The sequence below is a fragment of the Anas acuta genome, chromosome 27 (assembly GCF_963932015.1).
Source record: "Anas acuta chromosome 27, bAnaAcu1.1, whole genome shotgun sequence".
Lineage (NCBI taxonomy): Eukaryota > Metazoa > Chordata > Aves > Anseriformes > Anatidae > Anas > Anas acuta.
The window spans coordinates 3,900,290-3,972,378 of NC_089005.1; the positions used below are offsets into that span (position 1 = coordinate 3,900,290).

The window sequence follows — 72,089 nt, forward strand, 5'->3', positions numbered from 1 at the left end:
TGAACTGAAGTCCCAGAAGGTGCTTGTCGAGGAGAAAAATAATTGTTAGCCAGAGCTGATTAAATAGCAATATTTTCCCACAGCCTGAAATGATGGCTAAGAAATCATCCAGGAGATGTTAGCCTCAGTATTCTTAACTTGTCATGAACGGTTAATTTGCTCAGAAATACATTCTAAAGCCGGTGATGCCACATCTCCCCCCCAGCCATACTAATTGTTTATTAGCATACAAAAGAACCAATGACCTTTCAAATGGCATGCTTATTGTCCCTGGTAGGCAGAAGAAATGAGCCTTGGCACAGCGAACGTTGCTTGGTTCCTTTTCATTTTTAGGAAAGTAACCTTTTAGGCAATGAACTCTTCATCAATAGTATTTCACATCCTGTATTTAATAATCAGGGAAGGGAACACAACTGTGTTATTTTGCTGTTTTATCTCAGATTCAAACTTTAACAAAAAGAAATGAGGTTATTTTTAAGTGTTACTTAATAGTTGTATAGGTGGAAGTATTTGGGGGATTTAAAAGCACACTACAAAGTTTTGAAGTGTTCCATATCAAGCACTAGACCTACACATCTACGTGTAAGCTTTTGAAAGGTGCTCAGAACTCAGGCAATTTTTTCACGGTATTACATTACTCCTCCACTCAGCATTGTATCTGATTGAGGAGCCCGAGTCTCATCTTCAAAAGCCATTTAAAAGCCTAGGACACTCAGCTCCATTGCGTTTCACCAAGGATTAGATTCGTAAATCACAAAACCACAGAACAGCCATGGTTTGAAAGTGACCTCTGGAAGTTGTCCAGTCCAAATCCCTGCACAAGACAGAATGAGCTACAGCAGGCTGCTTATGGCCATGTCCAGTTTTAAATGTCTCCAGGGATGTAGACCCCACAGCCCATCTAGGAAACCTCCAGTATTTGGTGACTTTCACAATAAAAAAGCTTTTTCTCATGTTTAAACAGAATTTCCAGTATTTCAATTTGTGTCCAGTGGCTCTTATCCTGTGACTGGCTACCACTCAGAAGAGTCTGGCTCCATTATTTTTACTCTCTCATCAGGCAACATGCTGATAAAATTCCCCCGAGCTTTCTCTTCTTGAGGCTAAACAGTCCCAGCTGCTTTCAGAGAGCTAGCGCCAGTCACTTCCCAAAGCAGGAGACATCAAAGTCCAAAAACAGATTTTTGAAGGAAGTTTACTTGCCCATGGGCATCGTACATCACAAGAACAGAGAAACCCACTGAGAAATTGGTTCCATCCAGACTATCTTAGGAATGCTGTGAAGTTCAGAGTACGTGCACCATATTACTTATTAAGCTGGGCACAACACTGCACGAACGGTGCTGTTCTGCCTGGAGATCTGAGTTGGCATTACTCACCCACGCTTGTGCTCCTTGAAGACTTGCCAACCTGGCTTAGCAAGAGCTCAAGAGTCTGTCCTGTGTTCCCCTGCATCATGCGTGTTTGTGGAAATTAGCAGAGGCACATACCTATATATTTGGGTGCACTAATGAAGGACAAACCTCATTTTTCTAGGATGGACTAACGTCACACAGAATTTAACAGAACTTTTAAACCTGAGCCTCTTTGCTCAGGTTCAAACCTAAGCCCCTTTATCAGTCTTGCTGTGGGTTCATTACCATTCTGGGGAAAGAGGTATTAGCAAATCAGCAAAGCAGTTATCAGCAGGTGTAACCTCCCCAGCCCTGTAAATGAACATTAATGCAATGATCTGAAATATCTAGCACGCATGGGACCACGGAACATGAAAATGGAAGTATGGCGATTCTTTCGTATACATGGCACTGAATCTACAAGAACCAGCTTGTAAGACCAAAATGGTCCGAAAGACATTAGGGGTCCTAGATGAGATGTTTTGTATCCTAAAGAAATAAATACTTGGGCTCCAATCTGCATGGTTGCCTTATCAAGCGTATCTGGAAAGCTGTCTGAAAGGACAGACCTCTGAAAGACCTTGAATCTGCTCCTCTGGCCATAAGCATGACAGGACACCACACAGAATGGTTCACACATCTTTTAGCTAAGTGGACATAATGAAAATGGTGATGTGAGTTTATCACGTTTATTTTATAAGAAGTGTATATTGAGGCTTGGTTAAAGGTATCCACAAGAGAAACAGTTTCCAAGACCTAGTAGAGACCAGGCAATCTGTTGGATGTCTTAGTCCATTACATTGCTGAGCCGATTCATGATAATGTTATTTAGCGTAGGTTTCCATTTGGACAAAGAGTAAAGAGCTTGATCTATAACATTTGTAATTGAATTAGCAACCTCTTTGTTTCCCTATTCTCTTTATGACCAGGGCATGTCTGCGTTTTGTGTGCATTCTGAGTTACAGGAGTCAAGCCACTTGTGGGGAAAAGTGCTACATAAAGCCCTTTTGGAAGTGGATTTTTATTTCATTCAACTCTTTTTCTTCCTGAAGAAGTGATTTTATTTATTTTTTTTGCCATTCATTGCTTTTATCCAGCAGCCTCTACTTAAATCCGCTCTGCTTCACCTAGATCCAGCTGGATTCCATAGATCTATTTGTATGGCTGATACAGTTTGACCCTCATATGCCTGAAGCTAGGGCTTCAGGATTCATTTGCTTTCTATTGCGTTATTTTTCTGGACAGAATAGTAATGGTAGGTTAGGAAAGAAGAGAATAATTTAACGAGGGATTTAAACACCTGCTTAATTACATCTCTGCTGAGGGCAGCACTGATTCAAGTGCTTAATTGGGTGTTGTTATTTGAAAATACGGAAGAACTGCATGAAAAGAGCTTTGTAAAAGTACCTGATCGTACAGTAACATTCACCATTTATTACAATGCTCACCATAAAAAGCAGGCCTACATTTTGAATCTGTCTAGTGGATTCTCATGCTAAGCTAAGATGGAAGAGAACAGATGTTCCTTACACAGGAGCAAGATATTTCTGCTTTTGACCACAGAGATATTTGTCTAGAGTTACCTTATGATTTTCAAATACAGTTTGAGCAATAAGAAAACTGAAACCTCTTGAAGGTCCAGTAAAAATGCAGACCATCTGTATAAATATCCACATGCCCCTCTATCAGGATCAACACCGGCTATGCCAGGGAGCAATGCAATTACTGTCACCTTCCAAACCAGGGAACCGGGCCCCAGAGTTAGCAGAGCTTGAGGACAAGGAACAGAATACAAACATTCCCATGCCTAAACCAATAAGCCCAAAGTAGTCAAGTATAGTATGCTGACTCTGAAAGCAACGAGTTGTCTCTTCATCAGTTGTTCTCTACTCTTTGACCTCCATATACACTATCCATCCAATCCCTCTGGCCTCCTAAGCATCAATGTCACTTTTGTAACAGAGATGTATATTCCTAAATTAGTAAGTACTTGAGAAAGATTTCCCCGTGCCCCAGCTAAGTTTTAATCAGTGAAACCTTGGTAAGTCTTCCATTTCCACTAATTCTGCAGGACAGAGTTTTAGACAAAATTCTTTGTCTTACATTTTAAATCTGAGATGCTGAAACTGAAGATGTATAAACACACCAGCATATGGTTTTCTGGAAACAAACAATTCTAAAAAAAACAAATGGATATTGCTTACATGGATACATTACTTGTACTGGTGTGGGTGTAATAAAGTGAAGTAGCAGCTTGTCTAAAAGGTTTAAAGGCTAATAAGAGTGAGATGTCGCCGATGCTGGATAGGGTGAACAATAAAAACTTGTCAGTGACTTTACCTTCCTGAGCATAAAATGGAATTCACTAAAACGTTTGGAGTTTGTTCCCTTGTGAACGTCTTCATTGGATGGGGCTCTGGATCGTATTAGCTTGAGCCCTCAATTTAGGGCATACTTTCCCCACTCCTTTGAGGTGTAAGTCCTTAGGGCTCCTGCCAAAACGTATTGCTGGGAGGCATCTGTGAGAAACTGAGCCAACATACACACACTACAGCTGGGAGAGCAACTGTACAGCCAATTCCTTCAGGGCCCAATTATTTGCCACAAAATGGAAGGGCTGGGATACATTTCTGACTTTAGACACTTCCTAGCCCACTTTATTTTTTCTACTGCACTTCAAACAGTAAGAAATGAAGAAAAAACTGTTTGGCAATAATGCAGTGGAAGCTCCTTTGCTGAGTTTGAGGCTATTAGTATTCAAATATAAAACACTGGATATTCATGTAATCATCCTGATTATCCTGAATGACACTACTAAAAGCTAATTTATATTGTCCAAAATCATTTAAAATAATGTCTTTCAAAACCACAAATATATTTTTTACATGAGTAATTATTTGAGTACCTGAAATTAGGATTGCTGCCAGAAGGTGATTTAAAAGGAGTCTCATTTTAAGGGGCAGAGGGGACTGACTTCAGAACTGTTTCAAATACCAAAAACGGCTGGATTTGATCTTTAGAAATGCTAACTCATGCTTCAAGAACCAGCTTTTCTTTTTAACTCCCCAGCTGGAAACTTAATGAATACGTATGAAACACATCTTACAAATCTGGAGAAAATAAACCCGTATATTAAGCATTTTGGGAAGAGCAGTTGTTGTAGTTTGTTTGTATGATGGCTAATAACTGAAGCGAATTCCAACATTTGTGCTAGCATGTGTCCAATTTGCTTACTGCCTTATAAAAAAATAAAAAAAAATCCAGAAAGGACAGACTGGCATGACCTCAAAGGAAAAAGAACCAATTTGCATACTGTGACAGAATATCAAAATATAGAGAATCTTATTCTAATCTAGCAACTCATACGGCAGAAGAAAAGAAAACTAACCATTGCTGTGGTTGAAGTAAGGTACATTTGGAAAAAAAAACTTCCTTGAATCACAAACATTATAAGAAAAGGAAAAAATAGCTGATATGTTAGATGGGTAATGTGATAAAAAGACTGTGCAAACTCAGTACAAAACTGAGGAGTCTTTTCACTGCTTCTTCTGAAGTGTAACCGTGGGCATAAGGAAATGGGTGAAAATTGGTGAGATAATGGGAAGCGCAGAAAGCTGCTCAGAAGACAAACAGGGGAGCTCAGACAGGGAGGAGTGCGATGGGAGATGGTTCTCTCGTGGCTCAAATAGGGGGGCAGGGCTGTGTTGTGCCTGCAGCAAGACTGTGATTCTTGATACTTTACTTACCCTGTCCATCCTGTTCCTACACCCCTCTGCAGACGAGACATTTGACTTGGTACACTCTGGTCTCTTCTGTGCTGCATTCTTTACATTTTGACTAAAATAGATATAAATGAATTAAATGAACATCACAAAACCAAGCAAAAATTGACACAGCTATCTTTAATAAGAGGTGCCACATATTTGCAATTTAATCAATAGGCATATGTTTGACTAAATTAAAATTCAAAGACATGCATGCCAAAGTCAACCAAGGACCAAAGGTATCTGTAATAAGAGTTAAAATTATCAGAATTAATCAGCATTGATTTTTAGTTTCCTAAAGTTTGTTATTTGGGGGTATTTAAAGGGCAGAAATAATAGAACCAGTTTGTAACAGAACAGCTGGGGGAAAAGGAAAATTCTCTAGTGTCATTCTTACCAGAGGGAAAAAAAAAAAAAAAAGAAAGGAAATATCCAAGATCATAAGATTTAATGTTATCAGTGGGAATTCATAACCAGTAAAAACAAGAATCCAACCAAGAAACAGGACTGCTTGCTACCAAACATTAATTTAGCTAAGAAAGGAATAAATAACATGAAAACAAGAATCATACATACTGCGTACGTAAAGATGAAATCAATTCAGGCTGTGGAAATAAAATGCTCTATCATGGGTTACCTATCTATGCTGGATTTCAGGAGAAGGTTGGAAATCACATCAAACTAAGAAATCTGTGCTGCTTGCCAGCAGTGTCTTCTGTGGCCAGCTGGCCTCTACCAAAATTACAGGTTTAATAGCTCGCCACACCACTTCAGCGGCTTTATTTCCAGTCAGCTTGTGGTGAAAGACATCAGCAGAGGGCTTGCCCTGGCTCATTAAATAAACAACTAAACATGTCAACAAGCAAATTATATGACGATGGAAAGCACATTAAGGATTTACATTTTCTGCTGTTAAGTCCTAATCCTAGGAGCCACACAGAAGAGCTGGGATGGGTGTGGAGTTGTAGGATGTTTTACCCCAGCTTCCAGCCTCTGGGACAGCCTGAGCGATGGTTAGGAAAGAAGAGAGGAGCCACATTCTGCCTGCTTCAGAAGGAAGCTTCGTCTGTCGTCCAGATGAGCAGGAGAAAGCCTTGGGCAATGCCACCAGCACAGGGACAAGCGCCGCCATTTGGCGGTCACTGCGGAATGGCGGCGGGCAGGGGGAGGGCTTCCTGCATCGAGGCCACTCGAGGGAGCCAGCAGGCCTCTACAGCCCCCTCGAAGGCGGCCGACGAGGCTTGGGGGGAGCCAGGAGCGCCTCCCTCTGTCCTACAAAGGCAGCTCTGGGTGTGTGGGAGCGACCAGGAGCAGGCTCTGTGATATTTGTGTTGTGGGAAGGGTTTGCTGCTGGAGAAACGGTGCCCACCCGCCGAGCAAAAATCCAGGCTAGGGGGGTGCAACCTCCCCAGGCAGGTGCCTCCCAGAACGACAAAGATCTTCTTGTCCAACACCCCTGCTGAGCAAGATCACCTAGAGCACATTGTGCAGGATGGTTTTCAGTATCTGTATCGTGGGTGTAAGTATGTTCAAAGAGGTGGCTCAGCTGTGAGAGGAGCTCACCAGGCAGAACTCAGGTTCAGGAACCTGAGCAGGAGATTCACAAATGGTGTTAAATCCTGACACAGTCAGAGCAGCAGCCCTGTCCACTTGAAGATAATAATATTTTAAAAATCTTCCCATATATACAAAAACAGTGCTTTTTCAGTTGCTTATGCCACGTTGCAGCATCTTCCTCTCCTTCACAAGAATTAGTGGTACGTCAACCAGAGGAGAAAGATTAGACATCAAGGCATAGTTTTTTATTATTATTATTATTTGTTTGTTTTGGTTTTGCTCTGTCAGGTTATAATAAATTCATTAAGCATATTCAGCACAGAATTATGGCCAGGACACACACACACAGATGGAGCTTAATAATATATGCACAGGTGAACGTACTCAGTGATTTTGCATGATCACATTGGAAAACCATATAAAATTGTGTCAATGAGATAATCAGCTCTTTAAAAGAAAATGAGCAACGTTCGTAACTATATTCGGAGTCAATATATGCAATGTTGGGAAGAAAAGAGGCATGAAGGTTAAAAACAATTTTTCATCCATTATTAGATTTTCAGTTATCACTTCAGATGCATACATGTTATCTTAATTAAACAGTACAATTCAGGGTCAGCCCCTGCAAAACTCCAGGCATGCTAAACTAAAAATGATTTACATTTAGGGTAGTAAAAGTTGCCAAGATGAAAGAATAAAATAGTTCTCGAATGAAGTTTCTGGATTCCTATCTGTATGTATAAACCTAGTGAACAGGTCTCTGAGAAATTCAGTACATTCCCTCCTTCCCTGTTCCTTTTTTCTTTCCCACCCATACAAATCCAATGTCAGAACATTCTGATGTTCACATCCAGTTTGAAATTTTAACTTGTTCCAGCAACAAATGAGGTTTTCACCTGAATTTTCAAGCATTTTCTGAAAACTCTCCATTATGACAAATAGTAATTGCAGTCATACTGACTGCTCTTTGTTATAGGAACTACAAATTCTAGCAGCAAACCCTGCTCAAAAACCTTGCATAAAGCATTAATACTCTTTTCTTACTAGCCCAACTCTTTGTTCCATAATACAAGATAATGTACGTTCCTTACCATACTTTTTATGAAGAAAATTTCCCTACGGCTTCCTCATTTCTTTTTCCATGTAACAGATTTTTGTTATGATCTACTGAGGTGTTATGGCAGCTTTTCAGCTTGTAATTTATACACTAAAATTTATCTCGTGTCATTGCATTTTGATGATAGAAGGAGAGGAGGACAAAGAAAAATATGATCATGCAAGTACCAAGCAGCTGTTTTGTACCAGTGTGATACCCACTCATGTGAAAAGGGCAGCGTGGATTTCACTCTCACATATGGTGGGGCTCTTACACTCCTGTGCAATGAAAGATGCTCATGGATGCTGAAACACCATTGTTTAGTACCTGGACTGCAGGACACAGATCAGGGACTCTAAATTCTGCTGTTTCTGATAATCTGAAAGGCTCTGGCTGAACCATCCAGTCTCTGTGCCTGCACTTCTCCTGTTACTGTTTTTGTCCAGTTTGCCTGTTGACAATCCTGTAGAAGGAACACCCCCCAAAAAATGTGTATACCATGTAACAGTGGTGAAAACATCGCAGCAGGAGTAAGTCTGTCTTGGGGTACATGGGCTAAGGTCACAGTAAGAATGGTGTCTAATTAGCCACAGCCTATCTGTGTCCCTGAAAATACCCTAAAAGTCACGCATTATCTTGTATCCTGTCTAAATATGGCCTGTAGATGATGGGAAAAAAAAAAAAAAAAAAAAAAAAAAGCCTCAACTGAGAAAAGCAAGTTAATGCTGCAGGTGACTTTTGGCTAAAACGCTGCGGTTATGAGGACATGGGAGACAGTTTAATTTACAATGGAAATGACTGAAGAGAATATCAGCAGATTCATCTGTCACATCTATCAGAACACCAGCTGTATGCATTGCCCAAGGCTATGATGGCATTACTGGTTTGATTTGTTGTTGTTGATTGCTAGCTTCACGTTAATTCATTCTACTGTACTAGAATGTTTCAGGGGCTCATCTGTTATTATTAATATTAATAATCCAAAGCACTTTCATCCAAAGAACTCAAGGCACTTTACAAACATTAATTAAGCTTCACAACACCCCCAGGGGTAAGTAAACTTTTGAGATCTCTTGAAAAGGTCAGAGAGGGCTTGGTTTAAAGCAGCAGCCTTGGTTAAATTCAATGGACTAAGTAACAGGAGACGTGAGTTCAAGTGCCACTTTTATCACAGATATTCTCCTCGGAGAAGCAACTCCGTATCTCTGTGCCTCAGTCTTCCGACTGAAAAGGGTGGATTAAGGGAAAGCTTTAGCTTACAGAACCTGTTGGGAGGACAAGCTGACAAATTATTAGGAGAAGCCGCAGATACTAAAAACACTAGGCTCGCAAGCGGAAAGATTGATAGGTGTCTTCAAAGTGATATCTGGTGCTTCTCTTTTAAACCAAGGGCTTGAAGTGCTCCATAAATTCCATAGGAGCCTACAGTACCCTCAGGTACGAAAGAATAGGATCCAAAGGCCAGGAAAATGGAAGCCTTTAAAACCTCGAGCAAGGATTGTTGCTGAGATGCTCCCAGCATGACTGCGGCTTCCTTCCCTGGGGAATGGCCATTTGGTGGCCAAGCCCTGCCCAGACACCTGGCTCCTAGCAGAAGAGTAGATGAAAACAAAGCCTTCAGAGCAAGAGAAAAACAAAACAAAACGACTGTGAGACCCTCACTGCTCCAACAGAGATTCTCAGAGAGATCACCGCGATGGACTCAACCAGAAGAAATGCTACCAGCTATGCTACATCACCAAATGGACAGACTCTCCCCCTCTTTAAAATCCGTGACACTATGCCAAATGAGAAAGTCCTTATCTCTTCCAGAACTAAAATACAAAGCCCATCTTTTCCACTTGCTCTGTGAGCAATAATTCTCCTAAATGCAACTGCCTTCTCTTCATTTAGCTTTGCCTTCTTGGATTTCTTTTTATCGCTTGTCTAAAGCAAACAACCTGTCCATTCTCATCATCAGTATTTCAGGGAAAGAGATTTTACTTTTGATGGGAAGAGCTCAGATCCTAGGGCGATGGGCAGTGAGATAAAAACTGAGGTAAGTGCATGCTAAGTGCCACAGAACCCATTAGGGGAGGAAACACTGAATGACTACAAATAACTTTTTAGTATTTCCTTATTCCAGGAAAAATCTCTGATGTCTAGAATGTGAGAGATCACATGGGCCAGATAATTAAAAGAGAGATCTGGGAAAGTTACAGCAGCAGAATGTACATTTCTGAAACCAACATTACACCCTCAACCCCACCTCCAAAAACAAACAAATACCTACAACTAAATGAAACTATTTTCCAGGGATCCAACAGGAAACCCTGCCTTGTGAAACATGGCTTCACTGACTTCAGTGAAATTCCTATTTATTTGAGAATCCTCTTTCTGCCCCACTGTCATTTTTTAGAATTCATAGGAATGTTTTCTGCAGAGCACAAAGGCTGGGCACTTGCTGCTCTACTGGTAGGGACTCTCAAAGAATTTTATGAGCTTGCAAAATATTTTTCCTAACATTCAAGAAGAAAAAAATATATATAACACTCATATGAAGAACATAACCCCACTTACTATTCTTACAGAGATGAGTCAACCAGGCTGTACAGTTCCTGAACCTAGAGCGTTGTGTCAGTGCCCAAGATGGTAAGCTAATGCTTCTCGTATTGTCACAATTATGTTGTTGCAATTTATTAGTCTTTTGAAAATAACGTTTCTTTAAATATATTGCAAAATTGGTCCCGCAGAAGTGGTTAGTTGCTCTTGAGATAGTGACCTGTTTTATGTTTTTAACCCCAGTACTTATCTTTTATACGAGCACAGCAACACTCCAGCCATTCATTATAAAAATTAAAAAGCAAACCAAAACATGCCACAGAATTAACATGCAAGCTCTCCGCCACGGTGTGAGACTCTTCTTGGAAGCTCTGTGGCAGCAGAATGCTCGCTGAAACCAGTAGCAGCCCCATAAATCAAAGGCTCTTACAGGATCAAACCTTGATAGTACAATTCAAGGAGACTATTTCAACTGATTTCAAATGGGAGACCAGGGTTCAGGCCTTAAACAACTAATTAGCAGGGAGACAGGTAGACACTGCAAAGACAAAAGCGTCACAGTAGAAGTGCACAGATTAGCCAACTGCTTAATAACTGTAATTACCTTCTTCCCAAGAGTTTCTTTTTATTTTCACTGCACAACTCCCCTGCCCCTAGATCCAAGATAAACTTCAAGATAATGAAGACGTCCCCCAAAAAACACTCCCCACACTTAATACTTCCATTCAGATGGCAACCTTTGGGTCTTTTTTCCACCCAAAATACTAAATGATTTATTAAGGCAATAGCTGATGCTCTCTAGTGCCATTGGTGCCATTGTTCTGAGATTTTTTCAATGTTATGTCAATTAAAACAAACCAAAAAAAAAAAATCACCTTCCAAAACAGTCAGGCTCTGAGACAGCAATTTACAGAACAATGCAATACTTCATGAGGTGCATAAATAAAATCCTCTACAAAGACTAAATGTCCCCACGTTCCTATAACCTATTAATAACATCAGTTAAACAGACCCAGCCAATCATTAGCTACAGACCTGTGCAGAACACAACCTGGTGATTCCTTCTCACTAAGCAAAATGCTTTGTCAGCTCTGTGAAATCCGAGGCAAGAAACATCTGCAGATCGCATTAGGATTCCTCCTCCCTGGGCTCGTGGACCACTGGTTGTGTTCTCAGCTCTGGGCCTAGATTTGTGCGCTGCTGCTTGTCACTTCTGTGGTAAGGGGACAACAAGGAAAGCAAGCTGTTCTTATACTTTGAAGAATGCTGTGTAGCAAGAGGCTCCAAAAGGGATAAAGGCTTTCTGAATATACATGACCTACACTCTGATCCATGTGCAATAGGTTCTCTCTTAGTTTTAGTTAGTTTTAAGCATGGAAATGAAAGAAATCCAAGCATTTTTTTTATTATTATTACTTTTTTTTTTTGCTTCCCCCCCAAATGATTATTTGTTATGTGTCAGAATGATGTCCTTCCATCCTTCCTCCCACTCACTGGGAGCTCAGAGTGAATTGTCGCTGCCAACTAGTGACAAAGATTAATACTACACGGGGAAGTATTCTGACAGATTTTGTCAGTTCCTTGTGAGCAAGATGAAGGGATGAAAGCCCAGCCAACAGAAATACAAAACGTAATGAAATCTAGCTAGATTGCAACTATTCTACGGATAATTGAAAATTATTACACAGCCTTCAATTTCTCAAGGTAAAACCAATCTGAGATTAACATAAAGAAAAAAAAATAGCATTTAGCAAACGTTTGGGATGGGAGATACAAGGTTATACTGTTACCAGAGGGAGCAACCTTTGCCATGACCACTGCCTAATTTGCCAGGACTCATCCATAACACAGGGTGCCGCCCCTGGGTGGGGACTGATGAGAAAACATCTTTGATAGACCTGACTTCTTAATTGTGTATCCACCAACAAAACTTACTCCTAACTAACTCAGAGCCAGACGGCTACAAAGTGGATGGGTGCCCAGTCTCTACATACTTGGAAATGTAGCAACCTGGAAGCAATTGTCAAAAACATCCAAGAGGTTTAGGAACAGGATGAGGATGTGATCTGGCAAACAAGAAAAAATAAAAATAAAAAAAAAAAAAAAACTGGGTGAAAACGACAGGTTCACTGAGTCCCTAACCATTCCCGTAGCACAGGCTCAATTTTGAAGAGCTAAAAATGTTTTGAGCTCACCCCGCTAGTTGTTCTTCCCTCCCCTTTTAGCTCAGCTGTCCATTTTTCTAGTTGTTACGCTTGGAGGAGTGAGATAGGGCAGGGTTCTCATCAGTGTTTCTAGGACTGATGTGTGTATTTCTCACTATAAAAGACAGTCTGGGAAATGAAGAAAAAATTTAAGTCATTTTCCTAACCTTGTGGCTCCCAGAAGGCACGAATAAAAGTCCATATTTTTTTGTCATCAAGATGATAGCAGCAATCTTCGCACCTGTATGAGTCCACAAACATTTACCTGGCAGAATCCCTATAACTCACAATAAAAAGATAAGCCCAGAGCAAATTCCATTTTGGTGGTAGTGTTTCTGTTCTGAGCTATTTCTGAGAGAACATGAATGGGTGTTGACTATTTAAACCCTTCTCATTAAGTGGCAAATTCTGACCCTTTGTTGTGTTCCTCTTCGAAACAGTGGCAGAGGGGTAAGTACACCATGGTTATAGGAGCTTTCCTTAGCTGACATCTCTGATGGCTAAATTTCTTCTCCCAGGATACAAGATGAACTTTGGGTCTTCAGCAAGAACATACAAGTTTGAGATAATGGAACAGGTCTTTTAGGTGGCCATTCATGCTGTTGTGCTACAAGTCAAGCAAACATTTAACCTTAGTGTTGCACAAACATCATTATTTGACAGCTCAGGATGCTACACCTCTGCCATCCACTTCCAATGCATTTCCAGGCAAGACACATCATTACTTTGTGCCTCAGTTTTACATCTCTGCAAAGTAGGAAAGTACACAATTTTCCCTAAGTGGCTTGCCGAAAACAAAGCCCATAAGGAGGCATCATTTCCAGTGCCTAAAGGGTGAAGGACTCTTTATCAGAGTGGGTAGTGATAGGACAAAGGGAAATGGCTTTAAACTAAAAGAGGGTATATTTATATTAGAAATAACATATAATATTGTAATTTCTTTATATAAGAAATTAGAACATATCTATGATTCTATTATCATTTACTGTCAGTGATGTAGTCTAGATAGCCCCGCGAAAAACAGCTGCTTAAAATCTTTGCTTTTCTCTTCTCACCTAAAGTGTATTGCATGGACAGGATACATCAGCTTAATATATTTCAAGGATGCACAACCTGTGTATTTTAATTGTATTTCTCATCTATTCTGCATCCTGCCTCATCACTGTGAAAGGACAGCTCATTTTAAAAACCCTAATAAAAAGCTCTTTTCATTGCACAGAGATGTTTAGCAAACATATATAACAGTGAAACCCATGACAGACAGAGATCTTAATAAAGAGTTAATGGTGAAACAAAGCAAAAAGCATCAACCCAGCCTAAGACCTAAATATAAATGACAGAAACTATTGCCTCGTATGTCTAAAGCTGCTTTTGGTATATCTACATCTTGTAAAGCAATGTAATTCCATTTTCATTTCCATTTACTTCTCTCAATAGCTTTCCTATTTACCCCCTCCGAGCTCTGCATTATTTACTGATTGCAGAAAATACTGGTTGTTCCATTATTCCTTGCTCATGACTAAGAAGTAAAAAGTTTCTTAAGAAAGTGGGAAAGAAACAGAGGGAAAAAAAAATAAAAACAAACACAAACAAGCTCTAAGAGCTGACTGCCTGGATAAATTGTTTATTTTGAAAAGCCATTAATAGCCTGTAGATGGTGCCTATCTGCTGTATCAAAAGGTATTTCTATAAACACATAATGTTTAACTTTGGAGGAAGAATTTTTTGGGACAAGCAGTAACAAGACAGATGAGATAAAGTGAGCTGGGATGTAATGCTCCTCCTCTCTGTGTTTATTAAAGAATGGACAAGATACCCTTGGCAATCAACATACCAGTAACAAGCAATTTTCAAGAGCTCTTAAAATATGAAACTTGCAGCACACCAAGTTTTGAGACACCTGCATAATCAATAAACCATTTGGCACATTTCAGAAGGGACAGCTGATCCTCTGGGTACAGAAAGGAGCAATTAGAAACCAAAGGTCACCTCCCACCTCTGCTGTCTCTATGTCTCACCTTGCTACCCGTGCAAAACGAGGAGGGCCATTTCAAGATTTTCCTTTCTTTTCACATCCTTTCACTTTTTTGCAAGGAGAATTCGGAGAATGGGAACAATCTGAGGATAACTGATTTATGCAAAGACCCTCGCAGAGCCTGTGGCAGAAGGGACCTGTCTGCAGCACTGCCCCATTTCAACCTTCTCCCTTTCTCTGCACCATACACAAAGTTCTTCCATCACAATTAGGAGAGCCGAGGAGGAATTTCACATATCTAAATGAGGAAATTCAAGCAAAATCTTCCTTTTGTGTATGTGGAGCTACTCAGCTATTTGACAATCTTAGAACACCCTATTTTAGGGGATTTACCATCATAACATCCACAGCAACAATAACCTTTTGGAACTACGCAGTGTTACCATACTTTAAGAAGTAATATAACTTACAAAGAAAAAGCTGCTGCAATTGCAAATATAATAAATAGCTAAAGAAGCATTACCTGTAGCACTGTGTTTTATAGGAAGCATAATCATTAATCAGAACTTGTCAATACAGTACAAGATAATCACTTTTTAAAAGCCATCTCCACTCTTGTCCTCCTTCAGTTTCTCATCCGAGGAACTTTCAAATGCACTTAGGGTTGCCTGTGCTTCAGTCACAAGGCTCTTGATCCCCTTATAAACACAGAATGAGAATTTTACAAGCCAAAAGACAAAAAAGCCTTAAAGGCATTCTTATGGGACCTAAAAACCTAACTGCTTCCACAGAGGCTGGGCCATCCCACTGCATGGACCTTCATCCTTTCTCCTTGCTGAAGCACCATGGGCATCAAACCATGGACTGCTGCCTCCATTTTAACAGTAAGACCAGAAAGCAGATAGAAACGAAAGTGGAAAAAAAAAAAGTTAATACTGCCAGAGTCTCCAGAAACACTGCAGGTTTTGAAAAGTTTCCTTTCCTTTTTCTGTGCATGTACAGGGGAAAAAAATATCTTTCCTTGAAAAGAAATTTGCACAGATAAAATAAGACTTAGCAAAGACCCATAGTGAGATTGTGTGAAGACATAGCAATACAGCTTCTTCAACTGAATTTTTTTTATGCGTACTCAAGACAGGTCATGACATCCAACTTCTGCTTTAACCAAGTAAAAACGTAGCCTAAGACAGCAACGTGAAACCACAGAGACTAGCATGAGCTGACTCAAAACTGCCTTTTTTTGATGTTTGTTATGTACTGAAATCAGCACACAATTTATATGGGATTCTTCTTCAGGGAGTTAGAGGATGTAATAGTGTTGCCAGAAAGCTAATGCATTTCTAAGAACACAAACAATTGTGAAAGAGCAGAGATTTCACTGTTTACCTACTTTTAATCCAATTCCTGACATATCGATCAAGGACACAGTGCTTTAAGTGCTGCTGTCACCAAAGTTGGTCCTTTCTGGAAGAACGTTATCTAGCACCAAATATACACAACAGCGATATAAAAAACAGTGAACACTGTGACCAGGGAAAGACACAAAGGGAATAGTGTATGACATGTTTTATATGCATGACCCATGAACTCTTCACACATGTGATGTTTTCCTCTGTTGCAGTTCCAGGTTACTAAAACCAGTTAGAAGAAAAAAATAAATTGTAATAAAATAGTGTCATATACTCTGTTTGGATATAAAAATACTCATGGTTAAAACCAGCCAAGTTTAAGTTATATTCACATTTAGGCCTGCTCTGGGGATGAGGAAGCAAAAAGGACAAATCTGAAAGGAAGTGCAGCAGTTTTTTTTATCATTATTAATACTACTATTGCATGCTTTGAATTTTGTTATTTTCCTGACAAAGTCCTGATGCTATTATAGTACAGCCTGAAACAGGATTTATTCCTTGCGATAATCCTGAACTGTTTGGTGTTTTTTTTTTTTTTGCTCTTCTCTTCTTTGAAAGAAATATAAATGAGTTGGATGATCAATTTTGTAATTTGCAGTTGCCAAGCAGCTTTGAAGCAATTTAGTGATTTGTATACTTATTTCCTCTCCTTACTGATGGCAGGAGATGATATAAGGATATTGAGTCTTAATAATCTATTCATTCTCCTGATCAAACTGAAGGAACTAGAATCAGAAGCATCTTTTTGACACTAATTTTGTTTTTACAACAGCCTGTTTTCTGTTGGGCATTGTCTGAGCATTCGCTTAAGAAAGCACTGGGAAACAAAGACCCAATTTGAAAAAATACTCAGACACCCCTTTACATGCATCTTGCTCAGGAATTCTCTGGATGCTCAGGAAATTTTAGGTGAATTAATTGCAATAGTTAAGTTAATGACCATCAAAGAAATGCCAATGTGAACGCTGCCACTCAGAAGTGAAGTATCTTCTGTTCACTGCGGTTTAATACTTCAAGGATTAACTTCAACAATATGATTTAAATTCACTAAACACCTTATCAGATTCATATTTACCCAATTATTAAACATTTATCATAACACATCAAATTGTTTCGTAGAAGAGGTCTACACATCAGCTTCCTTGTGACAAGGAGCCAGGGAAGGGTTCTAGGAGCATGCTGTCAAAGTGACATGTTTATGCTCACCAAAGAAATGAGGAAGAGATAATTGGGACTACAGTCCACTCTTAGAGCCCACACCAGGTACCTATCTACTGGGGTACGGCAGCCTCGAGGGCTCCCGTACCATTATATACCTACAGAAAATTAGTTTTAAGAAGTTTAAGAATGTTTAAGACGTTGAAAGTCAAATTCCTTACTCATCATTAACCAAAAAATACCGTGTCCTTCCCCCTAAACCTTGAATCCAATTTCTTTTCAAGCAGCAGCTTATGCCTATTGTTTCCCCACTGGAGTTTGCTTGTATTGCCTTTTTGAAAGGCCAGATGTGTTTTCTTAAAGAAAAATATACAAACTTTGAGATTTAAAACAACATTATGGAGAAAAGCAGAGAGGACATGAATATAGAAATTGTTAAAATGTAAACACGCAGCCAATGTCCTTTACCCTACTGCGAGGAGGGTAAGGAGCTGGTGTTGGCACAGCTGGTGTAAAACCAGAGTGCTCCCAGCCCTCCTTCCTCTGGCCCCTTCTATTAATGCTTAGTCCAAACTCCTCTGCAATGAATGTAAATCTCTGTGCTGCATCTGCCAATTGCCACTGTTTGAAAGGGAAGCACTGTGCAATTGCAGAGCTCCCAACGCTGCGGCACCTCTGATCCCTAATTAGTTTCCAACCATTTCTGTAATTTAGGTTCTTGCACTTCAGGTTAAAGGAAGCACTCGCATTTCAGAGAGGAAGCAGTGAATGTGAAAACTATTTCTGAAACAAGAATCGACCTCTTCAGGAATTAAAAGTAGCCCAGTATTTATGCACAGGTAGCTTCTGTGAAGTCTTTGTAAAAGGGAATCCCAAGCTATAGGTGGCTCTTTTCTCCACGTACCCAAACACAGTCTTCTATTCACGCCAGTTCTGTGGCTATTTTCAGATGATATATCCTGGAAGACAAAGGTGATAAGCTTTATCTAGGTCACCCAATTCTATTTTTATTAGTAACACCATGTCCCCTCTTCATATCAAGCATATGATTTACACTCACAATAAATACTTGTTAACTTGTTACTTGGTGCTGTTTCTTGTCTTCCTGCTCCTCACTCCTCTTACTATATAAATAAAATACAAAGCAGTTCCTCTGCCAATGGTAGATTGTTCCCTGCAGTACTTTATACCGAACTTGTTCTGAGCAACATTTAAAGATTTTAAGAAAAAGGGCTCCCATCTCTCCCCTTGAGAGGCTGCTGCGCAGCTTAACACATCTTTAAAGCACTTTCATTTCTGATGCTGGTCTGAATTTTCAGCTAGAGAGTTTCTTCCCCCTTTTTAAAGCTAATTTATAAGTCCTAGAAAATGGGAAATTCTGAGGGAAGCATCAACAAGACATTAACCACAGAGACACAAACAGCTGGCTACAATATTGACAAATAAGGTAAAATCTGATATAATGAAGGATTTACTGAAGAACCCAGGTGCAGAGTGTGGAATGGCAAGCAAGAAAGGGCCCAGAGTAACCATTTGTATGGGAAAATAATCTATCTCAAAGGAAACAGGAACTCAGTAGAGATTATTACTATTTTAAACCATAATGTTGTTAATATTGATTCATTTCTGCAGAGATGAAAGAAAAATTCTGAAAGCCAGAGGTCTGTAATTCTGCAGTCACTGTCTACCGAGCAATAACAAGTTAGGTAACAGTCATGAGAAAAGAAAAAAAAAAAAGATGTAACTTTCCTCATTTATTTGTTCAAGTTGTTCTTAAAGGAAGGTATTTGCTGTAGGCTTTTTTGATTTTCTGTTATTATTAATTCTTTATTAATGGCATTAAGATAGAAGCGTAGAGAGGCCTTGGATATTAGTAAACTCAGAACTTGGTTCTTTCTGCTGCTAAACACTCTTCTTTCAGCCCAAAAAGACATCTCAAGAGAGATGAGCCTCCGTGACCTGTGACCAGTCATAGACTTACTAAGGAGAGCTGGACAGGGTTTGTGCTCTGAGGGTTACAGATCTGAACGGGCTTTAGATAAGACTTTGAATAACTACCACTGCACCCCTCAAAAAAATCGATTTTTTGAAACTTCCTCTTTCTACCCAAGGATTTGCAGGTGTCTTTTAACACTGGCACGTGCAACCTGTAGTGCACCCTCTGTAGTTACATTTCCATGTTCCATTCTGCAGTAACATCGGGAGACGAGAATTACATCCAGAGCTGTGTAAGTACACGCTGTATCCTGGAGCAGAGCTCTCAGCAGCCAGATTTACAAAAAGCCTCAGCAGCCATCAGATGTTCTTGTTCTCAATCCCATCAACTTTTTGTCCGTTCCCAAAAGAGACACCGCGTTCTGCGAGGGAGCTTCTGGCCCCAGCACCAGTTCAGCATCCTTCTGTAATTCTGTAGGCCCACGCTTGGTCTCCTATGGGCTGACCCAAAGCTCACGGAAGGATAGGGATCGATTACATTGCTTTTACAAAACTAGAGTCAGGCTTCTGCTAGGGGTATAACAGAGGCAATACACTGACAGAGTTACTTACGCTATGCCAGCAAGCATGAGGAACATCAAACGCAACAATAATTTAATTGAATGAAGAACAACCTTCAAACAGAATCGCTGTGCACCATCGCTAGGCTCTCTTCTCAAGGTCTTCCCATCTGCTCTCACCATGTACAGCAAGCACACTCCAGCACACCACTGGCACCTGCCTCCCCCCAGCTTCCGAAAGCCCTTCTGTTGTTGAAAGCCACCAGAAGATGCGATGTTGACAGAACTAATGGCTGGCTGAACAGATGGCAGAGAAAAGTTAATTGATCTACTGGGGCAGAATGAGTTGGCCTTGTTGAGGAGAATATGCAAAGATCCGTAATGAACTTTCATTAGAGATGGAGAAAGTTCTGTCACACGTACAGATTCTATTATGTGCATTTCATGATGCATATCCAAATTCCAGCTTAATGACTTGTATCCACTTCAGAAAACTTATCTCCTTAAAATTACTATGGAAAGAAATATATTTTAAAGCTTTTCCTTTATTTTTTCCAAAGTATTTTTTGCTGCCAAGCTAACCTCCTCAGTAATCAAATCATAATTTTTGCATTGAAAAACAATTTTATTTCCCTCATGCCCCTCTCCCCCCTCCCTTTTTTCTTTAAGTCTATGTTAAAAAGAAAAGCACTTGTACATTTTCCTGCATCATACTTCTGAAGAAACCTAGAGTGATGCTCAAAAAAAAAAAAAAAAAAAAAAAAACAGAAAATGCAATATTGACAGCAACATCAGCATTACTCTGAAAAACATACTGCAAACACATCCTTGCTGAACCTTAGTATGAGAAAATTATACTATGCTATTAAATCCCTACAATATTTTTAGAGAAAAAAAAATCCAAATGTTTGGAATCTTTAAGGAAAAACATGGTCAGATATTTCCTGTAATACTCGACACTATTTATTGCATATGAAAAAAAACATCCAAGATCACAAGAATATTGTGGAAACTTGAAACAATAAGAAAAGAAACATGCCTATCTACTTAATATTTCTTTATTCTTCCAACCTTTGATTTATTAAGTCTACTGTTTTTCTTTTTCCATGTCACGTAGAGTTGTAGACCTGCTGAAAACAATCCAGAAGCTTTAAGAATCCCCCTGTACAAGAGCTTGACTCTGCAAGACTCCTGATGCCCTCCACCAGCCCTGGACCACTTGCCACAGGGTACTCAGTGCCCTCCTAGTCAAATTAGAACCAAATGCAGCCCTTGAGGAACGCAGGGAGGCAGCTCAAAAATTCCTTTTTGCAATTAAGGGAAGTTGAGGTAGGTCAGTTCCTTTTTTTGGCAAACAAGACATTGATTGCTATACTGCTGGACAGCAGAGTAGTTGTATTATCCAAGCTGCTAAAAATATCAGAAGGATATACTTGCAGGAGCATTGCACAATGCAGTCTATTGTAGCAAATATCACTATGAGCCCTAGCTCAAATACTTATATTTAAAAATATCACACATTAGGTATACATGTATTAAATGATAAACAACACTCTCTGATATCAGGAAATTTGAATTTGCCTCCAATAGTTAACACGCCTCTCTAAACCAAGGGACTACAAAAAAAAATAAAAAATAAAAAAGTGAAATAAAAGCTTTATCAGACTGACAGGAATTTTTGGCAAAGATCAAAATCTGCAAAGGTTTATATAAAATTCATTCTATAGAACTGAGTTTTTAAATAGCTACACGTGGATTAGTAGAACAAAAGCCTTTCCAATAGCACTGCATAGATAACAGAGAGACGAACACTGCCATTGGAAGGTTAGGAATTTCCACAGCAAGATTTATGAGAAAGCCCCGATGGCACATAAGCACCTGAGTTTCGGTTGTTGTTCTCTTTTGGATTATAGGAGCAGGTCTGCAGAAGGCTATCATTGATTGGAGAATGCAAACACTTCATTTTAACAGCTGCCAGCGTGCTCCCAACCCACCTATTCAAGCAATATGCTAAATGAGTGCAAGAGGCAAGAGAGGGCGAGACCCCTTCTTCTCTTCTCTCCCTGAACTCACGCTGTGCTGTAAGTAGCAGTTTTCAGAGAGACGGTTTCAGGCAACGAAATTAAGGAAAGGCAAAGCGAAGAGACCTCACAGGATTTATGAGGTGAAATTCATTCAGATAAAGATGATATAAATGAAGCAGAATATTCCTGTCTGCTCTGAACAGCTCCCATTGCTTTTCCACTCAACAGAAGGATGAATTATGGGGCACATACCCTAGTGTTGTTCTTTTTTTTCCCCATATGAGTATGCATAATATTACACTAAGTACTCCAGGAACAAAGAAGAGAGAAAAAAATAAATTAAAGAATCGTTGCAAGAATTAGATCCGTGTAACACATAATTAGAATCATCACTGGTAGAAAAGAAATACTGAACTGTGTCACACCGTATAAAATTTTGGCTTTCCGTTTCTTGGAACCAGACACTTAAGCGTTCAATTTTCCTATATAGGGAGACGACAGGGACTCTTCTTCCAAGCTGCTCATCACCCACAGCTTTTACAGATACCTCTTTGAGGAGTATTATTAATCCATATGCTGCTGCGCGCAGCTCAGGGCTGAGTAACTGCTCATTTCAGTGCTATTTAGCATGCCAGACTCAATACCTCACAAAAAAGAGCCATTATGAAGGATATTTGTGAATGCCAGCAGGGTGCATATAAAACCTCAGAAACAACCCAAGTACAGGAAATGTAAGGCAGGAAAGAAAAGAAGGGAAAAGAAAAGAGAGCAGCATTCCAGAGGCCTGGGCTTGTTTCTGGCTCTGGCATTTACCATGAGTGACCCTTATATGCAAGCCAGTTCATTTTATTATGTCCCCAAACATCTATAGCATGGGAACAATGACATCAATGCCTTCAATATCCACCTACAAAAAGTATGATAAGAGGTCTTTTGAGATTACTGGGGGAAGGCAGATCTGGGATGGTTCCCCTGTCATCACCATCAGCTCCACCAAGTTCTCATGATGGACTTACTTATGTTAGTGCTCTTGCACTTTTTAAGATCCGTAACAATCCAACAGTCTCTTCTGACCTCCTACATAATGCGACACAGTTTCGTCTAGTAAGTTCTGCAGTGAACTCAACCATTTATTTTTTAATAACACAATATATATTTTATCCAAACTGTCATTCAGGCCCTCAGAGCTGGGAAAACAAAGACGAGCATTACAGCAAAGTTTATGATTCCCTTACTCGAAGGATTTCCACTTCGCACTCATTGTTTTTGGCAGGCTTACTGTTGGGAGTTTTCTTCTTCTTTTTGGTTATAAATATTCCATGCAGACTTTTAATTAGAGCAGCATGTCTGTTGGCGGAGACAAAAGTAATTGGATACCCCCTTACCATTTGGGCTTCGTTCCTCCGGATGGACTTACACTAATATATACTCATCAAATCCCTACTTAACTAAAGCACAATGTATTTTATTGAATTTAAAGTTTAATTCCTCTTACCAAGTTTAATTGCTCTTACCAACAGCTGTAAATTATAGTTTGAAAGCAAAACAAATAAAACAAAACAAAAAAAAAAAATCCCTTTATTTAGCCACAGATGATATTAAAGTAAACCATGTGCTATTTTAGCAGGTGGGTTTAAACTGGTCTTGTAAAATGCTTCATTAAACATGGATTTGCTTATGATGTTGCTTGAAGTAGTTCCAGAAGGCACTGGGGCCTCAGTGAACCATACTTCAATGTAAGCCAGCAAAGCAAAAGGAATTCTGTAGGGAAAGACAAAGCAAAAAAATGACAGGTGGAAAGGAAAGAGAAGCAAACACACAAAATTGCAATAAAAAAAGAAAATCATATTAAAACAGAAGATGGTGTTTTTAGTGGCATCTAAAAGAAAACAAAATAAATCCATGCTCACACTTTTCAGATTCTTAAACTTATCAGGAAGAAGATCTCCCAAACGACATCATCTAATACATGACAGCTGACAACCAGCCACATGAAAACTTAAACAGATTATTTTCACGACCTATGAAGGAAACCTGTCCACGTATTTTCACTTCAACAAAACTCAAGCATTAAAATTCCCACTTTTAACATGACAAAAATAATTGCAAGAAATAAGCAAGTATTATGGTCAATTTTTTCCTTTGCTGGGGACTAGATGTTCCTAAATACTTTGCACTCAGCAGCTACTACTGGGATACATGGCCAGGACCTTAAAGAGCACAGCACTCAAAGTGGCCAAGAAAACCAGCACTTTGGAAGGTACTGATGATTATTTCAGGGTGGAATTGTACAAAAAGTTCTCTCAGAGAGTAAGAGACAGAGCTCTAATTTCTGCTTCTGATTAAGTTTTAGATCTTCAGAAAACACTAATGTGTGCTTTCACAGGATAAATGATTTTTTTGCTTGTGGATATGTTTGAGGATTTATTTTTTAAGCAAGCTGTCTCATTTTTCTTAGGACTCTCCCAAAACATGGTTTGATTTTCAGTTGTCATCTATTTTTGCTTTCCACTGACCAAACTGATGTTTCAGGATTTGCTATTGGTTCCTATATACTAACAAATGTATGGCTCCATCTAGAAGAAAAAATAAAGAAATCAAGAAAAAAAATCCACCAACAACTTAGTCTTGTTGCCAGGTCAGCTTTTTATCTTTTGATTTAGTTAATTCGTTTACAAATTACGGCAATCAAAAGAATGCATTGATTCTATCCAGCCATTTTAACACCCTGCCCTGCTCAGAAGACTTCAGGTGTTGGATTACGTCCAGTCAGGAGAATGACAACAATAAATCATGCTAAATCTCACATCTAAAATAAGCTGAAAATAAAAAATGATGAGATTAAGAATTTCCACAGTGCATGAACGTGGGATGCCTTGGCTGTGACTGTGTTGAATTTCAGAACTGGGCACAGCCCCAGGGGGTCACAAATGGACACCCCAACAGGCTGCAGGCAAATACTCGTGGTTTTGATCCACTGCTCAGGGCTTGCCCTTCCTCACTCCTTCCCTCCTATAGTTCTTACAATCTTACTTTTCACGCTAATCTACAACCTCTGTGCTGCGCTAACAACCTTAACCCTGTTCTCATGTGCCAAAATACACCTTGGGCTGTAGCCACGTAAATACACACGCCACCTGATTGCTGGAGCCTTCTCTCTTGCAGACTCTTGCCACTCAACCATAGTCCTACCTCGTTTGTAGTAGTTAGCCAACAAAACTATTATTCTGCTTATGTTCCTTAAATTTCTCCCAGTGCCTACTGCAGTATTGTAATGGATTATTATGTATTATGCATCTCTCTGACATTTAAAGACCTGATTTATTTAAAGATTTACAGCACAGCACAACCCTGTATTACAGCCACACTGCCAGAGGTCCTGCAATCTCTGCACCACGAGCCAGATGTGCTACGTGCCGGGTCCCTTGGCCACAGCAGCCCTTTTTCTGTTGCCCAGATCCAGGATGAGACTGGAGAGAAATTCAGACCCTTTCATGCTCAGAGACTCGAATGTTCCCCCCACAGAGAGGGAAAATGGGCACTGGGGTTGGCACGCAGCTGTGCCAACATGGGACAGTGGTGGAGACACGACAATGCAGGACACCAGGACTGGACACACAAGGACTTGCAGTGGAGAAGGACATGGGCATATTTCCTGGTAGGCTGAAGATCTATTTTTTATTTTTATTTTTTATTTTTTTATTCTAGGCTTTCTGTTTAGTGGTTGGGAGGTTTTTTTGATTTTTAGATCTCTCAAGTTCCCATGTTTTATGTAACTATTTCCTGTCATTACAAAGAAATAGTTTTGCTGTTATTTTTTCTTCTTTCTTTCATCAAAGATTTTTATGCCCTGAAGAAACAACAATAAGAGGAATTCAGAAAAGACAAATTTGAAAGACATTCTTTCTATAACACAGACAATTACGATATACAAATTTATCACTCAGCCCTCTTTATTCTGCACAATGACTCCAATTCACGAGACGTGCTCAGTTTTAAGTGCAATGATCTTCTAGCAGTTTAGACCCCAACTGTTTCCATTATGACAGGCAAGCTATAAAACGTTGCTGATGCTCAAATGGATAGTTCCAAAGGGCAGGGGCTTGCTGGATGCTTGAATTTGCACCAAGTCTGAATGCGAATAAAAATTTCCATAGGCCACCACCTGAGCCATATTCAAATAAGTTACCTGGCCCACGGACATCCGAAAGCATTCCTTGGTGTTTCATTTATTGTCCTGTGCATTTGTCCAGGATGCACGAATGTGATTTGGAGCTGGTATTTCATATGCAAATGCACGGTGACTTTCTGCATCACTGACAGAATGAAGGAGCAGAAAGCAGCTGTTGAGGAGACAGCATGTCATATTATTTATTCATGAGCAACTGGATGGAAAACTTGATGGGCCTATAAGCAGTGAGATAAATACAAGAGTAAGGGATTATACACTGTATTCAAAAAACTTAGCTTAACATTAATATATTGGGTCCTCTAAGTCAATCTTGTAAAAGCCACCTAGGAACCTGAACTTGAAATTGTGCTAGCAAATATTTACAGACAAAATTGGCTTTCAAGGAAAAACTGAGTCATCGATAAAATGCCACCAATAATTCCTCTTTCCATGAGGATAAATTACTGCATCCATGACAAAAAATATAGGCAGCACTACTCTCACAAAACAAAACACAAAGTCACTGGCCAAAATCATCTATGCAGCCTGGTAAATCAAATGCTTTGCTTGACCCAAATGAAGTCTGACTATTACAGCAGTCACTTCAGCATGCCCCACATTCCTAAAATCCTGGACATTATTTCTGGAGCAGCAATCTGGAATGTGAAAATTTTGCGTTTCCTGATGCGCAAAGATGACTTGACTGGAGTAGGTCGCCTCAAGTAAATAAGGACTAAAACAGACCAAGACATTTATTGATCAAGGTGAGTCATCTAAAATGAATATCTTCTGATCCATGATTATTTAGTAAATATGGGAAAATTTGCAGGTGAAAATTTTAAAAGGGATAAATGGGCAAGATTATAATTTCTGCCAATGCTTCTATATAACACTCCAGCAATGCAAAAAAGACTTAAGGCATGCAAAAATGCTTTAAAAAAATCCCATGAAAATCTCAAGAGTGTGTACAGAAATTGCCACAAATACCAAATTACAGCCCTAATGTGCATAATACTGCACTTGATTTACAAGAGTCGCATATCTGAATTCACACTGTATTTTCATTTCTTTCATGAACAAGTTCAGTTCCCATGAAAGGTACTCAGTTGATGAACTTTAAAGCTAATTTAACTCCAGTTTAGTTAACTGAAACAGAAGAGACACCTGAGACTGAAATGCTGTATATTTTCTTTAAAAAGAAAGGGATTGGATCTGGCTGAACCAATACTCTCTTTTCTCACAGGATACTGAAAGAGCCATTCAGTTGCAGCCAGTTTTGATCATTACCACTGTGAGCCAAATTTGATCTTGTGACCTACAGGTAGAAACTCCCAATTCCATTATCTGGTCCCTTCAGTGCTGAGTATGAATTGAGACCACGTAACATAAAGGATTATATCTATTTCACTTCTGCAGCAGGGAAAAGAGGTTAGGGAAAACAGAAGCAATAACACCAGCTGGCCATCAACCTTTCTTCCCTTGCACCAGAGCAAAATTGCTCCATTCCTGGAAAGACACAGGGGCAGCAGTGAGAAAGAGGACACCAGAAGCTGACCCTGGGTCAGCAGCACAGGAAAACAAGAACTGAAGTCAATGCCATGTTCTGAAAAGACCACAAAGTGATAGTGATCAATCAGGGGAAAGCCTTGCCATCTACTCACTCCCCTCCCATAAGCAAAAACAACCTAAAAAATTAACAGATTTATTTTCTCATCAGAAACAGAATGAGGACCTGAACTAATGTTTGTTGCTTTCATTATTGCGTTGCTTACAGAGCACAGCCAGGATAGGGCTAAGCCCTCGGCCAACAAAACAACAAAATACTTTCCACTCTTGTGGAAAGTATTTTATAGTCTGCAGAGAAACACAAACGAGTATAAAAAATAAGAATACCGAGAAATAAATGCCTTTGAATGAAGATCACACTCCATTATGAGTACGTATCAGCCTGTCCTTCAGCCTGGCACTCTAACCACTGGATGCACACACTCTTAGGTCTGAATCTGGACTCATCCTTCAAATTTTGCGTTTGTTCAGCAAACCCAGGCTTGCAGGCTAGTCTCATCTTCAGATTAATTCTTATCACAGACCTAGAATGCATTTCACAGAAGAAAATGCACATTCCTGCCCTTGTTCTCATCATTTTTCTGTGTTCCACCCCAGGCAAAGAAAATCATTAGGCTTTACAACAAATTCTGCTAGAAGTCAAGTGTCACTAAGGGCTTCTTCATCTTGTTTACCACAGGAACCTACCTTGATGTCCTCCTGAGCATTCCCATGAATGTTTGTTTATTAAAAGGTACAAGTGTTACTACAGCCCTATAAGCATCAGAGTGATGAGCTCTCCTTTAACAGTTGTGGAATAAATAAAACAAAAGACCAGAAGAGAACAATAGACGTTATCTTGTTTGATAGGAGACTGGAGCATTCATACCATACAATTAAGGATACAGTCCTAATGTCATACAGCAAAATAAAGTTAAAACCATAGTGCCCATGGGGCTAAAGAGCAGAGGGTTATTTAAAAGTACCGTTGGTAGGTGCTATTCTCCAGTGCCTTGCCCTCATTGCAGTCATTCTCACTGTGCAAAGTCAGGGTACACTTGCAGGCTATGAAGCACTGCTTTGCAACTGGCACTTGGTAGGGCTTTTTGTATACAAAGGGTAAAACAGAGAATGGATGCAGAACCTTTGGGTTGCTTTTGGTCATTTTGAAGTCCAATATTTGCCAGCACTGAGCTCTTTTTGTACTGCAGCACAGAAGCGCTCAGGGACCAAAGCAAGCGCTCCTTTGAACATCAGTGGCAGCGATGGGGCTGTGCTATTCTGGGAGCTTGTGGACCTGAAATGGGGCCTGATCCCGAAGGAGGAAAGCAAGACAAAAACCTTCCTGCAAACAGCAGTCCCACATAGGGGAAGAAGTGCACACGCATGAATCTCTGAAGAACTTGGGAGCCTTGGCAGACCACAATAGCACCAGACCACTAGGTTTTGTATTGCTTTTTTAAACAGCTGACATCAAAGCACTTAAACTTAGATGAATATTATTATCCCCAGTTCATATCTAGTGATGCATAAAGCAACAAAGTAAAGGATGAAGGCTATTCTGAAAGCAACAGCAAACACAGGAGCCCTAAATTTCAGTCTAGTGCTGCAGCCCAGAGCCTAGAAATAAAAGCATAGGTAGCCTCTGCAATAACAGAAACTTTAGGGCTTTTAAAGAATGAACATTCATTAACAACCATAACAGTATCTGCTCCTTCTGAATCCAATTATTAGGCTTCTGTTAACTCCTCCTACAAAAAATACATTCCCACTCAGGCTTTTACTGAAAGGCATAAAAGGCTGCAGAGCTAGCATGGGGCAGCGTCTATTACCTTGGCTCAAGGGATTCACTGTGTGATCCTTTCCGGATGAGCTTGTAATGTATTAAAGAAACAATTCCAACTCTCCATAAAAAAAAAAAAAAAGAGCAAGTTACTTATAAAGTAAGAGCACATTACTTTATGAGCAAAAAAAAAAAGAGATACATTTTAATCTCCAAAAATTAGCATAACTTTCCTATTATTTTAGAGACCGCTTGATTAAATTATCCTATATCACCTTAAAAAGAATGAGGTATGAATGCTAAAGAAAAAGAGCTTAAAACTGCATTTCACAGAATAAAAACCTGGGGGGGGGGGGGGGGACGACGACGACACATAAAAGCAGAATAACACAACATTGCCCGTAACAACAAGCATGGTGTGATCCCTTAATATAGGAGTCTATCTCGGGGAGCAAACCTTGTGCTCTGACCTGCTGAGAGCTCATTCAGCTGGTGTTGCCAGGGGGTCTTCTTTCTTAACAGAGGTCCCGGTGGCCTGACCATGTGCAGATTGACTAGAATATGCCAGCTTGTTTCCTCCCCAGGGCTTCCTTGTTACTTGCAGCAGCTGATGTAGATCAGTCACTCAAGTCCTTTGCTAAATGGGCAGGTGAAAGGCAGGGAGGCTTGCTTGGCTTTTCACATGGCAATACACAGAATAGTAGGGCAAACATCCTTCCAACAAGGCCTTTCTTTTGCTAACGCTTGAAAAATATTTGATAGGGGCTGCAGGACAATAAAAGTAGAGCCTACGATTGGTCAAGTAAGAGTTTTTGTTAGTATTTTTGTAGAAGAGGTGCTTGTATTTTGACTACCGTATTGCTAAGATTTCCTTACATGGGTTAAATATGAGCAGTCAGAATAATAATCCGACTATTTTATGGCAACAAATATGAGTCTGTAAGTATACACATTGAAGCCTGATTGTGCATAAAATATTAACAGAAGATTTGTATACTTAGGATAGCATTGGAAACCATAAGTGAGTGCAGTTTACATTGTGAAGAGAGAATATCTTTCTGACCAGAAGCCATAAAGCACCCCATGGTTTTGCCAAGGTAATAATTCCCTTTGAAATGAAGAACCCAGTAGCTCAAACTTGGCTCTGTCTCTAAGCGTCCACTGTATGTTGCAAATACAACTGGAGAATAACTCACCTTGAGGGGCAACAGGACAGAAAGAGCAACGTTTTATTTCCTTTAAACTATATTAACATTTTCTGGGCCTTCCAATAATCCTGATTGCCTTTCTCACCCCTAGCAAAGTTCACAACCCACTGATCGAAACACTGATCCCTGTAATCTCTAATGTTAGTTTTGGTAATGGAGAGAAAAGATTTCATTGAAACCATACTCCAATTAGGAGCTGTGGTTCTCTGAACATAAAAGATCCAGTAATTTTTGCTGATGCGATCATTATTACAGAGACTTAATTGGCCAGAACTGTCAATGGCAATTAAATGCTTACGGCTGGGGCTCTCAGAGGCTCAGTGACTTACTGCATGTTTTTTAAAGCATCCCATTTGTTCAGTCACAGTAGATGACTGCAGTAGTGCCTGGAAACCTGAATTTTGTTCTATGGTAACAGTTAAAACACCCAACAAGCAAATCTTCTATAATTGGTAGCTTTATAGGTTGCAATCAATTGTCTTGTCTTTGTATAGAGAAATTACACTTTTTGTATTTTTTTTTCCCCACTTTTTGTTACGTGAGGTTATTCTGATGGGAGTCTGTAATTAGAACTGCAGTGAGCCATTTGAGATTTGAAAGGTTGAAAACATTATCCTTCTGGGATGCTTCGCTTTGAGAGCTTTTTGGCCGGTGGCCAAGTCTCAGCTTCCCTCAAGTTCAGCTCAGGCAATTCAACCTCAAAAGTTTTACCGAAAGGAGCTGCCAACCTACAATCTGGAGAGTCAGAAGGGCAGGACAGGTGACTCCCAAAATATCACAGCAAGCTGGTGTGAAAAGTTGTCTGAGGGATCTTTCCCAGTGTCGTAAGACCAACATTTGTATGTGTATCATTTCTATATTATTTAGTATCTCTAACATAATGGCACATCCAAACACAGGTCAGGTTCTGGCATTAGATGCTATTGAAACACAGGGAAGCACAGTCACTTCATGACAACATCACAAATCCAAGTTAAAAAGGAGCAAATGCTGTGGGCACGATGACAAATCTCATTCAAAAGTGTAAGGCAGAAGTCTCACTCTGATGCATCAGGGAGAATGGCACAGAAAGCAGCCCTCAGAATAGAGGTCTGTGAGATGTCGCCTCCATTCCAGTCCTATCACCGACTTTTCACACAACTTTCAGCATCCCCAAGTATCTGCCTCTGCACGCAGGTTTTGATTTTATCTGAATTAACAACCCCTTCTTCATCTGAATTGGTGCCGCTTCAAATCCAGGACAGGGCTGACAAAAAGGTAAATGCTATTGCTGGATAGCCCGGGCCACTGAACTTCCCACCTCTTGCCTTCAGAGAAGCAGCAGAGCACCAAGCAATGATTCGTCCAATTTAAACAATTCTTTTGTATGACATTATAAAATGGGCACACAGCTGGGCAGATTGAAGGGGATGAATTCAGGAGGACATTTTCTCTCACCTAGTGTACAAGCTTTTTCACAGATTACAATTCCTTATTTTCAAGATTTTATTATAAGCTATTGTACAAGAAAACATATCATTAGTGGAAGAATTGGCTTCATGCTTAAGAGAAAAATAATAAAAGCGAGAGATGTGTCCAGAGATCTGTAAAAGAAAACAAAACCACTATATAAATCACTACAAAACCAGGTGCCTTTATTCTAGGTCTAGAAAAAAAGCTGCACTTTATAAAATCTGACACCATCACCTGGAGTCTACAAAAGGAAAACAGCAAAAACAACTTGGATGCTAAATTTCTCCTTCGTTTAGAGCCTGAAAATTATAACTTCATACATTTGGAATAAATCAGACAACTTCAGTGCCTTACACTACAGGCATTCTGTATTATAGATTGTGTGTTAGATACGAAGAATTTGGATGCTAAATTTGTCCTTCATTTAGAGCCTGAAGATTATACCTTCATAAATTTGGAATAAATCAGACAACTTCAGTGCTTTGCACTACAGGCATTCTTTATTGTAGATTGTACATTAGATACTAAATGTTAATATTAAGATGTATTCCTCTAGGAATAGGCTTTTTGTGAGGTCTTCATTATTTTGCACAGTAAGACATGGAGCTTGGAAAAGCCAGCGTGACTGTTGTTTTTTTTTCACTGTTTTTTCTACTTACAGCCAAAGCAGCAACAGGCAAGGGGAAAAAAAAAAGTAGCCTGACCCTTAGGTATTAAGCACTCAAATTGGAAAAGTACTTTTAGAAAATCCTCTGTAAAGTGCATTATGGAAAGAACAAGAAGGAAAACAACGCATAGCGAGACTGGTTTCCAACATGACTGAAAGCAAGGGCAAAAATCTAGGGGGAAAAGAAACAACCATTCAACCATTTGCCTAACTAAGCGATTTCAGTTTTGTTTGATGTAATTTTCACTTTTTCCATCTCTCCATTATTATTTTTAGTTTTCATTAAAAAAAAAAAAAAAAAAAAGAAAAAAAAAATCTACCAAGGGAATAAGTATTTCATTTCAGGGGATTGAATAGCTAGATAAGAAATAAGCTATTTGACTTTGCATTTCAGTCACTAGCCCACAGAAGCTCCAATTTACTCCCAATTGCTCCTATAGCTTCATTAATTTCCAATGAACTAAAAATGCACTACTTACTGACAATCTGGCCGTAGAAATGTGTGCACATGCAGTTTATACTTGAAAAACAGATAAGTTCAGCAAAATAAAATGAAATAAAAGAAAATTTTGGCTAACAAAGACTATACCCTACAGACTGCTTCTTATACAAACATCAACCTCTATCATTTTCAGTGGAGGTCAACAACAGGCTAGCAAGAAGTGTCTTTGTATCAGGTCCCCTGGTGCAACTGGAAGCATTTGAACAGAACTGTTAAAGCATGGGTTTTAAAAAATGATGGGACATCTTCAGGAAGAGGTCTGAACGGCATTGAGAACCTGCTCTAAGAGCTCCTGTGTTCAAAACTCCTGCAGGGGGGAAGGATTCAAACCCAAGCCTCATGCCTGAGAGGTAACAGGTCCCTCACCTGCTGGGTAAACAGGATAAAATTATTCTCTTTTCATTTGTTGTGTATAGAAATACACATATCTGAGCTAAAACTAATAAACATGACTTGAATTTATAAGTAGCTTCTTCACGATCTGATTTGAATTTTCAATAAAATATTTTGTATAACCACAAAAACCTTTACCCAGCTCTACCTGCCACATAGGCATCAGCCTACACTGCTTTGCACCCACACCAGAGTCTATGCTTAAAATCTTCAAACCGGTGAGGAATAATTGTAAGACATGTCCAGCTGCCTTAATTAAAAACAAATCCGTTGTATTCATTGCAAGCTAAGCCCTGTTTCCACTGAGGGAAACAAAAAAGATCATAAACAAGCCACTTCATGGCAGTTAGAGAACAAAGCCTAAGGAACCGCGGCATCCAGCTGGTGCAGTAACAGGCTGGCCCCTATTCCTGCCTCTCGGGACGCTTTTCACACCCTGAGCTGCTGTTGGCATAAAGCTCAGCAGCCGTTTCTCACAAGTACTGGTGTCTGTGATGTCCAGTTTTGCAGAAGATAAAAGGAAGGCCGCCCAAGACACGAGGTGTGCTGTGTGGGAGGAGATCTGAGACGCGGTGCCGATGTGCAGTGGAAAAGCCACAACTGCCACGCGATGGAGTACAACACTGGGGCACAGAAAACCACCGTGCTAAAAACCTCTCCATGGTGCTTCTGAATGTTCAAGATCGGAAGGTGCACATGGCCTGTGTGAATGGAGGAGGTAAACACCCAGAGCAAGGCAGGTCCATGCTTAGTTTCACACCTGCTGAGGCCGCAGCCACCACGTTTCTGAAGTGACAAATAGCACTGGATGCCAAGACTGAGGGGCTAAGTAAGAAAGAAAAGAGAGAGAAGAAAGAGAAGAAAGAAAATCTGGCCTCTTCGAAAGATGCGTGAGTCTATACAAGCGAAGGAATGGACATATATAAAGGAAACTGTTGTTTCTGGAAACACCCTTCTTAATGAAACTATTCCTCAGCAGGAGCCTGCCTCTCTTTCCTGAATCTCAAGTAAAGTGAATGCTTTATTTGCAAATTTAAACATCCAAAACTCACCACAATAATAAAGAGATGCATCTTTGTTGTAACTATTGATTTTTATGTGTTTTGTTTTGTTTTGTTTTGTTTTTGAGGAAAACAGATGGAAATGAGATAATGCTAAACCTCCTTCAGTAAGTGAAAAAAAAGGTGCTTTTCACATTTTGTGAACCAAGTTTCTAGAAGTCAGAGAGAAATTAATTAGGCCTACAAGGGAAAAACAGCCATAAAATAATTAATGAAAACAATCCAAATAGTACAATAGTGTTTGCAGGATTTTCAGGGTAACACAAGTGCAACACTCTTCTTACTGTTGCTGAAAATCTTCTGTAAAATGAGGCAGAGGAAAACTTGCTGAAATCAAAACATTTTTGCAATAAACAATACTGTTAAAAAAAAATGTGTGGAAAAGTTTATAACAGAAAATAGAAAGTGAAATACAAATATTAGAGAATACAGAAGATGGCCATTTACTCACCTTTAGTAATCTGGAAAGAGTTCAGACAAGCACTTCCCTGCTCAAAACTCTAAAAGCTGGATGCACTAAACCCACATTCCCAACCACCGATCTGGTGATGCGAATTTACTCCTCAAATAAGATAAACTTCTTGAAGATCAGATGTTAGAAAGCACAAAATATCATTCATATTGCCTCACAAACTGCTTTAGCTTGGATGTGTCATTTTTCTACTATGACGACAGATAATAGTGGTGAAATGCTCACTGAATTTGTAAACCAGGTGACAATGTGACATAAACATGATCATTATGCAAATCTGATTGCTTAAATCTTCAGATGTAGCTCATTTATTTGTATGAAGCTGAAGATACTCAGTTCTTTGCCTTTCCTTGACTAATTCACTAGCAGATCTTTCTAGATAATTGTACATATTCCACCAAAAGCTATTCATATTGCAGTAAAAGAAAACACTTTACCCTGCAAAGCAGCTCTGATAAGAGGAGAAAAAGTTACCTGGGGTTTGAGCTTGAATTTTGCTTCCTAATTCTGTGGAATGGATTGCAAAGATAGGAAAAATATAAATGCCTCATCTTTGAGATGTTCAGAGGCCTTTTAATTTAATTTTTTGAATACTATTCATGTTGTACAGAAAGAAACTCAAATGCTCTTGCAAAGCACAGGGGAGACACCAAATAATTGCAGGTCATAAGAATGAGAACATGGGAAGACTGTGCAGGGCTACCTTAGAAAACACCTCCTTAGAGGCAAAAAGAAGAAAAAGATAGCAATGAAACTCCACAAAGGCTACAGTCTCCAGGAACATCAGAAGTTCACTCTTCAGAGTTAGAGAAAGTGACTGCAAATGCAACTTGAGAGGGAATGGGACACAAAAGCCCTAAAGGTGATTTTAGTGCTGCCAACCCCAACGTTAGATAATCACAAAACTGTCTTTAAAATTGCAAATTTAAGAGTATTTTCTCTTTTTACAAATTGCACTTCTGTAGAGATAACTTATCCTTGCAGCTGCCATCTCCTAAACAGTAAGTAAAGACAAAGACAACCAGAGGGAAGTAATATACAATCCATAGAACCATAACATGCTTTGGGTTGGAAGGGACATTAAAGAAGGAAGGGACCTCATCAGGGGAGGTTCAGGTGGGAAATGAGGAGACATTTCTGCTCAGAAAGAGCAGTCAGGCATTGGGATGAGTTGCCCAGGGAGGTGGTGGAGTCACCATCCCTGCGGGTGTTCAAGGAAGGTTTGGACTTGGTGATTAGTGACATGGTTTAGTGGGTGACATTGGTGGGAGGGGTGGTTGGACCTAATGATCTTGGAGGTCTTTTCCAACCTTAATGACTCTATAATTCTAAAGATATCTAATTCCAGCCCACCTGCCTTGAGGCACTGAACACCCACTACAACAATTGCCAGTGACAAAACCAACCACTAACACTAAACCTGCCCGGAGCAGGTCATTGGTGTGGACAGTAATAAATCCTCATCACATTTAATTCTTTTACTTGTTTACTCTTGGTTTTCTAAATCACAAAGTGTTCACACACATAGATTCAGTTCCACGTGTGACCAGAGAGGAGTGAGCTAATACATATAGTGCTCACGGGATGCATCATACCTGGAAGAAAATTCTATTTCGTTTTGCTCAGTTTCAGAGAGCTCACATCGTAAAAGGAATTGATAAACACACTTCACAGACCACTGGCTTGGACAACATATAGTTAGTGCAGAACATCAGATTCAAGAGTAAGCAGTTAATATTTCCTTGAAAGTAAACGAGGATAGGCTTCGCCAGGATACTACGCTTAATGCACCACAACAACATTATGCAGCAAGAATATTTGTTCTCCTGCATTTGTGGAGGAAGGTTAGAGCTGAAAGCAGCTTCCCTCTCCAAAATAACATCTATTTTGTTTCCTCCAAAACCATAAGGTGCCTATTGAAGCTACTACTGCTATTTCCATACAAACCTGCAATGGGCAATATATGTCCTGAATAAAACGTGAACATCTCTCTAAAAATTTTCAACGCGTGGCCACAGACACAAAGCATCTCCTCTCTGCTGTTTCTCTCTTTCAAGGCAATGTGATCCCGTTCTTGATGTTCTGCTGGGTAGTGGAAATGGAATTGGTGACGTATCTCCCACCGGCCATAAATATCTTGTTGTTCTTCCCTTTGTGCTGAGCATAGGTGCTGACTCTGTGAAATCATTGTAGCTGGCTGTGAATGAAGCATGAAATGAAAAACTCTTGTCCATTCCACAGGGAGAATACAGACTGTGCAGTATCATTTTTTATACCATGGTAAAGACTGTGTGCTATACAAACAAAGCAGCTGTGAGTACTTTGAAATTCTCTCACATGTTCCCTTTCCATTTGCTACATTATCTCTTTCTTCATTTTTTCTAGTTCAAAGCATCAGGTAAGAAAAATCCACTTCCAGCACTGACTCCCTCCTCGTAAATACAATGGTGCCTGATTCAAGTAAATCCATTAATTTTAACTGAATCTTTTAATATTAGAATGAAAGCGAAGAATTAAATTCAATCAGAATAATGCTGATTATAGCATTTAAAGCATGCATGTGAACAATACCTTGGCTTAAAACATGTTAAAATGTTATTTCGACCTTTTCTTCACCTGCTCTTTTTCTACTTGATCTGCTAAGATGAAGTTTCATCTCACCTACTTGGGAAAAACGCAGCCTTCGACAGGTCTTTCAGATTTGCTGGCCACAGCCATTATTCCACATGAAACAGAGTTTTCAAAAGGGTGCAAAAGGCAGGTTCAGGACCTGCTCCTCATTGAATATTAAAGGCAGCCAAGGTACACCTGAAAGCCAAACGGAGAAATAATCAGAAGTTCATACGAAGCAGTATACACTGACAAGCTTTTGTAGGGCTTTACAAAGGTTTCTCAGGAGCTCGGGCTGTGTTGTATCATTAAATAAAGGTGAGCCAAGGACCAGCCACTGCCTTTAAGCCAAATGGCATGGGCAGGCTCACATCTGCATGCCCCAGGGCCGGTCTGCTCTTCAGCAGATTCATTTCTTGGGCCTGCCGTGTGAACAAATTGTCAGGGACAAAAGTTGCAGCACAGACTGGAACCCTGATTTGCTCAGCCCAAGACTCCAGATGCTCTTTGAAAATGCTGATATGAAATTAAGCTCAACAAGACAGAAAATATACTGCATCCATCGCCAAAGAAAAAGAAGCCTTATTGTATAAGCCCTAAAAACTTACAATCTATATTAGATGCTACTCAAGATAACATGATAGCAGAAGGAAAGATGAGTCGCATCAATAATCATAGGTGAACCTAAATGAAACAGATATTTGTGCTGGTGGACCTGCTGCGGTTTGTGGGACATACTTGTTCCACCGTGCTGTTCGAGCAGGCACCTTTGGCATTTCAGAGTGGAGTCTCTGGTCTTTTCTTTTCTTTTTTTTTTAATCACAGAGAAACTCGAATTAAAAAGCACAGCTGGGTAGTACTGGGCTTTTCCTCCTCTACAACGTGTACATGTAACGACGTGACGCACGCAGAGCTCTCTAAACCTTATCTCAGCATTTATAGCTTCTTAAGCATAACATGGCATTGCAACAGCATTTTTTTTTTTCACATACCACTATTCAAGAATGTCCTTGCCAGGAATTAGAAATGAGAGTACATCAGCACTAATATTAAAAGGTCACTACACAAGCACAGAAGACGCTGCAGAATATTGGCACAAAGGGGAATCCAGCAACAGCAGCAGTGGCAAAAAATGCTGTGGAGAACAATTATCAATCAGAAAACACTGAATTATAGCAGATACACTGAACAGAGATGCTTTTAAAAAAGATAAAGAAAAAAGGTGGTTTTGTTTTGTTTTGTTTTGTTTTAAACCTCCTCTTTCTTGCCAGAAATTTAAGTATGAAAAGGTTGTAGTTTTATGGATTACTTTTCATAGTGGTTTTGTTCTGAGGTCTGATCTGCATTCCACCTTCCTCTCTTTGTTGAGGAGACAAAAATCAGATGGGTAGCAAGTGAAGGGGAAACCCTGAAAAACCCTGAAAAACTCAGAAGAACTCTTCAGATTAAAAATACTTCCTGAAAATCCTTTGGATGTTCTAAGCATTTGAAGGATACTTTGAAATTTGGGGTAAAAAAAAAAATAACCTGATGTACCATCACAATACATCCCCTTCAAAATACGCATCTCAGCTCCTACCCCAGTTTCCCTGTGAGTGTGCTCTTTCTTGTCAGCTTGTTGCATCAGGGACAGAACGGCAGTAACTCGATGTGTACTTAGCAGAGAAATACAAGAACAGGATGTCAGCCTATATTAAAATCCAGGTTGTGAAACGGTGCAGCATTTTTATATTTTTTTGTGATGAAATAATCATATCTTGTTTTGCTTTGTGTGATGAGGCATGTGTTAGACTCTGTTTTCTCAGTGTTAATTGCCCAGGAATTAAGACTGACAGTACAATGGTTGTATTGAGTCATGCTGCTCTGGACTCTGCATGACACCAAATTATTAATATAAGAAGGGAAGCATAAAGAACAAACCTTTCTTTCTGAATTAGTTCTGTTCACCAGAAAACTCACAAACACAAAACCTCATAAACTTCCTTTCTCACAGTCTTTTTTATTCTATTTATAGGCTATAACTATTCCAGAAACATTCATTGGGTACATTTACAGTGATATCAAAGGTGTGACTGCGTTGGATGAAGTTAAAGCAATGACTGCAATACAGCTATGTCACTGGATTCCCTACATTTGATAATTTAGTTTACCAAGGCTCCAAGAATGCCATATCTTCTGTGAACTCTGTGCTTCGGGCGTATATTATTTATTGCACACAGACTCCCCACATTTAGGTATTCTAGGATCTATTTGATTTCAACTTCACCATTTTTAAATAGCGTTTTACTCAGTGGAAGCATCTTAATTTCTCAGGCAGCTGACCTCAGGACATCTTCTGAAAGCAAAGAAAGGGGCTACTCTGTGCTGCACTCTGTGCACAGCTGTTTAGGAGACAGCCCCTGCTTTAAGCTCTTAATCCAAGTATCAAATAGAGGCAGAGAGGTTGATCAAGTTGGTACATGGGGTAGAAGAAAAAGAAGCAGAGTGAAAACACTGTTGCTAGAGATGTTGTGGCTTCACAGTTCCTTTCTGCCATTCTTCACCAATTTAGGCTATGAAATTTTAAGGGGAGGTATAGCTTCTTGCCATTATTTCAATCCCAATCTCCTCCCCCTTGGCAGGTGCTTTTTCCCCAGTAGCTGTGGAAGTACATGTGAAATCAAGTTCATGTATACTCAGTCCAACCCCATCTTCTTAACCCACTAAAGTTTTGAATACTTTATATTCCATTCAAAGTAAGATCCTGATCCTGCCATCCTTGGACAAGCAAAATCCTCCAGGGAGCAACTGTAGGATCAAAACCATCATGTGATACACGCCTCTTGGTCTTTATTTATTATTAACTTCTCAGCAGAGTGGCTGGAATTTGACCTGACAAAAACAAGCCGAACTCCCTTTCTCATCTAGGAATTTACTATCTTATGTTTCAAAATGCTTGCTATTATTAGAATATGCAGCACTGCATCCATGCAGAAATGGGAGAGAATTGTACTTTGTCTGGTTATAATTCTGCACAGTCTGCATACGGTGATAAAAATTAAGCTACCTCATATACATAAAGGAAAAAAAAAATCTACTGCATTCTCAATATTGTAATTCCTTGGAGAATTCCCTGGGAGGTGGTGATTTTTCATCCAAGTAACTACTATATCTCTACAATAAAACAAAGATTGCATGACATTTTAAAACAGAATTAAAATACATATAGTGGGCAGAAGGTCGTGAGAGAGTCTATGCCTGGTAGTTAGAAGAAATTTATTATCTAGGTACAAGTGAATGGAACAGAACCAAGGACTTAATGGACAGATTTAGAAATGTTATTATTGCTGTCACTGAATGCATCATTAACTTTAGAATATTTGCATAACTAAGTTGAAAAAAATTAAATCTAGCAAAAAATATCTACTTTTAATTTTTACCCCTGCTCCTGAATTGCTATTTGCATGCTTACCTAGACACAAAGCCCCTGGAGATTACATCAGAGTATATGGAGAATATTTGATAACCTAGCTTCATGGTATTTAAATCCCAGAAGATAAAATGATTCTTCAGCAATGCTACAACGGAGAAACTTTTCATATGTTTTTCATCAGCATAATTCATAACCTTGCTTTTTGTTCATTATATGGGGATAACAGTGAACATATTTCCAGGATAGATGGCAAAAAAAAAAAAAAAAAAAACAGACCCCCATGTAGGAATCTGCCTATGCTTGTCTTTTACATCTGTATCTTTTCAAAGTGAATTTATATAGCAATGAATGGCAGATTTGTGAGCCCTGAAACGGAAAGACTTGTTACATGCGCTTCTGTGAGTTTCTGTCTGGTTCTAAATACAGCCCAATACAGCCCAATACAGTTCTAAATACTGTGCCCATAGCAGGGACTTGGCAGGACACCTCAAGAGCTGGAGTACCCCAGTCTACTCCAGTACAAACCTTCTGCACCATGGTAAGCAAGGAAAAAAGATTTCTCAGCTTCTTAGGAACAGAATGTAGACGGTAGTACTCCCACCAAGGCAAGGGGGAAGTGTTTACATCTCTAAATTGTTCAGTTCTGTGGCAATAGAGAGGGCATAAAACAGGCAAGTGAATCACAGTTCTAAGGGTTACCAGACCTTCAAGTGTAGGCTTTGTATAGTTCCACTGATCTTAGTGGAAATGCATCAGTCTGTGCCACGGGTATACAGACCGTGAACCTTTAGAAAGTTTCTTACCACTTCTTCAAGAACAGACTTTTTTTCATCCCAGCAGGTTTGTTGGTCCTGCACTTCACATAAATAAGGACCTCCGGCGATGATTTTATGCTTGTCAGGTTCCATATTTTGTATAGAGATGTCATGCATTGTTTTAATTCAACTTGGAAGCAACTTCAAATGTCTGTTGTCAGCAAAACTTGAGACAAAAAATACTTTAGAACAAAAATAAGAAGATAGACAGGGAGCTCTGTTCAAGATGATGATACCATTATTTCTATCAATATTCATTATCCAAATTAACAATAAAACAAACAGCAAAGGGAAACCTCATAATAGCTAGCATGTACTTGTACATGTATAAGCACCCATCAGCTTAACAGTAAGTTTGAGATGCCAGCAGTTTACAGAGCTTCTGTTGCCATTTGCAGCCATGATCAAAAGCTCCAAAACATTGTTTTCCTGACACTACCAACAACCCTGTAAGGCTCTCAGAAATGATGAGCAATTATACTAAAGTTTATGCAAAACAAATCAATTTTCACAAAGCCTCCCATCCCAGTTAGGAATGAGAACATCCAGAGAGATGCGGATAGTGCCACGGCAAAAATAGGAGAAAATACTGCCAGATTGTGGGGGTTAGAAAGGAATGGAAAAAAAAAAATCTTCAATCCATCAGACTTCAAACACATACTTATTTTTGCACTATAATCTGGGATGTGTTCATCTCCAAAGTCAGTCCTGGGGATCTGAACCTACTTCCAGTAGACCTATTCATCTTACACACCATAACTGCTAATCATTAAAAACGTCAGCTGTTCCCAGCTGCCAGCACAATGACCCAGTTTGGGAGGGCAGGTATGTGTACAGCTCAATTCTGAAAGTTCAGTACTTGGTATTTAACATTAAAGCTAAAGCCTCTGTCCAAAATTAATATCACCTACAGAGATGCACATACATATCTTTGTATTTACTTTGTTTTTTGCCTTTTTAGAACATACTTCTCTAGTTAGCACTGGCTGCAGTAAATTGCTTCTTGCAGAACTAAGGCATTTGTTTATGTGTAATTCTACATTCTTGGACCCAAAATATCTCTGGAAGAGATAAACAGCTCTATCCCATAAAAATTCCTCCAATCCTATATCCAAAGCACAGCAAACAACACTGAATTAATGGGAGGAACATAACCTTGTTGCCAGACAAAGAGTTAAAAGTCTGTATTTGGGCTGCTCCATATGCATTGCATGCCCTCTCTGAATAGGATTATGCTCAAATTCCCCACACTGATAATTATTATATGTAAATACCCAAAGTCGATTTGCCAACTGCATGGTTGTATTTGACATCTGCATATTTCTTCCATACACCATAACTCTGCATGCAGACAGCTGCCTGCTTGTATAAATCTGCCATTTGACTTCATGAATCTCATGAGTTGTAGTGTAAGCAGGTCAGGTTTTGTGTAAAAATTGTGGAATTAATGAGACCCCACAGTGCAGGTATTTCTGGATGTGCAGGTAGAGGCAGGGGCTGGCTGGAGGAGGCAGGTATGTCATTTGTCTGCAGAGATGATTAGCAGTGAAACCCTAATGGTTAAGACAGACCGAGTCCAGCACTATTGCAATTAAAGCTAAATGGATTTAAAACACAAGCCTTCGTTTTTAAATGCATCTGCCCTTACACAAAACAAACACAACCCCTCCCAACACCACTTCTGTCAAAGCTCTGTGTGCCTGAGAGGCCCCAGCAGTTCTGCAGCTATTTTTAAAGAAATCATAGGCCACAGGTTAGAGAAATGCAGCTGGCATACCCTTTGCAAAGGTAAAAACGTGAACATTATAGATCCACTAAATACGGAAGCTTTGAACTGTTTCAGAAGCTGAAAGTCAGGGACTACTTGATTTTGACCTTAAAAAATGTAATCTATTATTCCAATCAATTACATTTACTTTTAAAGAGAGAATTGAAAATATTAAAATAGAAATATATTCAAACAAAATGCATTTTCTCTCTACATACAGATATAGATGATATAGATAAAGATATTTCCTTAGATTTTGCCAAGATAAATAATTTCCCATGAAGTTTTGCAGGAAGCTTTCACTTAGCTCTAGACTGAGATGCTTATTTTATCACGGATCTTTCTGTTACACTAACTGCAGTAGAATGTCACATACATCTGAAGTTTTAATATAAAGTTTGGAGACACAGGAAAAATAAACGGGGTCACAGCACAGAAGGCTGCTCAGCATAGAAGCAGTTATCATGAGGATTGCATAAAGGAAAACTGTATTATTTACAGGTGCTGAACAACAGGATTATGGGGGAAAACAAAATGAATCAGGGACTCTTACTGATCAAAGTATTCATTGGAGTGGAAGGCCTCAGAAGATTACTTTCAGATTCTGAAAATTACCAACTATAAACAAATATCTCAACCAGTGATCTCAGAAGCCATGAGAAAGGTGTCTGAACTTTTTTATACATCCAGGCAAAGGGAGGGGAGTGGGAGTAGGATGAAGAGAGGGTGAGCTATTATGCCCTAGTCCTTGAAGAAATTTCAACCCACAGGATACTTTTGCTGTCATGAATAAAGGAGGTGACAAGGTCTAAGACAAGGTTTCAAAACCAAGAGGAAGGGAAAGTGGAAAAGAGAAGATTTATAAGTTTCATCCCAATAGCAAGTAGGATTCTGTTTGCCAAGGTTAGCTGACACAAGCACAAAAATGTAATAGCTATAAATTTGTCTCCAACAAGATCTATTGTCACTTTGAGATGATGGAACCTGTTTTATCATCTGACTTTTAAAATATATACACAGAGCAAGACATGCTATTAACCTATAAAATAATACTGGTTTTGAAATTTTAAGAGGATACACATACCCTGTATATATTACTTAAAATGGAAATAAAATGAGTATGTAGTTAACCATTTCCCCAATGAAACATCACTTTCTAGAAAGTGTGCATGGAAGACTTGAGGCCATCTTACTCATGCAAATAATCCTAGATAAATCAGCATGAAGAATATAAAAAAAAAGACAAATGCCTTCACAAAACACTAGGTTCTACTGAAAGCATGGAACTGAAACCACTATATTATCAGGGATCTTCCTACTGAAATCTCTTTTTTTAGGGCAAAGTGGTGAATAAAAGAGGATGGTATGCAAACTTGTCAATTTAAATAATCATCAGAATTTCTCTAGCTAGATAAAAGCGAATAAGCAAGAGCTTTAAAAAGTTGAAAGTTGCTTATAAATGTTTGTTCAAGCTGCATTAGTTGACTACCTCTGGTGTCGCAGTCATTAGGGAAGCTCAAGTGATATTACTTGTTTCCAGTTCCAGCTGTACTCTTCGGGTGCAAATTTACCAGGACAAGCAAAAGGAATAATGATCCTCATTTTCCATTCTACTATGTAGCAAGCACACTCCCACACAGCATGAGAAAGACAGAGCCGTGTAGCTACACAGGCACGTTCCCCATTTAGACCATCTCGCTCTATCTGTCTCTGCTGATTATTCTTTTTCTCCTGGTAATATTCTAGAGAGAGAGAAGAAAAAAAAAAAATAAAAAAAATAAAAAAAGAAACAGGAAAAGTCCAAGACTGAACAGACAAGAAGTGGTACATTGCCACTTGAATAGTGGAAACATAGTTTGGGCTACAAATACTTCTGAGATCTGCACAAATGTGTCTGGTTAGCAGATTTCTAACAAATATCCTACTGGATATTTAAATATATATTTTTCTATTAAAAGTTGGACAGAAGCATTCTCTAGACCCTAACATATATTAGGAATTCTCAGGCCATCTGAAGGAAATCAGGAGCTCTATGCATGACCACACATTTGTTTGACCTTTCAAAAACAGTGAGGACAGTGATTTTTTTCTGGTGATGAAAGTGGTCCCTGCAGGAATATTTTTTAGCAAACAGTGCTGAAAAAAATCCCAAATGTGAGAAATTTTTATCTATCATACTATATCCAAGATTTAGAACAGAGTAAGTTCTTACGATTCCATCCTAAGGTTTGTAAAAGCTGAATTTGAAAGAAATAGACTCACAACTGAAGATGATGGTATCATATATAAGAGAAGAGCTTGAATATTGCTCCAAGCATTTAAAAGCATAGCTTGTTCACAGCTATCATCCTAAAATCATGTTGGGTACATGGTGAAGAGAACATCTTAACTTGTAGTGTTGGAAAAGCACATAAACCTCAAGTTCTGAATTCACGGATACTGTGAAAACAGCTCAAATGGGCGGACACATCATTATTGCAAACACCAACATTAATGACCAAGCTAAGAAAAAACGATAGCAGGTATTTCTTTGAAATGCTTTTAACTTAGTCCTTTAAATAGAGACATAAATATTTTTTATAACCTTATTACTATCAAATGCAAATTCATACAGACCCGGATGGCATTCTTGTATTTCTACTGTGGAAATCTCAATTTAGGGAGTATCTAAAACAGTTGCTTAAGTTTCATTAATGAATATTCCTAACCTCAAAAAAAGGACAGCTTTTGCAGTAATCACTATTATTTTCTGCACAGGCAATGATTTCACCATCACCTAAAGCAGCACTGCATAGAGGCAGGCATTTGACGTGCTTCACTTTTTACTTTGAGGTCTGGGATGCAGCCTTGGAGCAACAATACTGAAATAAATATCATAGTGCATGTCACAGACAACCCTTTGAAAGAAAGGGTCTTTTGAATGACACTTTATTTCCCATGTGGGATTCTTCCCAATGGCACTGGATGTTCAGATATAGGAAAAATACAGGACTCAATTCCTTCCTTCTTTTCTCTGATTTTGCACGAGTTGTAAAACAAGTCTAAAGCAAAGATTTTCCTTATACTACTGTACCTTACCTTTTCCTTATATCATGACACCAACTGGCTTATGAATTGTGAAAAGAGGTGGCATTACAGGAATTGTTTTCCTGCTACATTTCTTCCAATTCCTACATCTTAGGACAAACCTTTTTATGGCACCAAATCTATGCTCTCTCTGCTTCAGCTGCAGATTGTTTTCTGTGGATGGCTCTCCACAGGATCTGTGCTGCAAACTCAGATGCATTTCACATTAACCACCCATGAGCCACGGCATGCTACCGGTATTCTGAGCAAGCCACCACTCCTAAAAATCAGACGACTGCCAGGAGCGCTGTATGCCTTCAATCCCGTAAGATCTCCCTCCTCTCCACCTCCTCCTCTCTGCGTTTGGTTTTATATATAGACTACAATGAATTATTGGAGACACATGCTGGAGGCATGGTTGAGCAGTCATGCACATAAAATAGAACACAGCAACAGCGAACCTACAAGAGGTACAAGCAGAGGTCAGGGGCATTCAGGCAAGAATAGACAGACTCTCCCAAGGGGCAGCTTCTCTGGAAATGGCATTGTTTTGTTATTAATATGCCTACCAAATACACTAATATAGAAACAGAGAAGTAAGTAATAATCCTGTGGGGAATAAGAAATAAGGGAGGAGATTTTCTATTCTGCTGGGACTGTATCAGCTCGTTTTATCCGCCAGACCCTCGCAAGCAATATTTTGTGTTGCAGGAGTTCAGAAAAACATCTTTACACTGCAATCCCGAGACAGGTGTCTCCAGGCCACAGTCTCAGTGTTACTGGAGGAGACAGATATGTAAAAGCAGCTGGATTTTCAGAGTAGCTTTAATGTAGGCAATTTTACACAGAATTGGGTATCTCATTAGTAGAGAAAATGGCATGCATACACAAATAAAGGGACAGACCATGACTTTGAATTAAACCCTGATTAATAAGGAACATGAATTTGAACTAACACAAAGTTTGCTTGGGAAGCTGCTAAAATCTACCCACGAGGGTTTTCACAACACTCCTCCTCACCAAGGACCATCTAAGAAACCACAGCCCTTTCCAAGTTTGCTTTGTTCCACAGAAAGGATGTTTTAATGCTGGCTTCTTGATATTTAGAAATTTCTCCTTCCTCACATTAGCTGGCCTACGTACAGAACTACTGCCTGCTCCATAAATGCCTTGGCTTGCTCAAGGACCAACAAGGGACACGTGGCAGGCAGAAGCACTGATTAGAGGAATATTAAAGAACAGGAAGATCTAATCTTATCTTTGAGCATGGATTCACTGTGCAGTCTAGGGCAAGTCGCTTCCCTTCTCTTCCTCAGTCCCCCACCAGTGAAGTGACAATGATGACATTACTTACTGGTGCTCAAAGCTTAGTCCCAAGTAATACCGTCAGTGTGAATCTATAGTGCTTGGAAAATTAAGAGTATTTTAAGGCCGGGTAGAAACAAATGGGAAGCTGTTTCTATCAGATGATAAAACATCCTGTAACGTGTTCAACAAATGAAATATTTCCACTGCTAAATCAGGATAAAAATACAAAAACCTCAATTGTCCTCTTACTTTATTGTAGCATAAAGAGGGAGGAACTTCATCCAGGTTACTTATTCAGTGGGCTCTATTTAAGAAAGAAAGAAAGAAAGAAAGAAAGAAAGAAAGAAAGAAAGAAAGAAAGAAAGAAAGAAAGAAAGAAAGAAAGAAAGAGAAAGAAAGAAAGAAAGAAAGAAAGAAAGAAAGAAAGAAAGAAAGAAAGAAAGAAAGAAAGAAAGAAAGAAAGAAAGAAAGAAAGAAAGAAAGAAAGAAAGAAAGAAAGAAAGAAAGAAGAAAAGTAATAGCCACTTCAGAGGCCAATTCATCCCACCGTAATACAGGTAAGATAAATTGCTTTTATACCTTAACATAAAAGGAGCCATAAGAACACTCTAAGAGTAGACCCTTAAACTTGCCTAGCCAGCTCATATTAACAGAGATGGATTTCATTCTAACTGAAAATCCAGACAAGCTTTAATTTTGGATGAACCTTTGACTGTCAATTAAATTTTTCTTTTAATTGAAAAAATATTCAAGTGTGAAAACCAAACCCTTCATTTCATTTTGAGATATATTATTCACACAGAACAGTTCCTGACCAGCTCTAACAATAGAGTGTAAATTGCAAACTTGTTTTGGTCATGATTTCTCCATAAGTTATTTGATTAAACATATGAAAACTTTCAATAAAAAGGCTTCATCTGTTGGAGGTAACAACCTAGTCCCAAAACCATAGGGTGCCCTAAGCTTTTGCAAAAACAAAGCAAATCTCTCACCTTTTACACTGTCTATTCTGGTCTACAATTTAAAATGTTTTGTTGGCAGAGTATTTTACCCTAATGAATGATTTGGAGCATTTAAAACATAACCCCATGGAGAAACAAAAAATACCATGGGATTTTGTTTTTTTCTGTTGACTGTCCCACATAAAGGTGCAATGAATATCCAGACGAGGTGGCAAAGGAAATGGTTTTTAAGCACTACATTTCAGTGAACTTTAAGGATTACTTAAACAGCAGTAAAAATTAGTTATATGCTTTAACTCCATTCTGCAAAAATACCTATCACTAATATCACTTCAAATGAATAACTGGTAAAAATTGCTAAAAGCAAAGGAATCTGCCTGAACGGATTTGCTATAAAAGCAGATAGTGGGGTTATTTAAACATCACAGTCATCCAAACCACAACTGCATCAAAAGCACCTGCCATGTCTTTGTTGATCATAGGGCTTGGGAAATGCTTTTTTTTTTCTTCCATTAATAACGTGCCATCTGATATGCGCTGATTTGGGTTCAGTTCTGATTGTATTTCCATTCTATTCTTGGGGGCAAAGGAAAGTGCTAGTCTCTAAAATAAAGCTCCCTTGAGATTTGCCCTCTAACTTCTAGCAACTTTTTATCCTCTTCATGTTTCAAACTTGTTTCTAACACCAGCCAAGTAAATGACTCCACATGGCAAAGGTCAGCCAGTACGACTACTTCTTGAGTGGATAATAGGAAGGAAAGCCCATTACACTTGTTATTTTTCCATTAGATGCCTCTGAACAAATAGCTCACATAAGTGGAGTCTTGGCTTGATTCTCCTGTGTAATTAGAGTAGTTCTCCAGTTCACAGTCCTGTAACACCTACCCACTTACCAGAACACATTTTACTACTCAGAGACCCAGCCTAGAAAGACTGAATGAGTTGAAATACCAGGCTTGATAATTCAGACCAGAATTTTTATGGTTGGTAAGGACATGACCTAGACAGGGCATTACAGAAGCCTGTGTCGTGAATGGTGGAGGTGGTAAAAAAGTTGCTCACTTTCCCACAATGCTATAAACCAGAGTCACCTGGTAAACTTCCAAGATACAAGAGAGCATGCAAACAAAATTTCAACATACAGAATAATTACACTGTAGAGCTCATTGCCGTGGCATATAATGGAGGTAAAAACCCAAACTGGCTTCCATTCAATATTATAGCAAATAGTAATAGCTTAGCTTACATGTGTTTATTGGAGGGGATTGTCCTAACAGCTTCCAGCTAAGGAGATACAATGCCATTTTATTCTGAAGGTATTGAGCTGATATACTTCGATTACCCCCAAACATTTAAATATATATATTTAAAGATATTTCAGCAAAATACATAGCTTTGCTGATCTCTGAAAAAGCCCTTTCTGTGAACAAGCAACTTCATAAAAGTGTGCTACCCATCTCTATACACCACAGACAGGAGAACATTCTTGATTAACGATTTATTGGTGAGATGCCTACTTCCCTGCCTGCATTCAAATTTCAAATGTGTGAATTCACCTTTGGTGTATCTGCTGTCACTTTCAATGGTGTTTTAGTAAGGATACTTTAGACTTCCACATAATGATATGTTGGTTTTGGATGAAAATGGGAGAGCTTTTTCACTAACTCTTTTAGATCAGTCACCTAATATCCCATTTTGCATGTCTTACCACAGTTATTATTAAAGCTGTCTGAGATTCTTGGATATGTAGGACAGTTTTACAACTGTCATTTTGGCAGCAAGTCACAGGGTTATTCTGTTCTGCAGCAAAAGCTTAGAATGAAAGAAAAAATAAGTGCAAAACAAAACTTGTATCAAAGTCTGAGCTGATTTAGGGTGATTCCACTAAAACACAACTGCAGCAAGACATTTCTGAAAACTTTGCTCCCTGTGTTTAATAAGATCATGCACTTCAAACAAGGCCATAAAAAATCAGGATGGTCTTTTATGTCTCTTTATGCACCATCACCCAACTGTGAAGATGAACTTATTAAATATTGAAATCCTCAAGCCTTGCCTGGAGCCCAGAATTATATATTACAAACCTGGCATTTTAAGTTGTACATATTAGTTGCCACAAAAGTGCTTGTCTAGCCATCCCCTTCTCCCTCTCCATTCCTTTTCAGCGAAAAGGGATCACAAGATGATTGTGATGGGCATTCTGGAGTTACCAAGCCACCATTGCTCCCACTGGCTCCGTCATCCTGTACCTCAAAACTCATGCTGGTGCACAATATGAGCTTCAAAACACCTTACAGAAAATAATATTCCTTGATTCCCCTCCATATTCTGTCCCTTCTTGAGTATCTGGAAAAACATTTTCTCTACTACGCGCAAATATATATAAACATACATGCAAATATATATAAATACAACAGTAAAATCATGCCCTAATGCTATAAAGCTTTGCAACTCCCAGATAGGCAATGCATATGAGGTTTTTGTCCAGGATAGGTAAAGATGTCCTAAAAAAAAAAAAAAAAAAAAAAAAAAAAAAATGCAAGAAAAGCGTAGAATATACAAAACTGCCCTTTGTAGAAAGTGACATTTTATCAGAAAGTTGCATGGTGACATGAAATCTCTACAAGAGACAGGAAAAGTCTTACAAAATTAGCCTGCCCTTTAACAGTTGCTGCTTTAGGACTTTTCTGCTTGGAGAAGTTAGCACTTAGCCAACCAAAGCATGCACTACTCCATGGTAGTTTCCTACATCAATAATCTGGAGCAACTCCCTGCTAGACAGCTTCCTTTAAAAAGAAAGTAAAATCAGTAAGTAAAATGAACCTGTGCATTACACAAATCAAAGTGGTCACTGTACTGCATAGCACAGTTAATATTAAATATCAAAGCTACATTTAAAAACTGTAGAGAAGACCTTTAAACTAAAGTGTGTTGTACAGAGATGCTTCTGAAATGCAACTACATGGGAGGTTAGCTCCAAATGCATACTGCAGATTACTTCATGGTAACACCACCATGTAAATAACTCCGACGTATTTCACACACTGTGTGAGAGCTATCACTTTTGTCCCAATACAGGAAGAGTCACTGGCATCTTTGAAAGACACCAAAAGACCCCAAGACATGGCAACGCAAATTGTCTTCCCCTCAAGCTGCCAGTCCATGTACTGGAGAAGAAAATGGAGGAATAAACTGAGAGAGGCTGAGTGCACAGCGGGAGGTTAGCAGATGAAATACAAAGGTTAAGACCCACAATTGCTGCGTGTCGAGCTAGTCATGGTGATAGTCAATCTGTGGGTCTGAGATCAGGAGCTGGCATCAAGTGATTTATTGCAACTGAGCAAAGTGTCTTGCCCCCCTGAGGTCCAAACATAAATATAGCTGTGCTTCTTTCAGCCAGAATCCCAAAAGCAGTCATATAAATTGTGCCTCATTTTAGAAAGGGATTTTCAGGGGGAGAAACAAACACAAAAAGTAATGCTAAGACCTCCCTCAACTGCGGGTAGGTTTCCACGTTTTACTTTTATGACAAAGTGCTGCCAGGCTTAGGCCCCGACTCTACACAAAGCAGATCTCTTAATTAACTCCCTGTAGTTAATTCAGCAAGCCACCCAAAACATTACTCTTAATTCTTGGAAGAGAATCACTTTCTTCTCTGCAAAGTAAGACAGCTTCTGAGAACAATGCTCTCAATACTTTGGGGCTGCACTGTACTCCACCAAAGTAAACATACAAAATATAATTATAAATTTTGAATCACATCACCAGGTATCTTTTACCTACTACTATCTTTTTACAAACTGTTAACGAGGAGCATATGACCGATGCTGAGTATGTGCATTAGTGAGTACTGGAAATTGTTCTTATGTGATGTGCACTGTCCGAGAACTTTAACAGAACTGAAAATATAAAGGAAAAATAGGATGGAATAGTGTTTTTGCAAAGTAGACTGCAGACAAAAAGCTGAGGTTGACATCCCTGTGACAGCTTGTTGCAAAGAGGAAAATGCAGTTGGTAGGCAGCTAAGACTAGTAAGCTTTTATTTCATGGAAAAGAAGGGGCCTCCTTCGTGCTCCACAGCACCACAAGACGTTGTTCCTGTACTGATGCTGGAGGGACATGCCCTTGAAGAAGCAGCTGATGCTACTGGTAGCAGAAGCATGCTGGCATTTTCCCAAAGTGTCCCATTCAGACAGATTTGTCCCATTTTGCACACAAAACTTCAGGAAACTGTTTTCTCAGGTGGAATTTACAAAAGCTAAATTCACAGCGTGTAAATTGTTGCCACACATTTTTTTGCCCTATGTTATCCTTGTCTTTCCCCTTCCTTTTGTTGTCCCACAGGAGCTTACAGTTACAGTTCTGAAAAAGCCACGGCCTTCACATAATTATCAGATGAAGCATCTCCTGCAAAGCATACAGCCTTTCTTGCAGGTATTGTGATTGTCTCCTTTGGAGCATGATACCACCCACTCAGCTCCACACCGAATTCTCATTTCTTAACTTCTTACCAGATCAAAAGAATAAGTTAACAAAAGTAAACTGGGCTAAATGATAGACTTTATATTTTCTGCTAAGGAAATAAAATAAAACAAATCCTTAAGCCAAAAACAATTCACATAATGCAAACAACAAAAAATATACAACTAAAGGGGATATTTATGTTTCTGGAGCTGCAAACACTGTGCTGCAGGTAACAGGAAGCATTCTTCTTATTGTGAAAGACAGTCACAAATTAACTTGAAGCAAAGGGAAGGATAAAGATGATCTTTTAAGGATGAATGTGTGAAAAGTACCTTTGAGCTTTTCTGTTCTGTCAGCTTAGTCTTACCATTAGAGTAAAGAAAATAGAACCCAGTAGAAGAAAAAAAAAAAAGGGTGGGGGGGAAAGGAGGGGGAAGAAAAAGAAAGAAGACAACAAGGGCCCATCTATCTGCTGGCGTGAAGCGAGTTTGATTCGATGCTTCTGGAGCTCTAACCTTTTACACGCCTGGGGAAGGAGTTCATGCTGTGGATGCTTTATACGCAAAGTTTATCTCTCTCTAAACCGTTCAATTCAACATAGTGCATTATGCAGAAAGTTATTTTATATTACTGCTTTCCAATCTGTGGTTTTCATAAGGACAACAGTTAATAAGCAGGCACCCCGCTGGGTAACATCAAAGTCCATCTCATGTATTCCTTCTTGGTTTGTTTACTTAAAATGAAGGCAAAAAAACGCTAGTGCCTAAGCAAACTGATATATTTTTAGAGCTTGATGCTCCCAAACATTTTCATCAGGATCAATCACAAGTAAATCCAGCAAATCCAACATGATTTTCTGTACCTAAATTGCAGGCTCATGGAAGGCATAACATACAGTTTACTTATCCCCGCTTCAAACAGCTAATCTCACTTTTAATATAATTACCCACCTTTTCACACTGAATGGAGCTAAGAAAGGGATGGAAACAGAATGTACAGCTGCCTACCTGTGCTAAGCAGTGAGCAACTTCTTACATCAGCATTTAGTTTATCTCTATCCCAGGTGAGATTAAGTGGGCATAGTCACCTGCTTGCAATATCCACAGACACAGGTATTATGGATATAAATAGCAAATGGGTAGAAACCTGTGCTAAATGTGCAAATGCCATACACTGCATGTAGCTTTTCAGTAGGAAGAAAAAAATTTATATGACTGCACGGTGTGGGCAGGGTTGTGTGATGCTGGTGGGCTTCACGTGCCCTGCAGTCGTGTCTCCTGGCTGGCCCCAGGTAAAATGGTCGGGCTCACTGTGGTTCACAACACTGTCAAAGTGCTGTGTCTGAGGGCAGTCAGCTACGTAATAGTATCATGTAACTTCAAAGTAGATATACAAAGTCCAGGCCAGTAAATATTTCATGCTAACGCCTGTTCTCTTGGCCTGTGATTCTACGCGCAGTGTTGCTGATGCTATTTTCTCCAAAAAGGGGGAAGCTTGTTCAGGAGAGAAGCAATAATTTATGGCTTTCATTTACTGTTCTAAACTGCAAGAGAGTGCAGGATGAACCAAGCCGACTTTTCCATTCCCCACCTTTCTGTTCCCCGCAGGCAGACAGCCGATACTCGCAGCTTGTAAGCCAAAACTTATGGTGTAGTATCTCCCAGTGAGCCGTACAGGAAGATCTTAACACCTCTCTCACTCCAGGAAAGGGACAAATAGTCAATAGCACAGTCTAACCTCTCGCATTTTGTCTGAATTATTCCTCTTCAATTTTTCTTTGTGGTGTTTTATCCCCTACTCAAAGTTATATCCCCTTAGAGCACCCTAAACAACCCTTTCCCTGTGGGTGCACATACCTTTCAGCTGCTCTCAGATAACTTTTATAGCCTATTCTTAGCAGTTGTTTAGTCAAGCCATACGTACTTCATCACTTTAATCTCTCCTTATAAATCAACCCCTCAATCCTCTTCATCATTTTTGCTGTCCTTCCATAGTAGTCTATTCCTTCTTAGTTTCTGTTCTCTTTGCCAAGTCGATAAAAGAAGATATCATATATTTGGATGTGTACTATATTTCGCAAATTGTACTAGCAGCTTTGTTGCACTTTTCTGACCTATATATTATGATGTTTATTCTGCCTGTCCACTGCATTCTTTTGCTTAAAATCTCACTAACCTTCCAGCAGGGAAAGCATAACCATATAATCAAAATACTGAATACTAAAAAGGTCAACATAAAACTGTTCAATACCTGAGCTACTACAATATATTAGGTATTAAAATTCTTATATCTCACACTTCTCAGGAGAGAGTGAGAAGGAAAAAGAGCATAGGATGGAACAGTAACCCATTCAAGTGTCAAAGACTGCAGTGAAAGAAAAAAGTAATGTTCTGACCTACACATCCTAAAAAAAAAAAAAAAAAAAAAAAAACTTTTTTTTTTAATAAGTAAATGGATTTCCACTTATCTGTTGTCAGCTAAATATTCAGAATAAATCTGCTTTTCAAAAAAAATTCAAAATAGGGAAGAAAGTCTGGCTTGAAATAGAATGAGCTGGAAGACTGCCGCAAATAACTTAAGTAGACACTTCAACCACTGCCCCCTTAAATTCTCATTAGTGTTAGGACTGTTTGGATTCTGACAGTACACATATCAAAATGATATGGAAAGTGATACAAGTAAGAAACGACATTTCTCACAGAAGCCTTCAATTAAAATAGATAGGACAATCAATGAGGGAAGGAAATGCAAACAGATATATGGGATAAGTTCTTTCAAGACTATCTACCCACTGGACTTTGCTGCCTTCTGATTCACCTTGCCTGTCTCTATTGTTTATGGATTAGAGACTTTGTGCAGAATGAACCGAAACAGGTAATCCCAAACTATGTTCCAGGTATTTCAGATAATTTTATATGATGAGACGAATTGCATGCCCTAGATTCCACTGAAAGCTGAGGCTGGTTCATCTAGATGTTCTTATCCCCAGGATCCACAGTGGAGATACTGATACCCCAATCTGTCTGTCCAGTGGGATGTTTGGGCTTTAAAACCAATGTGTCATTAAACATCTCCGAGTGAACTGGAACGAGGGTGGTTATTTTTTCCAGATTTTGCCCAAAATAGCAAATCAGACATTATTTCAGAAGTTGGTGGTATTAGATCATACCAAAAGCAAGCTGCCTGGGTTAAAGTTCAGACTTTACTGTCATGTCATTGCAATGGAAATTTCAATTGTCTGCTGCATCACAAGGTAAACAGTCCATGAAATTAAGATGTTATGTTACTCTTGCTTAGAAACCAGGACTATAAAGTCACTGAAATTCCTGAAGAGTGCTTCAGTAACACATACACAACAGCTGTACTTGCACTAAATCATGAACAACCATCATCATTTCTGGAAATCAATCAGTATTGGGGCATTGCTTTCACATTGGATAATTCAATACCACATTTTTAGGTACAAAAACAGCAAAACTGAAATTGTCCATGGAAATTTTTAAAGGGAATAATAACTACAGCATTTCCCAAATAAAAATCTGTTCTGCCACATGAAACTCTTATAGAACTATTGAAGTATAAGCATCAAGATAAAGTCTCAAAACATTTCAGATTTTCATGTTCACAGCTTATTGTTAAGTCATATTATTGTTCTACAAAACAGGAAATATTTTTAGCTGTTGAAATACACACCATAAAAGCATGTTTAAGATGTTTACAGAACAAAACTTTTCCATGGCTTTTCAGGTGATGAGAAGTTGTAAGTAAAAAGAAATTAATGATTCACTCAATAGAACAGATTCTGTTTTATCTGCCCTGCTGCAAAGTGGGTAAAACTCCATATGTGTTACATATATATTTCTTTTAACAGCCTTACCCTTTGTTTACAAGGTTGAAAATCATATAAACCCTGAAAGTTTTAAATACATTTATGCTGGTTGGCAAGGGAAGTGACAGCTATCAGGCTGCGAGAGAACTGTTGAATGAGGATGAATTTAGTCCTTTGGCTATGCATCTGTTACACACTGAAAGCTTTGAATTGGAAGATGGAAAGGCAGTGGCAGCAAACCAGGACTTCATTCATCAATTAAATTCATTTTTCATAGCACTGTAATGAATATCCAAAGGAGTGTTTGATGCCAAGTGTAAGAAATAAATAAAGCAGAGCAAACTTAGAGTTGAGAATAAGGATATGGACAAGCCTTCTGCAAACTGAAGAGATTACTGTTTTCTTGCCCAACAATCTAGCCTTCACAGAAAAATGCATCTATTTTTGGAAAAAAAGAGAGGTCACAATATTACAATGTGAAGAACAAACTTGTCTGAAGTTTGGCTCTCTGACATTCAGTGGAGGATTCTACCTGTTCTTTTCAAACATGTCACCAAAGGCTAATACTCTCATCACTCATTATGTGGGTTAAAGCATAAGAAAAGGGAATGCTGTGTCCCAAGTATTGGGGCTTTCACGGATTCTGCAAAAAGATATTGGATATTCAGCATGCTAAAATCTGGCTACCTCCATTCCCTTAAGGGGAAGTCAGACACTAGCTTTTATTTCATCTGAATACCAAGCAGTAAAATACAACTTGGATTTATCAACTTGGGCTTGAAATGCTGTAGAGCCTTGTTTAGGTGGGTTACACCTGGTGTAGTAACTCCTGCCCCACTGGGGCTGCTCTGAGATAGCACCACAGGAACATGACCATATAGTTTACAACTTATTCTGTGTTCGATGAGCTTGGTATCCATCTATTTCCAGTTTTCAGCAGGTGTCATCTGGCATGTAGACATACTACTAGATCCTTGAAAAGTGACAGCCTAAGCTGACCCACTAAGAGGTATATTGTTAGGCTTCTCTAACCTTTGAAACTTCCTCTCCTCACAAGAATGCTGATATCAGTGCTGAGTGAATACAAAACCATCACAGAAAATGAGGCATTCAGTACTTTCTCTGCATATGAGACGTTGAAGACTTTCTAGAACTTCAATCACGATTCAAAGTGATTCATCAAATATCTTTTACAATTATTTCTGGTCCGAAATCAACAGTTCACTCAGAGCATCAAGGAAATTATTTACGTTTACGGTTCAAGAGTACCAGGTGATGGGATGTAGGTAAAGTAACAAGGAAATTTCAGCTTCACATTCTGGCACATTTAACCATGGGCACATTTAACCAGAGTGCACCTGCACTCTTCCCTAAGCTTCTCGTCCCTCTCTGTCTATTGCTTTGGGCTGAACTCCCTCTGGATAACTGACTGCAGAAATGCTTTCTCCCTCAGGTTGCATGTAAAAGGTGCATCATTAGGAGCCTATCCAGAAACTTAATTCAAACTCTGAGCAAATGAAAAGATACCCTCTGTAAGGTGAACAGACCTCACTTACTACATTAAAGCACATAAAAAATAATTTATGCTAGGGAATGCTGTCACCCCGGTAGATACTGCTGAGGCAATTAACAGGTGAAACAAGCACTTAGATACTGAGAAATGTTGACATAGCATGTGAGACGATCGTTACCTAAGTGAATATGGAATAACAGGGACTGCCATATGTTTTATTCCTCTCTTGTGTCTTTCTTAGGTTGGAAGAATACATTTTTCTTTTTCCTGAGTCAATGCCGAACTGCAGCACCCAGATCAATTGTCTGCAGAATTACTAAGTTAGATTTTCTATTAAGATTTTAAAAATAAAAGATGGTAGCAATGGGTAGTTACAAAGCTTTATGTATATACATGTATATATAATAAAATCAATAACAATCGATGTATAACACAAATGGCGACAGCGGATGCAGGCTGAAGGAATAGGGAAGAACATATATTAAGATGATATAAGCTGGTTCAATGAGACTGATTTCTGTGCGGTTGCCCCCACTAGCACCTGTGCCAGGCAGTGCAATCTAAGGGCTGCTCCCCTCTCTGCTTCCTCACTCTTCCATCCCACAAAAGGCTGACCTAGATCGGTGCTGACAGTCTCAGCTCAGAGGTCAAACACTGCTTGGGACCTTCCACAGGAGCACCCATGCAGAAGAGACGTGCAGGCAGCGGGGCTGTGCTGGTATGGCTTTTCTTGCCTTCCTCTGCCTTGATTAGAGAGCAGTCCTGGATCCTTGCTTTCTCCTCTCTCTGGATCCCTGCCAAGATGCTGAGTGCTCTCAGTGAATGACAGAAACACAAACACCGATCGTTTTTTTCAGCAATTTCTGTTTATGTTGCTTTCTAGCAATTACTAGAGTGGAGCACACATCCAGCAATGCCCTGGATGTGCCAACCAAGGCAAATTAACACTCTCCTGCTATTAGAAGAGTGGACAGTAGCCCCAACATCACTTTGCAAGGAAATACTGCATTCCTTCTCTGAGACAGATATTTATCACAGGGACAGGGAGGTCTGAGAAGAGGAGGGCGAAAGGGAAACTGGAGGTTGGTAGGCGTACATCGCCCAGTAGAAAACTGAAGCCACTGTGCTGCAATTGGGAAAAAGAAAAAAAAAGAAAAAAAAAAAAAAAAAGGAAGAAAAAAAAAGCACAGTTGTGTCACACAAGCTACTTTCTCTCTAAATTTTTCTTCATTAGACTCTTAAAAAAAAGAAGACAAAAATAAGATTTGTCGTGATTTGTGCTTGCATTTGATTTTCCATTCTACTGAAGTCACTTTCCTGTCCCCTTTACTTCCTAGATAATAGCTCATTAATAATTCCTTTCTGGAAATCACAGTTAAATAAGAGTGGAAGCAGACACAATAAATTTCTAGATAAGTAACTTGAAAAGATATAATCAATAAAATCCTGGGTGGCAATAATGTTACCATATTAAATTTATGGCATCTGTTTAAACAATACTTTCCCTCCTCCATTATTCTAAATGTTGCTTCAGGAGGTCTGTTTTATAGACTATATTTTTTCTTTTATGGTGGGACTGTAAACAGGCAGTTAAACTAATATTTTGGTACGTTCGGCACGCTGGGTTTCATTTTATGGGGCCTTTCAATAAAAACTCATTGCAGCTTCAAATGCCCTCTTACAGCTGGAAAACCGGAGCTGCAGAAGTTTCCTATCTGCTATACCCAAGGCTCAATGCGGCATAAAGGTAGGTCACAGAGCTTTACATGGGATGTGTTAGCAGCACATAGTGAGAAACAGGGAAGTGTTCTAAAATAAAATGTTTGAGTGGAAGTCTTTAGTTTTATGTCCAGGATGCAGGCCAAAACACAGCCCGGAGCACAGGGAGGCTTGCTTGTCAACGAAACAGGTTTAGAGGGAAAATGTGATTTATTTTTTTAATGAAAAAGTCCTATTTATCTTCATGTCCCCAGAAAAGTGGCCTTCTCTCCAGATACAAAGAGAAAAGTGCTCAAAAGGATCGATATTGCAGACAAAACTGAAGACATGCCAGACGTCCAGGTGTGCGTTTCAGCAGGATCTGTTGGACCCAGGTGCATTCCCTGTGTCACCCACGGGAATACCCCAGCTTAGGGGGAGAGAAGAAGAATTTTGTGCAGAGGAAAGGAAACCTAGGTACAGAGCAAAGATGGGAATGGTTAGAAATGCCACCAGCAGGTAAGCAGCAGCAGAGCCACGCTGCATCGCACCCCACAGCACCAGCCCCACAGGAACAGATCTGGTTTAGGAGCACTGGGCAGAACCAAAACCTAGGCAATGGTCCAGTTTAACACAGTTTGTTATTTTCCCACTCTCAAAGTTTCTTTAGGGCTACACAAACAAACTATTCTGGCCTCTGTGTCTTTTTCTGACTCATTTCCCTATAAATGATATACTCTATACAGAAGATGTAGCCATAGGCATAAACAATTCCCCGTGTCAACTGAACTTAAACATCAACTTTTTCTTTTAGGATGTTCTGTGTGGGGAATTAGGGGGGTATTTTTTCTGTGAAGGGGCTGAATCCTCTCTCTTTGTACAGCACTGAGCATGAAGCAGCCTATTTGCACAATTGCAACTAATGCTAATGATACAACAGGGATAAAAGGAAGAAATGTCTTTGAGCATTGCTTTTCACTTTTCTGTGGAAAAGTAAACAGCATTGGAAAACGGATGATTTCTTCTGAAGGAGAGCAATACTGTTGTCTTTAAAAAATGCTGGTACCCAGAGCTTCATTTCTTCATTGCTCAGCATTAATCCAGCTCTCCAGGCTACAGCACTCACAGGAACTTCAGCCATTGTCACAGTTTTGGGGCAAGCGAAAGGATTTGGTACCCAGGCTTAAAACCTCTCCTAAAAATGAAGAGCCAAGTATTTATGTTCCAAGCATCCAGACTTGCCGCAATTGGAAACAAAATAAAAGGAAATGGAGGATATTAACTCCCTCTGTTTCTTATTTTTATTGTCTTTATTGATCATGGGAATAAGTGCTAGGAAGGAAACTCTGGTATAAAGGCTTTCTGGATGTCTCTGTGTGCAGGCATCATGGTCGGTATTCCACGCCAGGTGGATAAGTTTCATAGGATTTAAAGGAAATTTTAAAAACAAACAAGAAAAAAGAAAAAAGAAAAAAATAATAATTCTAAACTTGTATAGGGAAATATTTCTCTATAGATGTTTTCAACAGCACACTTTTTGTTGTCTTTGATCAATCTAGGATTAAAATATTAATCAATTAATATTTCCCAAATACAGTGATTTAGTGCATTTTTGCCAGTTTATTTGAGTGTTTCTTAAGGGTTTCCTGCACTTCCAGATTTGTGTGTTGACCTGCTTCCTCACCAGCTGGTCTGTGTGCAAGCACGGTAAGCTCTGTTTGTAATCCTCCTTTCTGCACGTCCACTCACACAAATCTTACCAACCTGTGTGGGATGTGACCTTTTTCTCATACAAGTATTCTGACTAAAAACCTCCATACCAACAGGCATCAAGCTCTGCTGTCATTCCTCGCCTCTCCTCTCCCTTTAACAGCTCACAAGGCAATGAAACTCTCAACTCTTACAGATTTGGAGTCTGATTTAAAGCTTTCCAGAAATTCCTAATAGCCCATCCTTTGGATTTCCTATACTTGCCTAAAAAACTGCCTTTCCCAAGGTAAGGAAATGCATCTCCAAAGATTAGGCATTCTGAATTAATACAACTTCATATAATATTCACTACCATGATTTTGTGTTAATATAAATCACCACCTGCAACTGCCTCTACATGAGCTTAGACAGGATTTCAGCAAGTAGAAATCTGCTCTGTTATGCTGGATCACAGTCCAGACTGCTCAGCTTTATTCTTCCCATCTTTTTCTATGTTGATGAGTTTAGTCATTTAAAATTGTGTTTCCAGATGATGAGAGCTTGGGAAAAATGCATCAAACTTCTTTTTTTCCAGAATAACTGGATCTTCTGAATACTGTAAGCAGAAGTTGGTGGAGAAAAAAATTGAAGATATTTGGCCTTCTCTCTTTTTGAATGTAAAGCATGTGCGTGCTTAAATTGGAATGTTTTTCACAGGGTTTCTTTGTTCCTTTGACGTACTTCTTCACATAAGAAGTTTGACAGAGACAGAGAGTCAAGAGTAGATGTAGTGAGAAGGGAGAAAAAACTAATGTGCTATACATAATCTTGTAATTTGCTGTTGTTGTTGCATATCAGAAACAAAAATCAATTTTCTTATTGACAGTTCTCTCTCTCCAGAATGCCTATACCCTGCTTTATTACCAGTGGTTTGTCTATTGTGGGTTCTTGCATCGATTTTTCTTTTTTTTTTTTTTTTTCTTTTTTTTGGTAAGGATAAAAACTATGCTGAAGCATTCATTTAGGGAAGAGAGTTTGAAACACTGCATAAAGCGAATAAAAAAAAAAAAAAGAAAAAAGAAAAAAAGGACCACCATTATGGGGACAAGGTTGAATTTCTGCAATATTTCTAAGCAGAAAAGTCTACGTGACTATTTAGGAGCACCTGAAGATCAAACAGGACCATTTATACGGTGGCTGGACAGCTCTAATGAATTCAATAATAAGGGTCCTGGGAATTTGCATAGCCACATTTACATTGTAATGGTTACACTGACATTGTATTGGGTGTGAAGGACCCGGTGAAGTGATTGATGACAGACGTAACAAACCAGCGAGCTAGCCCATGTTTCTGTCAAGCTTGCTTTCTGCTAGATAATAGTAACTTTTGACTAATGCCTGCAGTACAGAAATGCCGTGTATTCATCCCAGTGATTAAAACCAGTATGTTGATTTTTTGTACTATCCTAGATTAAAAGTACAGTTTTGCACTTAAATCTTACTCGGGGTTTTGAAATCAAGGTGGAAGATGAGTTTCTCAGTGCATTTCAACCTGCCTACTTAATCCTGGGTAAACTACCAAAGGATTCGGTTACGCATTTGGTTACACGACTTCTTCAGCCAAGCCAGTTTACGAAGTTCCCATTCTCACTCCTTTCCCTGTCCTTTCTCCAGCAGGTTCTGGTGTATGCTGACCTTGCAGGCAGGCAGGTCTGCAGCTTTGTGCTCTGGTTTGCAGCACAGCCACAGAAATGACCTCAGGTATAAACACAGCCCTCCCAAAAATGACAAACGAACTAACCTGCTTATTGTAGAGATGTGCAGCAACAGCACATGCAGTTGTGAGTCTGACACAGTGTCTTTTTATTTAATTTTGTCCAAGAACGCTCCTTAGCATTTAATCTTATAAAAAGGTCCTGGTCCTACATCCCACATGCGTATAGACCTTGCTTACAGCCTACACACATACTCAGACCTGCTTGAAAAGCACTGGAATCTCATTTGTAGCACTTCCTATAGCTGTAGGCAGCTTCTCCTTTCTAGGATACTTCTTTCCAAGGGACCTTAGTTCTCTTCTGAACTCAGGTTCTATTCTGATACTTTTTCATCTAAATCCTAGGTATTAACAAATAGCTGATGTGCAGATAACTAAACCCCACATTGGATCTAGCCCTTGAGTATCACAGGGCATAAAGGCATCCATATTCCATTTGCTGTCTTTTCTTCATTCTTAAATGCATCTAGGAGGTTACAGCCCCTCTTAGCCATAACAAGAAGCAGACGAGCTAAATACAAAGTTCTAGTAGCTAAATAATACACAAAATAAACCACAAGGAATTAAGAAAGGATAGTGAAATGCCCATTAGAGAATTCACACTCTAAAGCATTTGTTCCTACACCTAAGCAATTTTCACTTTGTCTTGCTTGAACCAGTAAGGAGCAGTGATGCTTATGCAGCATTGTGCTCACACGTTCCTCCTCTCCCCCATTCAGGGTAAACTATTAATGAATTGTAGATTATTTTCATGTGACAAGTCTAATACTATTTAACCTAGCTACTTCTGAAAGCAACAGACTGAATAAATCTCATTTCTGTCATGTCAGCAAAGCCTGACAGGACATGAGTAGTTTTGAATATTCGAGATTTGAGCAGCAGGTACTGCAGCATACACATCACCATAGAAGCCATCAACTCATAAGCAAGGTAGTATTATTCCTCCTAATGTAAAAAGGACAGCAGAGGAAACCAGATTGACATAGGACCTGAATTCTAAATATGGGATCCCAGGCATAACATCATACTGCTTTAAAAAAAAAAAAAAATAGGTAATATGGCTTTATCCTTAAAATATACTAAATACTGAAAAACAAATATTGGTCCATCATGACATTAATGGCTGACACAAGCTCAGATTATACTTAACACTGCCTATCTACCAAGCACTAGCTAAATACATAACACTATATGACATTATGAATAATGGAAAAAGTGTGATAGAAAACTAGACTGAGCTGACACCCCAAAAAAACAATTTCTATATTCATTTCCAGGGCAATTCTGTTCCTCACTTGAATTTGGCAGCTCAGTTTTTATTACAGAAACATATAAATAATAAACATGGGCTGCTAGATCTTTGTTTGCAATCACCCTGCCTCCCTCAAAGAAAATGGGGAAAAAAAAAAAAAAAAAGTAAAAGCAAAAAACAGCAACAAAACGACACTTGATCTTGTCAGCTGGTGTGACACCAGCAACCTCCCCTCATTTGTCAGCCCTGCAAGAAATGCATGTCAGCAATCCATGCCCATGTGCTACAGCTATCAGAAAGATGATTTAGCCACACGTGATTAGTAAAGATCAATATTACTTTTATAAAGAAGGCCACCTACAGGTCCCCTCCAGCCAAGCGGAATTAAGGAGTGTGCATTTTCACAGAGGAACAGGATCAGAAAGCTGTGCTCAGAAAAGCATTTAAACTCATGCTGCATAACCAAACGTGATTGCCTGTCTCCATGTGCTCTGAGCACAGCAAGCCTTACAGCTGAGTTCTGTGTCGTGTAGTGATGGTGTTTTCACATGCAGTTCAGTGTCTGCTAAATGCTTACAAGTACACAGCTGTCCTTTTGTTTTCAAATTCATCCTTGTAGCATATTTATAAACATGCTCAATTTGCACTTGTAGGAATAAGGGTTCTGCTGCAGCTTGTCTCCTACCCTGGGCAGATGGGTGAGAACACGAAGCCCTCTGCAACAATTCATCTCACAGATTAAACTGAAACAGTTCTGCACAAGGGCGATTTCCACGGTGTGTATCTAGCTGGGTACCGGTGAAGTAAGTGGAAGATCATTGCTGGCATAAATGAATACAGAACATTACATTCGCAGGCTGCCAGTCTCACAAAAAAAAAAAAAAAAAAAAAAAAAAAAAAAAAAAAAAAAAAAGCCTGGACCAAAGAAAGAAACACTTTGGCATGGATTTTTAAGGATGTGTCTTCAGGTTCAGAGAATCCCAGAATGGTTTGGATGGGCAGGGGACCTGAAAGCCCATTTAATTCCAACCCCATGCCATGTGCAGGGACACCTCCCACCAACCCAGTTTGCCTCCAGCCCCATCCAGCCTGGTCTTGGGCACCCACAGCTTCTCTGTGCCAGTGCCTCACCACCCTCAGAGTAAAAAATTTCCTCCTTATATCTAATCTAAACTTCTTTCCTTACATCTAATCTAAACCATAGCTCCCTTTATCTATTGGAAGGCCTTTCTAAGGTCTCCCTGGAGCCACAACTTTCTGGGCTGCAAGGGCACACTGCCGGATCATGTTGAGTTTTTCATCCAGCAAGCATTTGCATCTGAATTTGGTGAAGTTTTGTTTGCCAATTTGCTTTAATTAGTGTATTCATTGCAGCCTTGAGCCTTAATCGTCGTTGTCTAGATGGCGTATGCAGAGCAAAACTATGGCTGACCCTGCGTGAAAGTGGACAAAGGGAAGAGCAGAAACATATCCAGAGACTCCACCACAGTTTCCAGATGCAGTGCAGCAGAAGCAGCTAGCTAAGTGCCTCTGCACCCCACAAACCCTTCACAAGCAAGGCTGGGAACAGGCACTTGAAGGAGGCAAATTGAGGCTACTCAGCGATTTCCAAGGCAGGTGCTGATGCCACAGAAATATGTGCTCATTGACAACGCCCAGTGCATAGGGAACCTACACAGAAAATCTCTGTGCAGCCCCCAGGTAGACACCAAAGCATCACACTAATGGCCTGTAGCCAGCCAGACCTCCCAAATATATTCATATCAAGCTTCCTTTGATATGAAGTAAGGTCAGCCAGCCACATGAAACAGTAGGAATAAATAAGAAAGAAAGAAAAATAATCCCAATAATTGCATTGTAAAGTTTATAACTATGTTTTTCTATATTCAGAGCATAAGTACGACTATAAGACCTGGACATCTCAAAGGGTCTTTTATCTGCAGATTATAGGTTCAAAGCCAATTTATGTTAATAGCCACTTAAAGCTCATTTCCATTCAAAAGCCTTTAGGTATCATATGCATGTACAAACTTTGACACAAAATTAGTTGCAGAGGTGAAAATTATATTGGAAATATCTTCAAGAAAGAGACTGTCACTGCACGATTCATATGTAGGTAAGTCAAGATATGAGCTAGCTTCATCTTTATCTAGATAAAGAGTGCTGTGTAACAGGATTCTTTTGGTGCTGTGGAGATGAAAATGGAAAATTCTAATGATTGTTTCATTAAATTAAACCTTCAAACATGATTTTATAAAGTTATATATGTACATATATAAATATAAACATTATTTTATGGACATTATACAATATGATCTAGTATTGCTTCATGAGAAGTGATCATTATTGTGTTTGTCTCTTCTGGACAACCAAAGCTTTCTAAAATGCACAAGGAAGTATCTTCTTAACCCTATGTAGAACATTCTGGAATACCAACCATATAACACGCCAGCATAAAACCATTTCATACTTTCAACAACAGGATCAATGTCTGGATTTTCTCGTAGTTCTCATCAGTTCTTCTGACACTGTTCTTGGCCACAACCAGGTGAGTGAATGTGATGTTTATACATCAGGACTTCATACCAGTGGAATGTGTTTGGTTTTTTTTGTGTGGCTGCTCCATCACAAAGATCACGTGGCTCTCTAGCCTTCTGTATCTCTAAATGATTAATACACATTGTGCTGCCTGTGTTGAATAAATGAATGGCCTAAGCTAAGGAAGGATGGTTAATTCCATGACGCCAGAAATGCAGGAAAATGCTAATTGTCATTGTAAGTTTCTCTCTGAATAAAGTTTATTAATGGTTTCTTCCTCTGCATGCAAATTTCAACAACTCTCACACCATAATTAAATTAGCATTGTTTATGCTTTAGAGTATTTAAAGTCTGAAATTAGAGGCAATAACTATAAAATAGAGTGATAATTAATGATAATAACTAATTCCTGCAGAAACTGGGCCGAGTCTTCACAGTTACAACACTTTTTATTCACAACAGCTACTTTATGGTACTTGAAATTACTTAGTAATTCTCCTAAGCTAAATTTTATTAGCATGGAAAACTTTTAACAGTACAGGGGGCAGGTTATTCGTGTTCACATTTAGATTGAGTTTTACAAAATTTCTGACTGCTTACTCTGTGACACTAAAATATATCATTGAAGTGGATTTGACTATAAGCAGATACCTTGTCCAGACACTAAGAACCTTGACTGAGGCTTTATACTAAATGTGCCATTCCTGACTTAGCGGCTACCAACGTGTGATGCTGGAGAAGTTGCTCCTCCACAGCTTGGGCAGAGCCTTTGTCCAGCAGTAGCTCTGGCTTTTCCCAGCCAAATGCACCTCTTCCCTGAAGAAAACTTCTTGCACAACTTTGGCCAACAGCAGCAGCAAAAAACTACTAAAAGTACAAGCCTGAATTCCTGATGTTGTAAAAGCTGGTACAGCTTCTAAATCTTCAGAAGTTTTTTGTATTTTAGCATGGAACAAAGCTTTAAATCATGGAGACTACAGTAAAATTGCTTTTGCTTTTTTAAAAAATGGGTCCTTATACACCAAAAAGTTGAGGGCAAGAGATCAGCATGGCAGCAGCTGAGGGATGACTACAGACACTCGAGATAATAAAACCTATTAACTCTCCAAACTCCAGATTCCCCAAAATCCCAGGATTGAAAACAAAGAATTTTGAATGATCTGATTTTGTTTTGACAGAGACCAAGTAAGTTTTATTTTAAGCTTCTGTAAACACAAATAGTAAAAAAAAGAAGTTGCACGTTAAAAAGCCAAGAAATATTAACCATCAATGTGTCTGTGCTTTCAAAGTTGTTTATGAAGTCAACACATAACAGCAGACTGTCTCTCAGATGAAGATATTTCCTTTAGAAATAAACAAGTCCTTCACATAAAAAGGGTATCAACTGCCTAGAGAGCTGGAATTAGTTTATACAAGACCCAGATGAAAACTTGCACTTGGAGAATCTCTCCCAAATATTTTGCTATTTCAAGGTCTGAGGCTGCAGTTGCTAGAGACCCTCATCCGAGGTGGAACTCTCAACATCTGTAACTCCTCAGAGTTTCAAAGGAGTGAGTCTGAAAGAGCTACAGTGAACTGATATAGTACTGTTGTAATACATAAATACTTACAGAAACACACAAATATTGATGCCTACCACTGCTTCCACACAGCCCTTGTGCATGTATTCAGCAAGCACAACACGCTACCCATCAGAGCTGGTCTTTGCGTCACTCTAGGCAAGTGAGCCCATGAAGGAAAGATGGATAACCACCTGTATTTATGAAAGGAAGGCAAAGCACGAACAAAACTTCTTGAAATCACAAAGGATCAGTTCTGATACATGTCAATGTTACTTGTATGAGGTGAGGTGAGATAGGCCCACCCACCCTGTAAATGCCTAACAACAGACAGGCACTGAAAACCTTACAGCCCAAACATCAAGATCGATACAGCACGAGACTCTCTCTTGGAAAGTGAAGAGAATTAATTGCTAGTATTACAGTCCAGAGACAGAGTTTAAAAGCTGAAGTCACTGGACCTGCACTCCTCAACAGCTATTCAGTTAGCCAGGAATCTACGCTACTTTTCCTATAGAAGGATTTAAATCCAATTAGACTCCCCATTTGGTTGGCAACGTCTCTGTATTTACATCACACTCCTTACTGTGGTATCTCAGCATCTGTTCCAGGAAATCTTCCTGAGCACAGCTAGGTCACTCTGTGTCCATCCAGTCAATTATTTTAGGAGTGGTTAGAGATTTCTACTTTTGCAAAAGTAGTTTCTTGGCAACTAATAGAGCTCTGAGGAGACATCCCTCTTGATTACAGCATAGATCTCTACTCTGACACCCCTGAACTTTTTATGGTTGGTTGGAAGTTCTGCAGATGCAGAAGAGAAAAAAAATCCAGCCTTTATCAGCTGAAGAACGAACGTTTAGCTGCTGCTGCCACCTTGCTTCTCGACTGGACACAAGAAATGCATTGGTCAACTAGCTACCATTTGTGCCTTTGCCTTGCTTGGAGCGAAAGCATCACACAAGGAGCACAAAACAGCCACAAGCACTTCACACCCGCTTTGCCCTAGTACGAGCAATTTGTACCAGCAGGGGGTTAACAGACACCTTAGCGCCCTTTGACATCAGGAGTAATTTCTCTTCATCTTTTAAGAAATGTCCAAAACGCTGCAAAACAGCTGCTCTTGGGCCTGAGATTGTGCCCTTTCCCAGAGGGTGAAACAGTGACTCGGAGGTTATCGATCCCAGCTTTCTCCAGCCATCCATAACCTCTCACTCATTAAATCCTGCTTTGATTTGCTACATCAGTGTAACACACAAGGCCTTTTTAAATCCAGATATATGGACTAACAAACCTGTTATTTAAATCTGTTTCAGCTAATCCAACTCATTTTAAAAAGGAATGGGTTTAAAGAAAGAGCAGTTACACAGCAGATACTTGACCAAACATCTCAGGTAGGAAAACGGTGAGAGACCTTGTAGGTACATTAGGGGGCTTAATATCTTCAGCCAATGCATCTGTACAGACGGCGCTGTGTATAAAGCTACCACGTATTCTCACTCATTACTACTTTCTTAATTTCCTAATGGAAGTTAGCATCAGTCCGTTAGTACAGAATCCTGTGTTACACGTATCAGTTTAGCTACATCACTTCATGCAGAGGGAACTTGTGGATTATATGTTAACCTCGCTACCACTTATATGTAAAGATCTCCAACAAATGCAGCAGCCTTTCCCCAAACATGCTGCAAATGCTGGTGTGCTCAAAATACAGGGCTGTATCCAAAACTCCTGGCTCTTACTGTAGGCCTAATGCTTATAAAATATAGACAATTTCAAGATTATTTCCTGAGTGCAGCTGTTGAAGGTGTTGAGCTGGCAGAGTGGGAAAATATATGTGTTGTTTATTTGCAAAGCAGGTACAGCATGAGCATCATTGGTCCCAGCTTTCTCATGCTGCCCCTGCCAATGTATTGTACCTCATCCATGACTGGGCTAAATTCCAGCCAGTGATCTGAGAATGAATGGGGCTGCATCCTATTATCAGTCCTTGGAGCCATACAATTCCCTCAGTTTATGAGCTGTAAAATATGTACTTCTACCTAGTGGCTTCCTAGGGCCAGCATCTTCAGCACAGAAATCAGCAGAGCTTTGCCAAGGTACACTGCTGAGTGCGTAGGATGCCATAGAGGAGCTGCAGGGCTGGTAAAGGGACACAAACAACAGAGACGATTCCTTCATAAATATGGCTGAATGGGAAACAGATTTCCTGGCATCCTCTCTGTTCATCAGATAGGAACAATAAGATTTATTTATTTATTTTTACTGTTCAGCTGAAAATTTGATGCAAGGCAATTGCATACATTATTACTTATTCCTTGCCTCATTCTAAATGCCCATGATTTCCAAACATCTTAAAAAATACTGTTATAATCACCAAGTCTTTTGTTTGTTTGTTTGTTTTTGCTAACATTGGTAGAATTTTTGCCTTCTAGAGCCCTGCTCTTTAAATGTTTGAAAGTTTTATACAATTCCTACATATATGTTAATGATTTACTATATAGAAATCATGCTCCAAATAAGAAGAAAAGAAACCAAGTATTTGTCCTCATTTTCATTAGGGAAGAAAATGGACTTCTCTTCCTTTCTCACAGAGATGGTGAGGGGAAACTTATTTATGAAGCCTATTCATTTTACTGCCTCCTTATCCCACAATAAACAAAAAAAAAAAAAAAGAAAAAAAAAAGAAAGGCATAGCACAACTTTCCCAGCACCCCAGCCTGGAGGAACATTTACTAATTTATTGGCAGTTGATGGGGACAGAAAAAAGAAGCTGGAAAATAGAGATATAAAGAAAGCCTGTCCGTGCCAAGGTTTTTTCACCTTCTCAGTCCCAGAAGAATAAGTTTTGTGCCAAGGCATGAGCTGGTGCAAACTGACATCTGGGCTACGGACTTCACTGGGCAAGAACCACTTTCTACCAGTTGAGTATTTGAAAAACTCTGAGTTGTCCAGATGCAACCA

The 72,089-nt window shown here is 39.3% G+C and overlaps 1 long non-coding RNA gene across 2 annotated transcripts; it reads right to left on the reverse strand.

Annotated features, from left to right (window-relative positions):
* Positions 1–6,813: 6,813 nt before the first annotated feature.
* LOC137845361 (uncharacterized) lies at positions 6,814–29,718 on the reverse strand. Of its 2 annotated transcripts, XR_011090183.1 has the most exons (4): positions 29,587–29,718; positions 25,807–25,960; positions 11,388–11,565; positions 6,814–10,890 (listed from the first exon to the last, which is right to left on the reverse strand). It is a non-coding gene; the product is annotated as an uncharacterized lncRNA (long non-coding RNA). The 2 variants fall into 2 exon arrangements; XR_011090184.1 differs by lacking the exon at positions 25,807–25,960 and having other exon boundaries at positions 29,587–29,707.
* Positions 29,719–72,089: the final 42,371 nt, after the last annotated feature.